At 42.8% G+C, this 61,792-nt stretch overlaps 2 protein-coding genes and 1 long non-coding RNA gene across 3 annotated transcripts; 2 read left to right on the forward strand and 1 right to left on the reverse strand.

The window, feature by feature from the left end:
* Positions 1-8,150: 8,150 nt before the first annotated feature.
* tpp1 (tripeptidyl peptidase I) lies at positions 8,151-17,662 on the forward strand. Its single transcript, NM_001140087.1, is given in 13 exon segments — positions 8,151-8,209; positions 8,579-8,650; positions 8,753-8,892; positions 9,042-9,192; positions 10,692-10,813; positions 10,961-11,139; positions 11,462-11,660; positions 13,512-13,700; positions 14,210-14,282; positions 14,616-14,736; positions 15,054-15,212; positions 15,676-15,801; positions 16,682-17,662. Coding segments are annotated over 13 exon segments (1,686 nt in total). The 5' UTR covers positions 8,151-8,198; the 3' UTR covers positions 16,826-17,662.
* An 18,321-nt stretch (positions 17,663-35,983) lies between these two features.
* LOC123744583 (uncharacterized) lies at positions 35,984-43,781 on the forward strand. The gene is made up of 2 exons (XR_006770916.1): positions 35,984-37,416; positions 43,301-43,781. It is a non-coding gene; the product is annotated as an uncharacterized lncRNA (long non-coding RNA).
* Positions 36,215-42,141, reverse strand: LOC106610628 (transcriptional repressor protein YY1). The gene is made up of 5 exons (XM_014210054.2): positions 41,536-42,141; positions 40,336-40,498; positions 39,849-39,909; positions 38,747-38,905; positions 36,215-37,745 (listed from the first exon to the last, which is right to left on the reverse strand). Exons 1-5 carry the CDS (start codon positions 42,029-42,031, stop codon positions 37,563-37,565), a joined length of 1,062 nt encoding a protein of 353 aa, XP_014065529.1. The 5' UTR covers positions 42,032-42,141; the 3' UTR covers positions 36,215-37,562.
* Positions 43,782-61,792: the final 18,011 nt, after the last annotated feature.

Raw genomic sequence — 61,792 nt, forward strand, 5'->3', positions numbered from 1 at the left:
TTGATGTTAGTGGAGAACGACAGGGTGTTGTCCAGGATCACGCCAAGGTTCTTAGCACTCTGGGAGGAGGACACAAGGGAGTTGTCAACCGTGATGGCGAGATCATGGAAGGGGCAGTCCTTCCCCGGGAGGAAGAGCAGCTCCGTCTTGCCGAGGTTCAGCTTGAGCTGGTGATCCGTCATCCACACTGATATGTCTGACAGACATGCAGAGATGCGATTCGCCGCCTGGTTATCAGAAGGGGGAAAGGAGAAGATTAATTGTGTGTCGTCTGCATAGCAATGATAGGAGAGACCATGTGAGGATATGACAGAGCCAAGTGACTTGGTGTATAGCGAGAATAGGAGAGGGCCTAGAACAGAGCCCTGGGGGACACCAGTGGTGAGAGCGCATGGTGCGGAGACAGATTCTCGCCACGCCACCTGGTAGGAGCGACCTGTCAGGTAGGATGCAATCCAAGCGTGGGCCGCGCCGGAGATGCCCAACTCGGAGAGGGTGGAGAGGAGGATCTGATGGTTCACAGTATCAAAGGCAGCAGATAGGTCTAGAAGGATGAGAGCAGAGGAGAGAGAGTTAGCTTTAGCAGTGCGGAGAGCCTCCGTGACACAGAGAAGAGCAGTCTCAGTTGAATGCCCAGTCTTGAAACCTGACTGATTAGGATCAAGAAGGTCATTCTGAGAGAGATAGCAGGAGAGCTGGCCATATATATATATATGTTATATATATATATGTTCACTTTCAACCAAAAGTGCCTTAAAATGGTGTCATAGGGGCTGTTTCGAAGGGTTAAAAAGGTCAGATATTTCCACAACTTCATATGTGTGATTAGGCAACCCTCATGAACTGTAAATCAGTCATTTCTCCAAACAGATGTCAAAGAAAAGCTCACACAGACACACACACACACACACACACACACACACACACACACACACACACACACACACACACACACACACACACACACACACACACACACACAGCAAGGATGGAGTGACAGAGTGCGGTGCTTAAAGACACACAGAGCCAGCAATGGCATTACCATTATCTCTAGGCTGTGCCGAGTTCAACGAGATGCCCCACTTGATCGTAGCTCGCTCGGTCCAAGCGCAGCGACCGTGAGAAAAAGTAGGCCCAAAATGAAGCCTGGCCCTAAATTTCAAGTGCTGAGGTCCTTCCGATCTGTGCAAGCCTAACCTTGACCGTGTGGCATTAACCCTTAACAGTTAAAAGAAGGTGTTTAAATCTCACAGTTTGCAATGACTTCTCTCCCCATAGGAATACATTGCCTATTCCCCTTAATTCAACCTGAAGCCTATGTGGGTTATGAATGCCTTATGAACCTGTCTTCTATAACAATCCATCAGGCTACTGTGAGGTCTACCTGTGTCGATTCTAAGCTTCCTGTGCCAACCGGAAGTGCCTTAACCTCTATGGGCTAGGTGGGACGCTTGCGTCCCACCTACGTAACAGCCACTGCCAGCCTGTGGCGCGATTTTCAAAACCTTAAAAATCCTATTACTTCAATTTCTCAAACATATGACTATTTTACAGCCATTTAAAGACAAGACTCTCGTTAATCTAACCACACTGTCCGATTTCAAAAAGGCTTTACAACGAAAGCAAAACATTAGATTATGTCAGCAGAGTACCAAGCCAGAAATAATCAGACACCCATTTTTCAAGCCAGCATATAATGTCACCAAAACCCAGAAGACAGCTAAATGCAGCACTCACCTTTGATGATCTTCATCAGATGACAACCCTAGGACATTATGTTATACAATACATGCATGTTTTGTTCAATCAAGTTCATATTTATATCAAAAACCAGCTTTTTACATTAGCATGTGACGTTCAGAACTAGCATACCCCCGCAAACTTCCGGGGAATTCGCTAACATTTTACTAAATTACTCACGATAAACGTTCACAAAAAGCATAACAATTATTTTAAGAATTATAGATACAGACCTCCTCTATGCACTCGATATGTCCGATTTTAAAATAGCTTTTTGGTGAAAGCACATTTTGCAATATTCTAAGTACATAGCCCAGGCATCACGGGCTCGCTATTTAGACACCCGGCAAGTTTAGCACTCACCATAATCATATTTACTATTATAAAAGTTTGATTACCTTTTGTTGTCTTCGTCAGAATGCACACCCAGGACTGCTACTTCAATAACAAATGTTGGTTTGGTCCAAAATAATCCATCGTTATATCCGAATAGCGGCGTTTTGTTCGTATGCGTTCCAGACACTATCCGAAATAGTAAAGAAGTGTCGCGCGCATGGCGCAATTCGTGACAATAAAATTCTAAATATTCCATTACCGTACTTTCGAAGCATGTCAACCGCTGTTTAAAATCAATTTTTACGACATTTTTCTCGTAGAAAAGCGATAATATTCCGACAGGGAATCTCCTTTTCGGCAAACAGAGGAAAAAAATCCCAAAGGCGGGGGCGGTCGGGTCATGCGCCTAAGCCCAGTGTCCCTTGATCGGCCACTTGAGAAAGGCGATAATGTGTTTCAGCCTGGGGCTGGAATGACGACATTCTGTTTTTTCCCGGGCTCTGAGCGCCTATGGACGACGTGGGAAGTGTCACGTTAGAGCAGAGATCCTTAGTAAATGATAGAGATGGAAAAGAAGTTCAAGAAATGGTCAGACAGGCCACTTCCTGTAAAGGAATCTCTCAGGTTTTGACCTGCCATTTGAGTTCTGTTATACTCACAGACACCATTCAAACAGTTTTAGAAAATTTAGGGTGTTTTCTATCCATATGTAATAAGTATATTCTAGTTACTGGGTAGGAGTGGTAACCAGATTAAATCGGGTATGTTTTTTATCCAGCCGTGTCAATACTGCCCCCTAGCCCTAACAGGTTAAATATGGGTCACAGTAGCTGTTTTTTGAAGGGTTAAAAAAGTCACATCTTTCCAAAACTTCATATGTGTGACTAGGTAACCCTCATGAACTGTAAATCAGTCATTTATCCCATCAGATTTGCAAAAAAAATAACACACAAAGATGTGTTATTTTTCTCCAACAAAGATGGCGACTGCAGTTTATTTGACAGTGTTACGTTGTGTTCTACAGAGCGACTGCAAGCTAACACCAGTGAGGAGGAGGCAGTGCCACTGAGAAAAGTGACGGCCTATCAGAGGTCGAAACCAGAGAAGAACCCCTCTCCCGGGGCCCCCAAGCCTCAGAGGTGTAAAGCTGAGGACAACCCCGCTCACAGGGGCCACAGAATACCCAAGAAGACTAGTCCAAACTTTCAGTAGTCTAAGCCTGAGAACCTCTCCACCAGAGGCCCTGGAAAACCCAAGAGGGCCAGCCCAGCATCTCTGAGGTCCAAGTCTGAAGTGACTCCTAAGCACCTGGGAGAGCCCAAGAAGACCAGCCTAAGATCTCAGAGTGCAGCAGCGCTGGCCGCATACGCAGACCCTGCCCCACAATCCCTGACCCCTCCATGTCGCTCCCTCCAGGGCGCCGACAAACAGAGCAACCAAGACAACTCGGACAACACCAATACATCCTCAGAGCTGTTGCCAGGGAAACCAATTAAGGGTTCAGATAAAACAAACCGGAAATTGCTTGAAATGCCAAAGAAAAGGGTTAGTTGTCAGAAGAAGCTCCCAGCGAAGCTCCATGATGACATCGAGATGGAGGGGAAAGACACACGGAGTCGTGCGCCCACAAAGACCGGGTCAGCTGCCATGGGTAGGAGTTGGAACGTTCAGGACAGTGGTAGTGGTACTGCCGAGGAGTCCCAGTCTGAAGGTTCCGAATCAGCGACGAGTCACTCGTCGACTTCTCTTGATGACTGTAAGAGGGAATTGACGAAAAGGGCTGGCCCGCAGAGACCAAGAGAAAAGGGAGCAAATTCACCAGGGTTCAGCAGGGAAAAAAGGAAGAAAATGCAGATCAATGGACAGATGTGGAACTTCAGAGACTACATGAGTGAGTTCCTACAGTTGTCCAGTCTAAAAAAAATTATCCACATAGTGTGTCATTTTGCACAAGAAAATGGCAGTGAGCAGCAAAATAATATTTCAAATAGATGAGAAAGTATGTCATCCAATGCATTGCGTGCATTGCTCAGTTTACTTAACTCAGGTTAATCAATGGCCTCCTTATAACGCACTTTGTTGAAGAAAAGTTTCAAGCAAGCTAGCATACATAGGCCTAAATGTGTGCAAATTGCTTTGTTTATATAGAAACAGGACTGTATTAGTGTATGTGAACGTCCTGTGTGTGTGTTTGGCTTTCAGGGCTGTTACGTCATTTCCTAAACACATTAATAACTTCTGGGTGAACGTTGCCATGGTGGTGGGTACCCGTTCAGCCGAGGAGTGCCAGGAGCATTACAACGCCCAGGCCCCCACCAAGTCCACGAAGAAAAAGGAAGTGCCCCAAAAGAAGGAGCTATGCAAGTTACTTTATATAGCATTTTTATCCATAAGAAAAAGCATAAATGGATCTACCTTGTGTAGCATTTTTATCCATAAGATATGCATCAAGGAACCTGATATGTCTTAGTGAAGGTCTCCCATACAAGCTCTAATCAAGATAACCCATACTTAGCATCTGTGATTGTTTGTGGCTTTTACCAGTGTTCTACTGTAGTGTTGGTCTTTTATTCATTAATTAACTCAATGACCGAACACATTGAGCTCTCACTGATTGCAATTTTATTTTAATGTTGAACAATTGTTTTTTTTATTCAATCACAATCTATACACTCTGTACGTCAATAAGAATTACAGAGAATTTATGTGACAATGTCATATTATATTTGAACTGTAGTGATGGAACCACCCCGGATAACTGCGAGTAAGGGCACACTGAAGTGGAAGCAGCAGCTGAGGAACCTCCTGGACCAAATGCCCAAGGACGACCACAATGACACCTTTAACAGCTCGCCCATGCAGAACAAGTGGGTCAAGGTGTGTTGTGTTTCCACCTGGGGTGCAACGTCTCAACAATGTTGCCGTTTTTGGGTTCTTTAGGAAAATATTGCATATGTACATTAAGTGGTTCTGGAGGTTAAAGAATAAATTCAGAAAAATTCAAAGAAGACTCCACACACTAAAGTTTTGTATTCTTCCCACGTGTGTCCTTAAGCCCATATAGATATAGATTGTCATCTTGCTTGTATGTGCAAAATGTATATTTCAATACAGCCGATAGCTTCACTTGCTTCTCTGAAGCTTACAAAAAACGTGCAGCAGTCAAAGGTAGTGCCTGAACTAAATGTGTGCTCTCTTGTGAATTAGTTGCCCACAGTGTCTCCCAATGGGAAAGAGGATGTGTTCATGCGCTCTGAACAGGATCCACAAACCCCTAGTTCATCAGGCTTCCCATCAGTGAAAACTCCTCAGTGTCTCCACATCACCCCGGGCATGATGGGCTCAGTGAACCGGTAAACAGAACTATCCCACTGACATGGTGGTCCTCTGTAGCTCAGTTGGTAGAGCATGGCGCTTGCAACACCAGCGTAGTGGGTTTGATTCCCGGGACCACCCGTATGTAAATGTACGACTCAGTCGCTTTGGATAAAAGGGTTTGCTACAATTGCATATATTATGAAATTAAAGGCTACCCCAATCACTGATTATATGAGCGATTGAATACTGTATTTAAGTTGTAATGTGCGCTGTTTGTTTTTAAATCAGTCGCTCATTGTAAAATCTGAAACTTTTCATCTCATTTTTCAGAGGCAACAATGACAAGTATGTCTACCAACTTCAAAAAATAATGAAAAAAAGCCAAGCGAAACTGCATAAATTGGGGGCCGCTTCAAAGGTATGTTTTGGTTGGAATATTTCTGAGGAACTTATCGACAAAATAATGGCTTTGTTCAGTCATGTACAGTATGTCTTGGGCCATTGTGAAAATGAAGCTGTCTCAAAGATGCCATGAACAACTGCCTAGTGCAGTGCTCTGGAGAAAATGTGCTAGTCAGGAGAGGAGACCTTTAAAGTATTTCACTGTATATAGTTTAGAGTTCTTATTGTTATACAGAATGTATACAGAATGTTATTAAAAAAAATCTGCATCTAGTACATGCCAACTTCATCAGCCAAACATGTTTTGAAGAGATGCAATATCGGTAAGTGTTATTTTTGAATGAAGATTTGTATTTTACACTCTTGCTAAACTTGAGAATTTGGAAACCTTATTCATTCAATAATGTGTTTACTTGTCTTTCAGCTGAGAATAATTCTTCTTTTGTGGTGTGGGAAATGTTCCCTGATAAGGATGACCATTCAGTGGAAAGTGGGGAAGAAGGGGACTATTATTTCATGGATGACAACTGAGCTACAGATTCACCATTGGTGTATTCAGTAGACATCAGAGGCAAAGGGCTGAAACGGGGAGGCACCTACCTGAATATGTACAATAGAAATTGCTCGTTGTCGTTGCAAAACGTTTTGCTACGGTTTGCACTACCCCTTGTTCGGATGATTTATTTTTTAAATCAGGAAGTGAAATACTCCAAGATTCTCAATAGATAAATATAGACTGTATAGTTATGTCAATTAGGTTATTTGATTCAATCCCCACTGCTGTTGCTTAAAATGTTTTGTTTTTAATATTGTGCTAATGAAGGCAAAGTTGTTTATATTGTACCACAAAAGGCAAATGTTTTTGCAATAAATGTTAGGACAATTTTGTTCATCGTGGTTGTTTCCAATACTTTTTCACCGAATACAGGCCAAGATGGTACCTTCTCTAGTATGCTGTAATGCTCAGTGGTGGAAAAAGTACCCAATTGTCATACTGGAGTAAAATTAAAGTAAAACTTAATAGAAAATGTCACCCAGTAAAATGCTACTAGTCTGAAAGTATTTGGTTTTAAATATACTTAAGTATCAAGAGTAAATCTAATTGCTAAAATATACTTAAGTAATAGTATAAATAATTTCAAATTCCTAATGTTATTAAGCACCATTTACAGAAAGCCAGGAGCACTCTCCAACACTCAGACATAATTTACAAACGAAACATTTGTGTTTAGTGAGTCCGCCATGACCAGGGATGTTCTCTTGATAAGTGTGTGAATTTGACTATTTTCCTGACCTGTTAACCATTCAAAACGTAACAAGTACTTTTTGGTGTCAGGGAAAATGCATGGAGTCAAAAGTACATTATTTTTGTTAAGAATGTGGTGAAGTAAAATAGAAAAGTACAGATACCCCAAAAAACGACTTATGTATTACTTTAAAGTGTTTATATTTAACCTTTACAGGATCGGTGTCCCTCTCTCGGGACGGTTGAGCTAACGTAGGCTAATGCAATTAGCATGAGGTTGTAAGTAACAAGAACATTTCCCAGGACATAGACATATCTGATATTGGCAGAAAGCTTAAATTCTTGTTAATCTAACTGCACTGTCCAATTTACAGTAGCTATTACAGTGAAAGATTACCATGCTATTGTTTGAGTGCACAGTTATGAACTTAAAGTTATTAATAAACCAATTAGGCACATTTGGGCAGTTTTGATTAAAAAAAATGTGAACATAAATGCAATGGTTTATTGGATCAGTCTTAAACTTTGCCAATACACTGCTACCATCTAGTGGCCAAAATATAAATTGCGCCTGGGTTGGAATAATACATTACGGTCTTTCTCTTGCATTTCAAAGATGATGGTACAAAAAAATACAAACAAATGCATGTTTTTTCTTTGTATTATCTTTTACCAGATCTAATGTGTTATATTCTACATTAATTTCACATTTCCACAAACTTCAAAGTGTTTCCTTTCAAATGGTATAAAGAATATGCATATCCTTGCTTCAGGGCCTAAGCTACAGGCAGTTAGATTTGGGTACGTCATTTTAGGTGAAAATTGAAAAAAAGGGGCGGATCCTTAAGAGGTTTTTTAAAGCATGAGTTTCACAAATCTTGTTCATTGCACCACTCATACAAATGTGGATTCTAATGAGTCATTTATTTATGCAATTCTAAAGTAAGAATAAGCACTATGTAGTGCAAAAAGCAGATGGCAACATCATGGGACTTGAGAGTTTACAGCATTTTGTCCTTTATGCCATTAACTAGTCACGTGACAGGCTACAGCTCATATGGTCATGTGATGAGGAACCGCCACTAATATTATCCAGCAAACAACAATTCGAAAACAAAGCCGTTCCTTGCGTTGGGAGTCAACGAATGTCACCAAAATGAGGATTCTGTAAGTATTTCCATGATATAATTCTCCACATGTTTGATTGTTTAGAACGGGACAAGAATAACTACTGAAGTCCTTGTGGCTTTTGCTTCTAGCTAAAAGGCTAAATTGTTGACCTATTTTACATGAAGACCTTTGAGCTATAACGTTACTTCCTTCTTAACTAAACTATTCTAGAGATTTTGTTTTGTGCACGATTTCAACAAGGGAGTTGTCGAGAATCTCTGCAGCCTTGCACAAGTATACTTTAATTTACTAGATGTATAATGCTCTCGCGCAATTCAAGAAGACATTTATGAATGGTGTTCTCTGATATTTTGTTTTTAAACACCCTCTTTTTTTTTTTCTTCTTCATTTTAATGTTTATTTTAGGTTGGCCTTTTGTGTCCTCATATGCAGCTCATTGATTTTGGGTGAACATCTTGAGGCTGATCAGGACATCTTGTGAGCAAACAACCCTAACATTGTAAAGCTTTTGAAAATGAACTGCTACAATGTGTGATTTATACCATCATTTGAAGCTACTTCACATTAATGTATTTTCAGGATACCAGAAGACTGGACTCGTGTAGGCAGGATCGCCCCCACAGAGAAGTTGGAGCTGACCTTTGCTTTGAAGCAGCAGAATGTGGATCAACTGGAACACCTGCTGCTACTGGTTTCGGACCCTGAGTCGGCACAATATGGTAGAAATAATTTATCATGCTTACAACGGCAAACATTTTAGGCCATTCGATTTTGAAGAGATTAAACTTCCTGACTTTTATCCCCTCTGATAATTGATTTTGCATTACCATGTAGTCCTTTACAGCACTGTCAATTCTGTCTGTTTTAGGCAAGCATCTGACTCTAGAGGAGGTGTCCGCTCTAGTACGTCCATCCCAGCTGACCCAGAAAGTGGTTCGTCACTGGCTGCAGAGTCACGGGGTCACAGACTGCCAGACCATCCTCACTCAGGACTTCCTCCAATGCACCATGAACACGCAGTAAGGGCCTCTCTCTCAAATCACATGCGCCGACTACAACAAGTCTAGACTTTACCGTGAAGTTCTTGCTTAGAAGCCCTTCCCAACAATGCAATGTAAAAAAATATATAATAGTAACACGAGGAATAAAGTATACAAGAATAAAGCTATATACAGGGAGTACCAGATCAATGTGGATTTGAGGTAGACGCCTGCTTATTGAACATCTCTTTCCAAAGTCATGGACATTAACATTACGTCTCCCCCCCCCTTTGCTGCTATAACAGCCTCCACTCTTCTGGGAAGGTTTTTCACTAGATGTTGGAACATTGCTGCGGGGACTTGTTTCCATTCATCCACGAGCATTAGTGAGGTTGGGTGATTAGGCCTGGTTCGCAGTCGGCATTCCAAATCATCCCAAAGGTGTTCGATGGGGTTGAGGTTCAGGGCTCTGTGCAGGCCAGTCAAGTTCTTCCACACCGATCTCGACAAACCATGCTGAAACAGGAAAGGGCCTTCTCCAAACTGTTGCCACCAAGTGGGAAGAATTGAAACCCATTTCATGAAGCTCCTGACAAACAGTTTTTGTGCTGACGTTGCTTCCAGAGGCAGTTTGGAAGTCTGTAGTGAGTTACAACCGAGGACAGACAATTTTTACGCGCTACACACTAAAGCACTCGGCGGTCCTGTTCTGTGAGCTTGTGCAGAAATTTGACGCGCTGACTTGTTCGTAAGGTGGCATCCTGTGACGGTGCCAAGTTGAGTAACTGAGCTCTTCATTAAGGACGTTCTACTGCCAATGTTTGTTTATGGAGATTGCATGGCTGTGTGCTCAATTTATACACCTGTCAGCAACGGTGTGGCTGAAATAGCTGAATCCACTAATTTAAAGCGGTGTGTGTGTATGTACATGAAGGCAGGGTAAAGTGACTAGGTATCAGGATTAATAATAATAAATAGAGTAGCAGCAACATAATGAGTGTAAAAGTGTGTGTATGTCTTGTGAGTGTGCATAGTCAGTCCGGGTAACCATTTAATTAACTATTTAGCAGTCTTATTGCTTGGGGTAGAAGCTGTCTTGAAACCTGTTGGTCCGAAAGCCGATGCTCCAGTACCATTTGCTGACGTTGACTCACTCACTGACATAAGCTACTTCACACAGTTTCTCAGTGTGAAAAGTGTGACGTCTCCACACAAATTCTCAAATTATTAGGTGAAGTCATGATTGTTGGTAACAAAGTCAGTGCCACATTCAGTAGTGGAGCATTACAGATAGAAATGTAATGAATAGAGCTGATTCCTGACTACATGTCAGATGTATATTAACTCTACATAATATATTTATATCTGAACGTTCCACAACGCTGTTCACTGCTGGCACAGGTTTTACCACCCATGTCTGGGCGCAAGAAAAACAAATCCTAGATCAGCATTCCTTCTTTGAGATGCTTTATGAACACAGGCCCTGCACTCCATACAGCTGCCACAGAGAGTGAGGCTTAATACTTCTCCTGTTTCAGAGTGGCAGAGGCCCTGCTTCCAGGCATTGAGTTTCACCGCTACGTAAGAGATGGCATCTCCCTGGTGAGGTCATCATCTGCATACCAGGTGCATGAGGATGTTCTCCAACATCTTGACTTTGGTGAGCAGCAAGTTCATCTTGACCATTTCTGAGGTTATCGACAGTAATGCTATTATCTTATAATCTTGTCTTGTAATGGTATAACAACAAATGAGTTAAGAGTATGACAAACAATGTTATGGATGTGATTTGTTTTTCCACCCATAGTTGGAGGTGTTCACCGCTTTCCACCCAAGGGGCAGGACCTCAATGAAGTCTTGACAAAGAGGAGACGGTCTGGAGCGAAGTTTCATCTTGGAAACACACCCGCCACCCTCAGGTCTCGCTACAATCTGACCGCAGCGGACGTGGGTTCAGCTCAGAACAACAGTCAAGCCGTGGCTCAGGTATTTGGCCACTTGTTACGTCAATACAATGGGACAGCTGTGTCAGACTAGAACAGTTGATAGAAAATACAGGGGGCAAACGTTTTGCCTCATTCTAACAATGAACTTGCCTGTCTGGCATAATGTGAAATGGGAATCTAATGGCTCAATTCAATTAGCTCAGTAGCTCTTTTTCCCATGGTCAAATTAAATACTAAACTGATCTTTGGTACTGTGTACAAACCTACAACTACTGCCAGGTAGAACACCCCCCCCCCTCACAGATAAAGGGTGAAATTTGTATGGTGGATATGGTTTGATTGAATAGCTATCATCTGTCCAGTTCTTAGAGCAGTTCTACCACCCTGCTGACCTGGCTGAGTTCATGACGCTGTTTGGAAGGAGTTTCCAGCACCTGTCTAAGATTGACCGGGTGGTGGGTGTTCAGGGAGCAGGGAAGGCTGGTCTGGAGGCCAGCCTGGATGTAGAGTACATCATGAGCACAGGGGCCAACATACCTACATGGGTCTTCACCAATCCAGGTATACTAACAATGACAAACCAGAGGGTGAATGTAGCCTTAGTGACGTGGCCTGTGCAAAAAAAGGTTTATTTTCATTTGCATGTTAATCATTTGGTAGACATGACTTATAAGTTAATTGAACTAAGGAATTTTGAGACGACTACATATCATCATTGTCGCAAGTAGGCTAAAACCTTTCCAAAAAAGCTCCTAGCAACGGCCACAATGCTAGTGAGGTCAAATACCCAGTGGTATATATTTTTTTGCCTCTTCCGACTGTTTATCTTTAGCTATGTCTCATATAGTACCAGTCAAAAGTTTGGACACACCTACTCATTCAAGGGTTTTTCTTTATTTTTACTATATTGTAGAATAATACTGAAGACCTCAACTATGAGACGACACACATGGAATCATGTAGTAACTAAAAAAGTGTTAGATTCTTCACATTTGCCACCCTTTGCCTTGATGGCTTTGCACACTCTTCACATTCTCTCAACCAGCTTCACCTGAAAGGCTTTTCCAACAGTCTTGAAGGATTTCCCAAATATGCTAAGTACTTCTTGGCTGCTTTTCCTTCATTCTGTGGTCCATCTCATCCCAAACTCTCATGGGTTGAAGTCAGGTGATTGTGGAGGCCAGGTCACTCTCCTTCTTGGTCATTTAGCCCTTCCACAGCCTGGAGGTGTGTTGGGTCATTGTCCTGTTGAAAAACAAATGATAGTCCCACTAAGCGCAAACCAGATGGGATGGTGTATTGCTGTGTTAGCCATGCTGGTTAAGTGTGCCTTATTCTAAATAAATCAGTGTCAACAGCAAAGCACCGTCACACCTCTTCCATGCTTCACGGTAGGAACCACACATGCGGAGATCATCCGTTCACCTACTCTGCATCTCACAAAGGCACGGCGGTCGAAACCGAACATTTCAAATTTGGACTCATCAGACCAAAGGACAGATTTCCATCGGTCTGATGTCCATTGCTCGTGTTTCTTGGCCCAAGCAAGTCTCTTCTCCTTATTGGTGTCCATTAGTAGTGGCTTCTTTGCAGCAATTTGACCATGAAGGCCTGTCTCATCTGAACAGTTGATGTTGAGATGTCTGCTAATTGAACTCTGAAGCATTTATTTGGGCTGCAATTTCTGAGTCTGGTAACTCGAATTTATCCTTTGCAGCAGAGGTAACTCTGCGTCTTCCTTTCCTGTGGCGGTCCTCATGAGAGCCAGTTTCATCATAGCGCTAGATGGTTTTGGCAACGGCACTTGAAGAAATTTTTCGAATTGACTGACCATGTCTTAAAGTAATGATGGACTGTCGTGTCTCTTGCTTATTTGAGCTGTTCTTGCCATAATATGGACTCTGTCTTTTACCAAATAGGGCTATCTTCTGTATACCACCCCTACCTTGTCAGAACAACTGATTGGCTCAAATGCATTAAGAAGGAAATAAATTCCACAAATCGACTTTTAACAAAGCACACCTGTTAATTGAAATGTATTCCAGGTGACTACCTCCTGAAGCTGGTTGAAAGAAGAGCGCGCAAAGCTGCCATCCAGGCATGGTGTGGCTACTAGAAATTGAAATATAAACTCTTGATTTTTAACACTTTTTTTTTTTACTACATTATTTTATAGTTTTGACGTCTACACTATTCTACATTGTAGAAAATAGTAAAAATAAAGGAAGAACCCTGGAATGAGCAGGTGTGTCCAAACCTTTGACTGGTACTGTATGTTCATACTAATATACCACTTTAGAATGAAGCAATGTATTGGGGTTGCACTCTTAGCACAGGTAGGTAGTATGCTAAAATAGATGTTGAAACAGCCTTTTTCTGATAGTGGTTTGATAATGGGATACTGCTCCTCAGGTCGGCATGAGACCCAGGAGCCATTCCTCCAGTGGATGTTGCTGCTCAGCAACATGACAGACATCCCTTGGGTCCACACCATCAGCTACGGGGACGATGAGGACAGCTTGTCCTCCGCCTACATGATGCGCATCAACACTGAGTTCATGAAGGCTGGCGTACGGGGCATTTCTATGCTGTTTGCCTCAGGTTAGTCTGTGCTAGCCTGGGCCCAAATCTGTTATGCCAACACCAATTGTCACGGATTTCACGTGAGGAGGGAGACCCGGCACAACTAGTTATGAAACCAGGCTAAGTCAGTGCCACTTAAAATAAAAACATACTTTTTATTTATGTATTTGCAATTTCTTTTTGACTTCTTACTTAGAAGGGTTTATGATCTTGATCTAGTAGTCAGTGACAGCAGATTTAATATGATATTGACTATTTGAATAGTTCAAACTCAAGCAGGTGTTGTGGATGTTGTAAGAAGTGAGGTGGCCTTTGTTTTTGTGGTGCTGCCACTTACTCTGGAAATGTGTGCGTAATATCAGATGGGTCAGGCAGGCCTATGAAACATGAACAAGTCACCATGTATAATTGAGTAAATTGACTACTAAAATTGTGGACAACAGGTTTTTTTGTAATCCATAAATCATCTTGAGTAAGATGATGATTTCCTTGTCATTCGCTTTCATACTTGAACTGTCTTGCCTCAGGTGATAGTGGAGCTGGCTGCAGACACTTGACCAAAGGAGAGAATTCTTTCCGACCAAGCTTTCCTGCATCAAGGTGAGTCATTTCCACTGTTGAAATAAACTAATGGCACTTGCGTTATTTGGGTATTCATTGTTTTATTTGAATCCATGAAGTATGAAAAGTATTCAATCCAGATGTGGGTTATAGGCACTGCGGTTTTTAAATGGAATTTCTCGATTGATTTCACATGTGCAGTGTTTAACGTGGCAACAACCTTTAAATGCTTAGTCTTGTCTCTAAACTAGTCAACAATAGTCTGTTTTGTAATCTGAAATCAATAGAATAAGAAAACCAGTGTCTTTGTGGGGTCGGTTTTCCAGTCCATACCTAAATCTGTTCTCCGAAGTTAAGTTTATATGCTTTCAGCCCATACGTGACGACAGTGGGGGGAACTTCATTCAAGAATCCATTCAAGGTCACCTATGAGGTCACTGACTACATCAGTGGCGGCGGCTTCAGCAATGTTTTTAAGATGCCGGACTACCAGGTATTAAGTGTCTATACAGGACATAACCTATGGCAGTATCCGTGGGTTTTTCCCAAATCTGTGCTTTTTTAAAGTGATCTTTGGAATTTGAAAAACGATAACAAGAGTAAAAAGACTAACATGTATTAACTATCAGGTTAGGTACACAAAGGTTCTCTCAACAAATGAGGTCCTGTCTACTGGTAGAATTAGCCATCACTGATGCACACTAAATGATGTGTGAAGTATTTATTTCTGTATGGTTTATTTGGATAGACTGATACCAACACGTTGACTGTTTATTCAATCATCTGATAGCCTGTCACTTTTTGCCACAGGTCGGTGCTGTGGAGGGTTATCTGAAAGCAGTGTCGCGTCTCCCTCCAAAGACGTATTTCAACACCAGTGGACGGGCCTACCCAGACATAGCCGCTCTCTCAGACAACTACTGGGTGGTCACCGACAGGGTACCCATCCCCTGGGTGTCTGGTACTTCGGTAAGAAAATAGTATCTCATAGGGTGAATCTCCAAAAGTATATTTTGTTGATTCCTCATGTCCTCTCTCAACCTCAACAGATTGGAGAAGATCTGAGGTTCCTTCTCTCAAACCTCCAATATACTTTGAGAAGGAGGCAAAGAATAAACTCAAGACTTTTTAGCTCCCCTACAATTTTTTTTTCTCTCCCAAATATATAAAAAAGTTTTCAACTATCTGTGAGAAATATTATTTACATTTTAGTTACTTTAGACGCTCTTATCCAGTGCGACTTACAGGAGCAATTAGGGTTAAGTGCCTTGCTCAAGGGCACATCGACATATGTTTCACCTAGTCAGCTCGGGGATTCGAACCAGCGACCTTTCGGTTACTGGCCCAATGCTCTTAACCATTAAGCTACCTGTCGACTCTTGGATCATATAATGCATTAACAATTATTATTTACTCACGTGTTGTTCTTTAGGCCTCCACCCCTGTGGTTGGAGGAATCCTCTCTCTGATCAATGACCAGCGCTTTCTGAAAGGCCTGCCTTCTCTGGGCTTCCTCAATCCCCGCCTGTATCAGCTGCAGGGCCAGGGACTCTTTGATGTAAGTCACTGATCATTAGACATGGAGAAAATAAGACTAGTTTCTTGTTGTGTATGGTAGTGTCATGCATTTATCTTTGTGTATATTCACAGCAGTGGTGGAAAAACTACCCAATAGTCATACTTGAGTCATTTTTGATTAGAGTATATTTACTTTAACTCTAGTATTTTACCAGGTGACTTTCACTTGAGTAAAAGTATTTGGTTTAAAATATACTTAGGTATCAAAAATGTAATTTCTCAAATCTTTACGTATCAAATCAAAAGTATTAATCACTTCAAACTCCTAACCACACAGCATTTACTTATGGATAGCTAGGGGCACACTGTAACAATTAGACATCTTTACAAATGAAGCATTTGTGTTTAGTGAGTCCGCCAGATCAGAAGCAGTAGGGATGACCTGGGATGTTCTTTTGAAGTGTGTGAATTTAACAATTTTCCTGTCCTACTAAGCATTCAAAATGTAACGAGTACTTTTGGGTGTCAGGGAAAATGTAAAAAGTATATTTTCTAGAGTAATGTAGTAAATTAAAAGTTGTCTCACATAAATGGAGAAGTACAGATGCCCCCAAACACTACTTAAGTAAAAATACTTTAAAGTACTACTTAAGTACTTTACACCATCTGATTCACAGCAATGGAGCATCTTGTGTAGGGGTCCTAGAGTTCTGCGGATGTACTGCAGGGGATCTGCAGCCAGATTAATGTATATAATTTTTTTTATGTTACTAAAAACAGATTAAACTAAAAGTTTGAGAACCCCTGATTTAGTGTTTCCCAGTTTTGTATTCTGAACACCACCAAAAGATGGCAGTAGAGAAGTCATTGCATTGCTCCTGTCATTGCATTTACTGACTGCTTTCTGTTCCTACCCCCAGGTGACTGATGGTTGTCACCTGAGCTGTCTGGACGAGCAGGTCCAGGGGCAGGGTTTCTGCGCGGCACCGTCGTGGGACCCAGTCACAGGATGGGGAACGCCCAACTACCCTGCTCTGCTGGCTGCCCTGGTGTTGGAGAAATGAACGCCTGGGGCTCTGTTCAGAAAGTGGAAATGTAACGAAGGTAGTGTGTGGAACAAACCTTTGTCTGCGGTGTAGAGTAGGGATTGTGTCAGCTCTATATTTGTTACATTTCTAGCTGCAACATTCTGAACATTTCACCTCCAGAATACACCCCTGACAATTTAAGTATTTCAGCTGCCTGCTTATATGGTGTCTAGCAATGTCCCCTTCCATTGTAAATTACACTGGACAGATACTTTATTTTTAAATGGAAAATGCAATTTTGGCCTATCCTTCGTCTCAGGTTGTTTGCTACTTTTTGAAGGATGGACTCATTTAATGTGGTCAGTGATGTACATTCATTTTCACTGTTACAAGTTCATCAGTCAGCCATATGATTGTAACCAGATCAGGTGGGGTAATCAATGACAAGGTACGTAGGTCGGGAGGGAAAAAAACCACCTGTTTATCTTGTTTTTGCATGTGTGTCTGATAAATATTTCTGCTCAAAGGGGGGTAAAGTTAGGCCCATGCTATACATTTATTTGAATCTTGGGCAAAGTTTTGTTTGAGGAGAGAAGCAACATTTACCATGGCGTTACTGATTTAAAATATGTTCTGCTGTGGTTGCACAGAGTTCTATACCAAATACTTACCGATTTAAATCTTGATGTGCTCATTGAGCAAATGAATTCTGCTAATCTCTATCCACCAGAATTGTTGCACTTGTTTTTACTTTTTAATAGATTTTGGGGGAAATGGTCCATGGTATTAAAAGACTGCATCTGTCCCATTGATTGTAAACATGCTTGTTAACTTGTCTTTGCCTTTATGAATTAAACTGTGTCCTTACTGGTGGTGAAATTGTATTTCAATCTGTATCTGTAATTAGACTGAATAGTGACAACCAACCACAAATTGATATAAGAACAGGATGACAATCCATATCCATAGGTCACTGTCTGAGTATCAAACTGCAGAGCAAAATCAGATGTGTGGTGGAGAAAAATTTACCATTTATTGAAAAGACCTGTCATAAATACGTTTTAACATTGTACACCATGTTGGTACCAATTGGAAACAATCCTTACCAATAGGAAATGTCACAACAGATTAAATATTTGTTATATTTAATCTGTACAACCTTAAAGGGGTGATCTGCAGGTGCTACATCAATATTTGGGCATATTAATGATATTCATCCATTTGAATATTCACTGTGTACAAAACATTAAGGACACCTCTTTACATGACAGGCTGGCCAGGTGAACACTATGATCCTTAATTGATGTCACTTGTTAAATCCACTTCAATCAGTGTAGATGAAGGGGAGTAGACAAGTTAAAGAAGGATTTTTAACCCTTGAGACATGGATTGTGTATGTGGGCCATTCAGAGGGGGAATGGGAAAGACAATATTTAAGTGCCTTTGCGCAGGCTATGGTAGTAGGTGCCAGGCGCAACGGTTTGTCAAGAACTGCAACGCTGCTGGGTTTCTCATGCTCAAGTTTTTCATGTGTATCAAGAATTGTCCACCATCCAAAGGACATCCAGCCAACTTAATACAACTGTGGGAAGCAATGGAGTCAGCATCTCTGGAACTCTTTCGACAGCTTGTAGAGTCCATGCCCCAACGAATTGATGCTGTTCTGAGGGCAAAAGGTATTCCTAATGTTTGGTGTACTCAGTGTAACTTAAATGCTGCATGTGCTTGGTTCAACTGTCTTACACTATCAGAGGGGTATACTATGATTTGAAGCTAGATGTACTCAGGGTTTTCTAAAGCTAGCCAGCTTCAGTTTGCTTCACATTCCAGCTTAGGCTTCATCTGTACTACAATGGTAGATATTGCTGCTGACTCTAGCAGGCTTGTAACTGCGCGTGCATGTGGCTAGTCAAACGCCAAACTCTTCATTGAGGCAATGCTGAAACATCCAGCAATGTGTGAGTAAATGCCACATTTTAATTTGTGACAAATGAAAGGTTAACTTGCTAATTCAATAGGCTGTGGTGTGAAATAGGCTTTCAGAAGTGCCTTTATTTTATTACTGATCGTTAATGCGGTCTTTGGGAAAGTCAATTGAATGCATTCAACCAAAATGTGTCTTCTGTATTTAACCCAACCACTGAATCAGCACCCCGTACAGAACCAGACAGTGGGACGCCGCCTGACTAGTTTGTCCGGTTTTTTTACCACCGGATAGCCCGCTAATATGACCCATAGTAGGGAAGAACATTTCTTGGGTGTAATTCAATCTGAAAAAAAATATATATATACACACACACACATCTCCATTTAAAAGGATTTGCAATAGCAGTCCTTTTGGTTTAAATTTCCCGGGAACCATGGCATGGCGTCATTTCCTGTTTTCAGAGCTAGGCTGCGTCTAATTTATTTGGCTGCATGTCCTGTCTCTGTCTTAAATCTCTATTTTTAACGAAGTGTGCACTAGTACACTTTCTCGCATGGATTTAAACACTCTCTAGCCAATGCTTACACTATTCATAAAACCAGGAACCAATATCCAAAGTGGGTACTTAGACGGAGGGCCAGCATGTAGCTGACGGAGAACAGATGGAGAGGTTGTGGTCCTACATCATAAAATTTGGGAAGATCACAAAAGTGATGACACCATCTCATGGTGTCGACGCCCTCCTCTACTACGCAGTCAGGGAGAAGCAATGTATAAATGTAGAACTGGCACTCTGTTAATTATTGAGATGACCCATTGTTCAGGATTGTGTTTTATCATTTTTGCCAAAAAAAAGAAACAGATGTATTTTAAACAATCTATGAAATGTATGTTCACCTTCATATGTTGTAGTACCAGCAATACAACTCCGTTGGCAGAAGGTCCTGAAGGAGGAAACTGAGGCAAAGGGAGTTGATGGTGCTGCTAAACAGATTCCATTAGATTCCATAATTTTTTTTTCATAATTTTTGTTAATATGTAATGATCCTTTTCTACTAATTAAATCTGATGAATTGGATGCAGGGCTTCAGCAGCTGGAGGCAAGGATTTCTCCTACAGAGCTCCTCTTTATCGTTTGAAAGTGTTTTTCTGTGCTCTATCCTGTTCTGATTTATCCATCGGTCTGACAAGCATGCACACCATGAACCGCTTTTATTGTGCTTCTGCATTGCTTGCTCTTTGAGGTTTTAGGCAGGGTATCTGTAAAGCTCTTTGTGATGCTGTTTTACAACTGCTGAGGTAAAAAGGCCTTTATAAAATACATTTGATTTGATGATCTCTAACTTGTGAGCATTGCACATGTAGAACTCAGCACAACTGCCAGTGTGGTTTATTTTGTTCTGCAATATATTTAATTAGGCCCTTAATTATGTTGTAGGCAGCACAGTCGGACGTTGAAGTTTGGACCTGTCAGATAAAGGGAGACCCTCACAGGCAAGAGGTGTTGTTCCTTACCTGTTAGAGATACGTGGAAACTCTCGCAGAACAACAGTAAGTCGCGTAAGTAGTTGCCACATCTCTGACCTAAGGTTTTATCCCATCTCTAAACACCCCTTTCTGTCTGGCTAAGCCCTACCAGTAATGACTGCCACATTCCTATAACTTGCTGTGTCCTGGTCCCACAATCTCTTGGCTCTGCATAGCTACTCCCTGTGACTTTATACTCTTATCACCACCACCTGCTGTCACCTGACCCTTTCCACTACATATCCCAGAAACATGAGTTCCCCCTCCCCTGCTTAATCTATTCTACAGTCGTGGCCAAAAACTTTTGAGAATGACACAAATATTAATTTCCACAAAGTTTGCTGCGTCAGTGTCTTTAGGTATTTTTGTCAGATGTTACTATGGAATACTGATGTATAATTACAAGCATTTCATGAGTGTCAAAGGCTTTTATTGACAATTACATGAAGTTGATGCAGAGTCAATATTTGCAGCGTTGACCTTTCTTTTTCAAGACCTCTGCAATCCGCCCTGGCATGCTGTCAATTAACTTCTGGGCCACATCCTGACGGATGGCAGCCCATTCTTGCATAATCAATGCTTGGAGTTTGTCAGAATTTGTGGGTTTTTGTTTGTCCACCCGCCTCTTGAGGATTGACCACAAGTGCTCAATGGGATTAAGGTCTGGGGAGTTTCCTGGCCATGGACCCAAAATATCAATGTTCTGTTCCCCGAGCCACTTAGTTATCACTTTTGCCTTATGGCAAGGTGCTCCATCATGCTGGAAAAGGCATTGTTCGTCACCAAACTGTTCCTGGAGGGTTGGGAGAAGTTGCTCTCGGAGGATGTGTTGGTACCATTTTTTATTCATGGCTGTGTTCTTAGGCAAAATTGTGAGTGAGCCCACTCCCTTGGCTGAGAAGCAACCCCACACATGAATGGTCTCAGGATGCTTTACTGTTGGTATGACACAGGACTGATGGTAGCGCTCACCTTGTCTTCTCCGGAAAAGCTTTTTTCCCGATGCCCCAAACAATCGGAAAGGGGATTCATCAGAGAAAATTACTTTACCCCAGTCCTCAGCAGTCCAATCCCTGTATCTTTGGCAGAACACCAGTCTGTCCCTGATGTTTTTCCTGGAGAGAAGTGGCTTCTTTGCTGCCCTTCTTGACGCCTTCTTCACAACAATTGAACTGCTCTCCTTAAAGTTCTCTCCTTGAAGTTCCGATAAATGGTTGATTTTAGGTGCAATCTTACTGGTAGCAATATCCTTGCCTGTGAAGATCTTTTTGTGCAAAGCAATGATGACGGCATGTGTTTCCTTGCAGGTAACCATGGTTGAGAGAAAGAACAATGATTCCAAGCACCACCCTCCTTTTGAAGCTTCCAGTCTGTTATTCGAACTCAATCAGCATGACAGAGTGATCTCCAGCCTTGTCCTCTTCAACACTCACACCTGTGTTAACGAGAGAATCACTGACATGTCAGCTGGTCCTTTTGTGGCAGGGCTGAAATGCAGTGGAAATGTTTTTTGGGGATTCAGTTCATTTGCATGGCAAAGAGGGACTTTGCAATTAATTGCAATTCATCTGATCACTCTTCATAACATTCTGGAGTATATGCAAATTGCCATCATACAAACTGAGGCAGCAGACTTTGTGAAAATTAATATTTGTGTCATTCTCAAATTTTTGCCACGACTGTACATGAAGTCTTCTGACCTGTGTGCCAACACTTCACACTGCATAATCCACTCAAATGGATTTAGCCTTCCTAACTGGATAGTTTTATGTTGATGCTTTCATACTGTTATATTTTTGCTTATATATTTGTATATTTTCTAGGTCTGACATGATGTCCCCAATCACTGATGATAGGAACGCTCAGTTGACTACTCGGCTTGAAAGGTGAAATCGCTTTTTTTGGTATGCCTCCATCATATTTGTCCCACTGTATTGGGGTTAGTCAATGGAGATTTTAAACATAAATGTTCACCTTTCAGCCTGGAGAAAAGGTTGAAGGCCATGGAGAAGAGAAACTGGATTGTACGCTGGTTTCTTCAACACTGTGCAGCAATTTTGGAAAGTCTGCAGACTAAGATGACTCTGTCTGCTGGCTACAATCCATAGGCTGGTCCTGTAGCGCTCTTTCTATTGTGGCCTGGTCAGAAAGTATGCAGGTACTGCAGCCAATTGAGTGTTGTTGAACACTGCATCACACCCTAGCATATCACTGCTGTTATCTAAGTCTCATTCACCCAGGTGCTTTGAACTATATGAAAGATTTCTATCATAATTCAAATTTTTTATTAACATTTCTTAAAATTGTTTTTCAGATGGACAAACCGTTGCTGTGCGGCTCTCCAGAAAAATCAAGCGGACATGAGAGAGAATAAAACAGCAGCTCAACGCCTACAATTGAAGGAACAAGTCACCTAAATTCCACCCAAGACTGGAGTACGTGGATGTTCTCCAGAAAGACCATACAGTCTGGTCCTAGGTGTCCAACAACTTGGGGGACAGTCTGCTCTGGGCAAAGCAGCGTGCAGTGATGCTGCATAACATGTGCTTGAGGGCAGCAAAGGAGAAGCACCTTATACAAGCAGACCTACAAAATTGCCTTTTTTTATTGCCAGAGAGAGTTGGGGCTTTTTGAAGAGGCCCTTGCTTCTCTTGGGCAGTGTGAGGCTGAGCCAACACGCTTTCACCTGGGTGACTCTGTGCTGCTCCGAAATAAAATGCAGAACATATTAAAGCTCCAGCAAGCATTTTCAATGTTGGCTAGTGATGGCTCGGTCAGCACAGATGTAGTGGAGGACAGTGATTCAGAAGATTGAGGAATTAATGTCTGTCTGTGTTTGCGTGTGAGTTCTATAGGGACAAACTATACACTGAGTATTCCAAACATTAGGAACACCTGCCCTCAGAACAGCCTCAATTCATCGGGGCATGGACCTGTACACCTGCACATTGAATTGATACCAGTACCTCCTGTATATAGCCTCGTTATTTACTTGCTACTTTTTTTTACTTTATTTAGTAAATATTTTCTTAATGTTGGTTAAGGGCTTGTCAGTAAGAATTTCACGGTAAGGTCTACACCTATTGTATTCGACGCATGTGAAAAATACAATTTGATTTTACTCTACAATGTGTTGAAAGCGTTCAACAGGGATGCTGGCCTATGTCGACTCCAATGCTTCCCACAGTTGTGTCAAGTTGGCTGGATGTCCTTTTCCCTGTTCCAGGCCCAGCTCCACTCCCATCTCCAGGCCCAGCTCAACTCCTATCTCCAGCTCTAGGCCCAGCACCACCCCCAGCTGAAAACAGATATTCTAAAAATCAAACATTTGCTCCATCTTTTCATAATCAGCAGACATATTGGCCCAGAAAAAAATAAGTGGTAGATGGCCATATATAGCAAAGCCCACCGTTGCCCTTTAGCGAGAGCAGTGGCCACAATGGGTATCTGTTCCAAGGGAATGTCATGATTATCTAAAGTAATAGGTCAAGCCACTGCCTGTACTGTGCATGTCAATGTTGTTCATCTCAATGACCAAGACATTACAATTCTGCATTGAAACATTGTAGAGAGTGTTGCATCTTACTTATTGTGAACTTGATGCCACAGCCTGCCACCAAAATGGTAGATAGTTGGTCCATGCCATAGTGGGAGGGCTTTTTTAAAAACTCTGTTCCACCTTTACTTCAATGACCACCTTCTTGGCAGCCACAGCCATATGGAACTCTGCCATGTCCACTTGCTTCATCGAAACAGAAATAAGGCTTTAGTGAAGGAAAATCAAGTGTACACATTATTCCAAGCTTCTACCAGTGATCCAGAAATCTGCTTACTTGAATATCAACAATGTAAACCAACAAGGCACAGCTACCACATATGTTTTTATAAATCAAATGTCAGCCCTCTGCCTGAGAATTTTAGTGGGTACATTTTTTAAGCTTGCTTAAAAGCGGAGCAGGACCGTTATTTATTTGTTGAATCACAGATATACAGTACATTTTAATAGTTACTTCAAATAAAATGATACATACTATACTTCTGGTTGAATAGGCTTGTACTCCTTGCACCCTAGCCTTGTCAAACCCTTAAACTTTGACTGTGAAGCTGCAGGTTTGACTAGATGTAACAAAAAGAGGCACAGTACTGTTATGAGTGTGTTTAAAGGCATTAGATAGATGTATAATTTAGATGTAGGATCTTAATTTGAGTCAGTTTGCTACAGCAGGAAAATAATCTTGTAGTAACAGGAAATGTGAATTGTTATGTGGATTTTAATAAATTGACATTTTTGTCAGGGTTGCTAAATTTTTCACAAGGGAAAATCATTCTGATTGATTTTTTAAATATGTGTAACAAAAAAGTGTACAGAAAACTTGGCGATCAGATCCTGGCCCTGAACAAATTCCTTTCCCCTTCCAGATGAGGCTGTGCTGACTGGTATGGGGTCGTCGAGGTTGTGGACAATGAACGCTGTGTCGACCACCATACCTTCCAACTCGATAACCTAACAAAAAATTAGGTAGAAATAGACAACATAAATAATAGATGAAATTAGATGTTAAAAAATACAATACCTAAAAATCCTTATAGGTAAAGAGTTGTCGAAAAGACTGAAATCCTTCCATAAGAAAAATGCCTGTTCTCTGTATTTTAAATCTGTGTCTCAAATCTAACTCCAACTTCCAAATCCATTACTTTTGAGGTAAAAGTTTCAACATTTCATGACTTACTATTGTGACCCTATATATTGTCACCATTGATTTCAACTGTCTTAAATAATATTTTACTTTTAATGCCTTCCCCTTCAACTCCTGACCTCTTGCCTGTAGCTTGCAGGCCTCCTCACTGTAATGGGCTTTTGTGGCAGGTGGTAATGCCTGCCAATGCCTACCATTTGCCCTGGGTACCGGGTGTTAAGAGACGCGGTTTGGCGGGTCATGTTTCGGAGGACGCATGACTTGACCTTCGCCTCCCGAGCCCGTTGGGGAGTTGCAGCGATGAGACAAGATCGACAAAGGGGGTAAAATATCAAATAAAGACTGTACAAACCTTTTGCTTTATGGTGATCCCTCATAAACAGGTTGTAAGCTGACACGTTACATGTTTAGAGCTTAGTTTTATTTGAGGGACAGCTTGACTCTGGGCCAATTTTCTTCTTTCATTCCCTAACCAATTCTAGAGGAAATAATAGGAAGATAACACAATAGTAAATAATACTGAATCACATTTTCAAATCAGAGCAATTGCACATAATACTTTATTAAAAGAGTAGAAAAAAACATTGCTCCACCAACTCAGCTTTTTATTTAGCAGATGATTGAAAAAGGAGCCCTTATATAAACTTGAGACAAAACACAAATAACTATGGGAAAAGTTTAAATAACTTAAGAATGACCATTTATTATCACAACAGCAGAGGATAGGATCCAGGATTTGAATGTTCTTTTTTCATGAATTTGAAGTCATAACCCTCTGATAGCAAGCCAAGGGGCAGGGGTAAGGAGACCTGACAGCAGTAGTTGGTACTGGTCATATAGTGGGTGTGTCTTAGTAAAATTGTCTGGATTTATGGATGGTTCTTGATTTGTAGAGTCATACCACCCAAGGAAGCAGAAGGTTAGGATTCTTTCAATTAATGTCTTATTTAAAAGGTGAGGCCAAAGGAAGTAGTCCTAAGTCAAATGTTTTGCCCAGAACCCACGGAGATATTACAAAAAGACAAAACCATTTCTTATGTTCACAGAATACAAAACAGAACATTAATGACCCTCACCTCCATCACTCTCTCTGACAGTCCGATTCTGGTGAGGCAACTCTGGGATGCTGGCCTTCTAAGTAGAGTTGCAAAGAAAAAGACATATCGCAGACTGGCCAATAAAAAGAAAAGATTAAGATGGGCAAAAGAACAGACACTGGACAGAGGAACTCTGCCTAGAAGGCCAGCATCCCGGAGTCACCTCTTCACTGTTGACATTGAGACTGGTGTTTTGCAGGTACTATTTAATGAAGCTGCCAGTTGAGGACTTGTGAGGCATCTGTTTCTCAAACTAGACACTCTAATGTACTTGTCCTCTTACTCAGTTGTGCACTGGGGCCTCCCACTCCTCTTTCTATTCTGGTTAGAGCCAGTTTACGCTGTTCTGTGAAGGGAGTAGTACACAGCGTTGTACGAGATCTTCAGTTTCTTGGCAATTTCTCGCATGGAATATCCTTCATTTCTCAGAACAAGAATAGACTGACGTGTTTCAGAAGAAAGGTCTTTGTTTCTGAACATTTTGAGCCTGTAATCAAACCCACAAATGCTGATGCTCCAGATACTCAACTAGTCTAAAGAAGGGCAGTTTATTGCTTCTTTAATCAGGACAACAGTTTTTAGCTGTGCTAACATAATTGCAAAAGGGTTTTCTAATGACCAATAAGCCTTTTAAAATGATAAACTTGGATTAGCAAACACAACGTGACATTGGAACACAGAAGTGATGGTTGCTGATAATGGGCCTCTGTACGCCTATGTAGATTTTCCATGAAAAATCTGCCGTTTCCAGACATAATAGTCATTTACAACAATAATAATGTCTACACTGTATTTCTGATCAATTTGATGTTATTTTAATGGACAATTTTTTTCTCTTCTTTCAGAAACAAGGACATTTCTCAGTGACCCCAAACCTTTGAATGGTAGTGTACATGTAGGTAGAGTTATTAAAGTGACAATGCATAGATAATAACAGAGAGTAGTAGCAGCGTAGAAGAGGGTGGGGGCAATGCAAATAGTCTGGGTAGCCATTTGATTAGCTGTTCAGGAGTCTTATGGCTTGGGGGTAGAAGCTGTTTAGAAGCCTCTGGGACCTAGACTTGGCGCTACAGTACCACTTGCCATGCGGTAGCAGAGAGAACAGTCTATGACTAGGGTAGCTGGAGTCTTTGACAATTTTTAGGGCCTTCCTCTGACACCGCCTGGTATAGAGGTCATGGATTGCAGGAAGCTTGACCCCGGTGATGTACTGGGCCGTAGGCACTACCCTCTGTAGTGCCTTTCAGTCGGAGGCCGAGCAAGTGCCATACCAGTGTTAGGTTATAATTTTGAGTAAATAATTCACAGACACTAGAGAAGCTGAATCAAGTTTAATTCTTCCCAAAGGGTCAATATAGCTGTAATTCAGACAAAAGACATTTCACACAAGCACTGATATTTAAACCCTTTCTCCTAGGCTGAGTCTCCTCCTACAAAAATCGTTCTTTACTGCTAGGCAGGACACTAGTGATACGGGCCATAAACTTCTATTTCTCCCTTAAGCTGACCTGACCTCAACCCCCCTCTATCACTAATCCATGGCTCTCTCCCCTTATCAATGCCTGCCACATGTAATCGCTTCCCTGCACTCAACACATTCCAAGCTTAGTTGCACACACTATAGATCTTCCTCCTATAACCCTTCTGGTGTAGACTCTCTAAACCTTAGCACTCCATCAATGATATGAATAAGTATATTTCACATTCTCAAAACCCAACACCAGGCAGTGATGAAACCCGTCAGGATGCTCTTGATGGTGCAGCTGTAAAACCTTGTGAGGATCTGAGGACCCATGCCAAATCTTTTCAGTCTCCTGAGGCGGAATAGGTTTTGTCGTACCCTCTTCACGAATGTCTTGGTGTGCTTGGACCATGTTAGTTTGTTGGTGATGTTGACGCCAAGGAACTTGAAGCTACTCCGCTACAGCCCCGTTCATGAGAATGGGGGTGTGCTCGGTCCTCCTTTTCCTGTAGTCTACGATCATCTCCTTTGTCTTGATCACATTGAGGGAGAGGTTGTTGTCCTTGCACCACATGGTCAGGTCTCTGACCTCCCTTTCGGCTGTCTCATCTTGTCAGTGATCAGGCCTACCACTGTTGTGTCATCAGCAAACTTAATGATGGTGTTGGATTGGGTGCCTGGCCGTTGGGTGCCTGGCCGTGCAGTCATGAGTGAACAGAGAGTACAGGAGGGGACTGAGTACACACCTGAGGGGCCCCCGTGTTGAGGATCAGCGTGGCGGATGTGTTGTTACCTACCCTTACCACCTGGGGGCGGCCCATCAGGAAGTCCAGGATCCAGTTGCAGAGGGAGGTGTTTAGTCCCAGGGTACTTAGCTTAGTGATGAGCTTTGAGGGAACTATGGTGTTGAATGCTGAGCTGTATTCAATGAATAGCATTCTCACATAGGTGTTCCTTTTGTCCAGGTGTGAAAGGGCAGTGTGGAGTGCAATAGAGATTGCATCATCTGTGGATCTGTTGGTGCGGTATGCAAATTGGAGTGGGTCTAGGGTTTCTGGGAATATGGTGTTGATGTGAGCCATGACCAGCCTTTCAAAGCACTTCATGGCTACAGATGTGAGTGCTACGGGTCAGTAGTCATTTAGGCAGGTTACCTTAGTGTTCTTGGGCACAGGGATTATGGTGGTCTGCTTAAAACATGTTGGTATTACAGACTCAGACAGGGAGAGGTTGAAAATGTCAGGTCAGACCCTTGCCAATTGGTCAGCGCATGCTCGGAGTACAGGTCCTGGTAATCCGTCTGGCCCTGCGGCCTTGTGAATGTTGACCTGTTTAAAGGTCTTACTCACATCGGCTGTGGAGAGCATGATCACCCAGTCGTCCGGAACAGCTGATGCTCTCATGCATGTTTCAGTGTTACTTGCCTCGAAGTGAGCAAGATGAGTTATTTAGCTCATCTGGTAGGCTCACATCACTGGGCAGCTCTTGGCTGTGCTTCCCTTTGTAGTTTGTAATAGTTTGCGAGCCCTGCCACATCCGACGAGTGTCGGAGCCGGTGTGGTACGATTCTATCTTAGTCCTGTATTGACACTTTGCCTGTTTGATGGTTCCTCGGAGGTCATAGCAGGATTTCTTATCAGCTTCTGGGTTAGAGTCCCGCTCCTTGAAAGCGGCAGCTCTACCCTTTAGCTCAGTGCGAATGTTTTCTGTAATACATGGCTTCTGGTTGGGGTATGTACGTACAGTCACTGTGGGGACGATGTCCCTGATGCACTTATTGATAAAGCCAGTGACTGATGTGGTGTACTCCTCAATGCCATCTGAAGAATCCCGGAACATACAAGGCCTCTGGATGAGTGTTTTCCTGTTTGCTTATTGCGGTATACAGCTCACTGAGTGCGGTTTTAGTGCCAGCATAGGTCTGGGGTGGTATGTTCACAGCTACAAAAAATACAGATGAAAACTCTCTAGGTAGATAGTGTGGTCTACAGCTTATCATGAGATATTCTACCTCAGGTGAGCAAAACCTTGAGACTTCCTTAGATATCGTGCACCAGCTGTTGTTTATACACTGCTCAAAAAAAATAAAGGGAACACTAAAATAACACATCCTTGATCTGAATGAATGAAATAATCTTATTAAATACTTTTTTCTTTACATAGTTGAATGTGCTGACAACAAAATCACACAAAAATAATCAATGGAAATCCAATTTATCAACCAAGGAGGTCTGGATTTGGAGTCACACTCAAAATTAAAGTGGAAAACCACACTATAGGCTGATCCAACTTTGATGTAATGTCCTTAAAACAAGTCAAAATGAGGCACAGTAGTGTGTGTGGCCTCCACGTGACTGTATGACCTCCCTACAATGCCTGGGCATGCTCCTGATGAGGTGGCGGATGGTCTCCTGAGGGATCTCCTCCCAGACCTGGACTAAAGCATCCGCCAACTCCTGGACAGTCTGTGGTGCAACGTGGCGTTGGTGGATGGAGCGAGACATGATGTCCCAGATGTGCTCAATTGGATTCAGGTCTTGGGAACGGGCGGGCCAGTCCATAGCATCAATGCCTTCCTCTTGCAGGAACTGCTGACACACTCCAGCCACATGAGGTCTAGCATTGTCTTGCATTAGGGCCAACCGCACCAGGGCCAACCGCACCAGCATATGGTCTCACAAGGGGTCTGAGGATCTCATCTCGGTACCTAATGGCAGTCAGGCTACCTCTGGCGAGCACATGGAGGGCTGTGCGGCCCCCCAAAGAAATGCCACCCCACACCATGACTGACCCACCGCCAAACCGGTCATGCTGGAGGATGTTGCAGGCAGCAGAACGTTCTCCACGGCGTCTCCAGACTCTGTCACGTCTGTCACATGTGCTCAGTGTGAACCTGCTTTCATCTGTGAAGAGCACAGGGCGCCAGTGGCGAATTTGCCAATCTTGGTGTTCTCTGGCAAATGCCTAACGTCCTGCACGGTGTTGGGCTGTAAGCACAACCCCCACCTTTGGACATCGGGCCCTCATACCACCCTCATGGAGTCTGTTTCTGACCGTTTGAGCAGACACATGCACATTTGTGGCCTGCTGGAGGTCATTTTGCAGGGCTCTGGCAGTGCTCCTTCTGCTCCTCCTTGCACAAAGGTGGAGGTAGCGGTCCTGCTGCTGGGTTGTTGCCCTCCTACGGCCTCCTCCACGTCTCCTGATGTACTGGCCTGTCTCCTGGTAGCGCCTCCATGCTCTGGACACTACGCTGACAGACACAGCAAACCTTCTTGCCACAGCTCGCATTGATGTGCCATCCTGGATGAGCTACACTACCTGAGCCACTTGTGTGGGTTGTAGACTCCGTCTCATGCTACCACTAGAGTGAAAGCACTGCCAGCATTCAAAAGTGACCAAAACATCAGCCAGGAAGCATAGGAACTGAGAAGTGGTCTGTGGTTACCACCCGCAGAACCACTCCTTTATTAGGGGTGTCTTGCTAATTGCCTATAATTTCCACCTGTTGTCTATTCCATTTGCACAACAGCATGTGAAATGTATTGTCAATCAGTGTTGCTTCCTAAGTGGACAGTTTGATTTCACAGTAGTGTGATTGACTTGGAGTTACATTGTGTTGTTTAAGTGTTCCCTTTATTTTTTTGAGCAGTATATATGCATAGGCCTCCGCCCCGTGTCTTACCAGAGGCTGCTGTTCTATCCTGCCGATAGTGTATAACCCGCCAGCTGTGTGTTGTTAATGTCGTCGTTCAGCCACGACTCAGTGAAACATAAGATATTTCAGTTTTTAATGTCCCGTTGGTAGTATTGTCATGACGTTGGCCTGTGGGTAAGGTCTATGACCCCCCATAAATACCTTTCTCCCTTCCCTTTCTCTCTGACTCTACTGAAGGACTCTCGAATAGCCTTTGTTAAACATAGAGAGTCTGGGAACATCAAACAAGTGGGGGGAAAGGAACCATATTTCGGTAATAGAACCAGTTGAAAATATGCGTTGGTACTTAATGATGTCAGTTTGGTTGTCATCTGAGACATTATGACAGGACAACATAAACTGTATCTGGGAAAGTCTACACATTCTAGTTATCAGATTCACATGGAATTGTTGTGCAAATTCAATGTTTGAATATGAAACTATTTGTGATAAGATTAAATGTAATTTTAGCTTCCAAATGAGAGAATTGGGTTTTCATAAGGTTAGAGCCCTGCTCAATCAGTGGCCCGCCCCTGTGAAGAGACATGGGTTATAAACTATGAAACACACCCTTCTCTCCCTCCACTATATAAGCCCTTGACGAAAATGTAATCTCCTGTTCCGAGGACGATAGGACGACGGGCCATACGTTAAAAAGGACTAACATGTCAACTACAGAACTAAGCCAACCTCAGCGTGAGCTTTGGTTGGGAATGGTATGAACTTTGAACTCTTATTCACTAAAGAAGTGAGACCTCCTAGCCGTTGAGTTAACAACAGCAGCTGTAAACGTGGGCTAGGAAAGAACGGACGACGTATCCAGTCTAACACACAACGAAGATACTACAACGTATCTAATTTACCACCAGAGACATTCTTCCGAGGACAGGAAGATCTCTGTTGTCCAACACCGCCAGCATCTACGACCAACCTACCGAAGCGCAGCTCAGAGTAAATATTTATTGCATTTTCCTTTTCCCAAATGGGAGGTAATTTAGAATGCATAAGATACTGTATTTAAGATAGCAAAGCTTCTCCCTTTGTTCCTCAGTCTTCCCGCTCTTTCATTCAAGCCCAACCCCCTCTCTTTGTGTAACAAGCCATCATACAGGTTCCGTCCACCAGGGACGTTTTCTGTATGACATCATTTGCATTCTGTGTATATGTAATTCTGTGTGATTAGTTAGGTATTTAGGAAATAAATAATTAAACCCAATTTTGTATTGCTGATTCAACTTGTTAGCCAGGGTTCGTGAAGATAACCAAGAATTTACAACTTTCAGATGAGACTGAAATAAGGTGATGATTAATATTGACTGCTATTGATGTAAAATATTACTAGGTCTTTCAGAGTTTATTATGAAGATAACAGCTCTATAAACACTATTTTGTGGTGCCCCAACTTTCTAGTTAATTACATTTACATGATTAGCTCAATCAGGTAATATTAATTACAGAGAAAGGATTTTATAGAATAGCATGTCATATCACTTAATCCGGCATAGCCAAAGACACGACAGTATATACGTGCTTTCAGTTCGTCCCATTTATTTTCCAGCGATTGAACGTTAGCTAGCAGGACGGAAGGCAAAGGCAGATTAGCCACTCATTGCCTGATCCTCACAAGGCACCCTGATCTTTTTCTGCAAAATCTCAGTTTCCTTCTCCAGCGAATGACGGGGATCTGGGCCTGGTCGGGTGTCTGTAGTAGTATATCCCCTCCGTCCGACTCATTGAAGAAAAACTCTTTGTCTAATCTGAGGTGAGTAATCGCAGTTCTGATGTCCAGAAGCTCTTTTCAGTCATAAGAGATGGAAGCAGCAACATTATGTAAAAAATGTAAAAAACATTATGTACAAAACAAGTTATGAACAACGCGAAAAAACAAACAAAATAGCATGGTTGGTTAAGAGCCGATAAGACGGCAGCCATCCCCTCCATCAGTGTCAATCATGAGCACGGCTGGGGTTTTTGCAGATGCATGAGGTTACAACTGTTCAGAATGATGATATGATAAGAGGTAATGATTAATAAGATGACTATTTATCGATGAAATAGATCTTTAACTCTTTTTTTGTTTAAAGAGTAACTCTTTAAACAACCTCTTCCGCGGTGCCCCAAATCCTAATGAGTTAATTGCTACATGATTAATTTAATCAGGTAACAATTAAACATAGTTAGTGGATTAACCTCACTAGGATAGGGGGCAGCATTCGGAATTTTGGATGAAAAACGTGCCCAAATTAAACAATTAAATTTACAATATCAAACAAGATAATATAAATATAAACAATTAAATGTACAATATCAAAATCATAAATCATAAGACAGTTATGTATATTCTTCTGTATATGAAATTATATATACATGAACTTAATTAGGATATGCATATAATTGGTAGATTTGGATAGAAAACACTCTAAAGTTTCCAAAACCAAATAATGTCTGTGAGTAAAACAGAACTGATATGGCAGGTGAAAACCTGAGGAAAATCCATCCAGGCAGTGCTATTATTTTGAAATGCCTGTTTTTCCATTGAAAGCCTATCCACCATACAAAGACTTATGACCCAGTTCACGATCCCTATGGCTTCCACTACATGTGGCCAGTCTTTAGGCATTGTTTCAGGATTTTACTCCACTTTCAATGAAAGGACAGTGGATATTTCCAGACATGAGTCCTGCGCGTGACTAGGAGCGTGCCTTTCTTGTTTTTCCTTTTGTATTGACGAAGCTATGATCAATTATTTATGACAAAAACAACCTGAGGATTGATTATAAACGTTGTTTTACATGTTTCTACGAACTTTTATGGTACTTCTTTGATTTTTCGTCTGTCTGTTGTGACAGTGGTTTGTTCCAATGGATTACTGAACAAAACGCACCAACAAAACTGAGGTTTTTGAATATAAAGAGGAACTTTATCGAACAAAACAAACATTTGTGTAACATGGAGTCTTGGGAGTGCAACCATATGAAGATCATCAAAGGTAAGTGATGAATTTTGTCGCTTCTGTGGACAGGTGTCTTTTATACAGGTAACAAACTGAGATTAGGAGCACTCCCTTTAAGAGTGTGCTCCTAATCTCAGCTCGTTACCTGTATAAAAGGCACCTGAGAGCCAGAAATCTTTCTGATTGAGAGGGGGTCAAACACTTATTTCCCTCATTAAAATGCAAATCAATTTATAACATTTTTGACATGCGTTTTTCTGGATTTTTTGTTGTTGTTATTCTGTCTCTCACTGTTCAAATAAACCTACCATTAAAATTATAGACTGATCATTTCTTTGTCAGTGGGCAAACGTACAAAATCAGCAGGGGATCAAATACTTTTCCCCCTCACAGTAAGGGTGCCTCAATGCCTAGGCTTACCTCCACTGTACTCACATCCTACCATACCCTTGTCTGTACATTATGCCTTGAATCTATTCTTCCACGCCCAGAAACCTGCTCCTTTTACTCTCTGTTCCGAATGCACTAGACGACCAGTTCTTTTAGCCTTTAGCCGTACTCTTATCCTACTCCTCCTTTGTTCCTCTGGTGATGTAGAGGTTAACCCAGGCCCTGCAGCCCCCAGCATCACTCCCATTCCCCAGGCACTCTCATTTGTTGACTTCTTTAACAGTAAAAGCCTTGGTTTCATGCATGTTAACATTAGAAGCCTCCTGCATAAGTTTGTTTTATTCACTTCATTAGTACGCTCCGACAACCCGGATGTCCTAGCCGTGTCTGAATCCTGGCTTAGGAAGACCACCAAAAACCCTTAAAATTTCCATCCATAACTTTACCATTTTCCGACAAGATAGAACTGCCAAAGGGGCCGGAGTTGCAATCTACTGCAGAGATAGCCTGCAGAGTTCTGTCATACTATCCAGGTCTATGCCCAAACAATTCGAGCTTCTACTTTTAAAAAAAATCCACCTTTCCAGAAACAAGTCTCTCACCGTTGCCGCTTGTTATAGACCCCCGTCGGCCCCCAGTTGTGCCCTGGACACCATATGTGAGTTGATCGCCCCCCATCTATCTTCAGAGTTTGTACTGTTAGGTGACCTAAACTGGGACATGCTTAACACCCCGGCCATCCTACAATCTAAGCTAGATGCCCTCAATCTCACACAAATCATCAAGGAACCTACCAGGTACAACCCTAAATCCATAACCATGGGCACCCTCTTAGATATCATCCTGACCAACTTGCCATCTAAATAGACCTCTGCTGTCTTCAACCAGGATCTCAGCGATCACTGCCTCATTGCCTACGTGCGTACTGGGTTTGCAGTCAAACGACCACCCCTCATCACTGTCAAACACTGCCTAAAACACTTCATCAAAAAAATCTATTCACTTCAGCCTTTCTAATCGACCTGGCCCGGGTATCCTGGAAGGATATTGACATCATCCCGTAAGTAAAGGATGACTGGTTGCTCTTCAAAAGTGCTTTCCTTTCCATCTTAAATAAGCATGGCCCATTCAAAAAAATTGAACTAAGAACAGATATAGCCCTTGATTCACCCCAGACTTGTCTAGCACAGAAACATCCTGTGGCGTTCTGCATTAACATCGAATAGCCCCCGCGATATGCAACTTTTCAGGGAAGTCAGGAACCAATATACTCAGTCAGTTAGGAAAGCTAAAGCTAGCTTTTTCAAACAGAAATTTGCTTCCTGTAGCACGAATTCCAAAAAGTTTTTGGACACCGTAAAGTCCATGGAGAATAAGAGCACCTCCTCCCAGCTACCCACTGCATTGAGGACAGGAAACACCGTCACCACCGATAAATCTACGATAATCGATCATTTCAATAAACATTTTTCCACGGCTGGCCATGCTTTCCACCTGGCTGCCAACATCTCAGCACCCCCTTGCAGCAACAAGAAATTGGGTGTCTATTTTAGGAACAAATCTTACTTTTCAACGTTAGTCAAGGATCTTGTTCAAAGCACTTTATCAGTGCCGGATTATAGGGATAGTCTATATGCAGACCTCAGTAAGTACCTTAAACTCTGGACACAGTGTATCATGGTGTTTTAAGATTTATTACAAATGCTAGATCACTCACCCATCACTGTATGCTATGGTGCAATGGACCTCTCTAAACCACTGGTACACTTGTGTACAAACATTGATAGGACAACTCCCTTTGTATCTCTGTTCCTTACGGACCAGATCAGTCACTCAAAGTCTTCGTTCACAGTCGCTGCTGTCCTTGTCTGTTCCTAAAGCTGGAACTGAGATGGGGATTTTTTTTTCTCCCATAATGCCCCTTCATCCTGAAACATGCTTCAAAAGACAAAGTTAGGGGACTTAGTGTCCTCGCCTGTTTTTAAGACTGATCGACAACACTGTTTGCAATAGCTTCAGTTGTTTCTAATCTTTAATTGTATCTAACTTGTGACACTGTCTTGTTTGTATTTAGAATTTTTCTGTAATATTTCATGTACACGCTATTTCCTTATTTGCCTTCTTGCCAGGTCACCCTCGCAAAAGAAGTTTGACCTCAATGGGTCTTACCTGGTTAAATTAAAAAAAATACAATCTACTGTACATAAAGTAGAAGTTGTCTGAAACAAACTAATAATTGCTTGCTTACGGACAGGTTTTTATTGGCCGCTTATTGGGGAGGTCAATATTAGCTAAAGTTAATTGTGCCTGTAAAAAATATCTCAATAACGCAACTGATCACCAGTTCTGGTTGTATTGTGTGTTCAACTAAACAGAAAGGATTTGATGGATATGACATGTTTTTGCTCTCTGGCAGTGCAGGGAAAAAAGAAAAACACTACTTAAATCACATTGCTATTATTTACATGATTCCAATATCTCTGTACGTTACAATTATACAAAATGAAAATCTGTAAAGAACACCCCTACCCACCCAAATAAACGTTTTACAGGGGGGGAAAAGCAGGGAAGTACAATAAACTGCAAATTCTCCTCCAAGAAGAGCTATCATAGATTTCAATTCTCAGGGAAAACAAACATGCATAATACCACTAAGCCAGAGAAAGTGTACAATATGCACACTTAAAATAAGGGTACAAAATTTAAAAGCAATTATTTTGCTATGCTGATGGAGAACATAACTTTAAAATGTCAATTCTTTCTCTTTGGGCACTGCAGTATAAATAACTTGTCTTTTCGGTTGCAGGTCCAAGAACTTCCTATCTTCACAAGAAGAAACGTTAAGCTTTTCTTTCGAGATCGTGCCAAGGTGGCAGGGTAGGTGTGAAGCATCATCTTTAGAGTTTGTTGTTTGCTTCTCTGTACATTTCCTAGCTCTTAGGTGGCACAAGGTGCTGCCGCTGAGGGAGGCAAAGATATGGGGGTCGGGGGGCGTATCCTCACAGTGGTTGGTTGGTTCACAGTCACTGATTGTTTTTAGCTTTAGCATGTGTGAGGATGTGAGACTTGAGGTTGGTAGATTGGGCAAACTTCTTGTTGCAGCCGTCGAACGGACAGACGTAGGGTCGGTCTCCAGTGTGAATCCGCACATGCGTGCGTAAGTTAAAGTCCAAAGAGAACCGCTTTCCGCAGCCCTCAAACGTGCACTTAAAGAGAAGGAGAGAGTAGATTTTATTATGAGGCTACAATGCTGGTTGACAATCTGGGCACCTATGGGTTTATGGCTATACATGCCATGTATAAGTTAAGTTGGAAGTGTTGCAAATCATACTAAATGTATACACAGGGATGCAAACTTGTGAGGGGCCAAAAAAAGTGACAAAACAATGCGCACGGAAACAAGAAAAACAGTGTAAACTGCTAGAATGGGGTTGTCAGAATACCAACATTTTACTAACAATGTGATACCAGGACAAGGATCACAATACCGAGTAGAATTGCAATAGAAAGCGGAGAAGGTAGCTCCGGTAATATGGGGCATAACTTTTGAGTTGTTTGGGCTAGAAACTGACGGTTTTCAGTGATGTAAAGGCGCAAGCATGACTGTCACTGTGCTCCATTTTTCCTCTATGGCAGTGTGACAGCAAAGCAGTCAGACTGGCCTGCTTGTTCTTACAGGCAAAAAGAAAAGACACTAATGTTAGCTTGCCAACTTAAGATGCTAACGTCAACTAGCTCGCTATGGTCAGCTTACTAACGTAATAACTTTGTGTGTAATAATTTGTGCTTTCAAAACATACATGCAACTATAGTCACAGCACTATTTCAAACACAGGTTGCTTACCTGGAGTTGCATTCCAAATGTCCCAGTTGCGTGGGGTGCGTGATCACACAGGGTGAGACTCAATTGCATACTCCTCGCATCCTCTGGCTTTCTCATCCAATGAGTTTTGAGAAGGTGAGGAGAGAGGACACGAGGAGTACGCAATTAAGATTCTCCCCAGGGAGATCTGTTCATGCCTCTCTTTTATAGCAGCGCCGCCTGATTTTTACAACTCTACACTATTCATGTGGATTACCTATTGAGATCAAAACGGCAAATATCGCCGAAAAGTGCAGAGATGGCTTCCCTGTGAAACTGTAATTGTTAGACAAGAAGTAGATCTCTCAATATGAAGCCATTTTGAAGGGGCTGGGGGAAACATACCTGGAAAGGCTTCTCTCCGGTATGAACAAGTTGATGCCTCTTCAGTTTAGAGCTTTCAACAAAGGCCTTTCCACATTCGGCGCAGACGTGAACACGCGGTCCGTGGGTATGCAAATGCTTCCTCATCGCCGAGTTATCCCTGAACATTTTAGTGCACCCCTGCATAGGCAAAGGTAGCAATTAATCATTGTGTAACTTCAGAAATGACAAGACCAAAAAGTCCACATCAGAGCACTTAAAAAAACCTTTCTCCAGGTTCCTGTTTTCCCAAAAGCATACTTTTTTAATAGATGTTTGCTGAACAAATGGCCACTGGACAGATACAAATAATCATATCATTCTGACAGGTAGCCATGGGCTACTTTTTAGTTAACATTTAACTGAGAAGGTTTTTGGGAACGCCTTTCCATCTCTACCAGAAGAAAGTTATCATTAGCATCATCGCTAACGGCTACACAACGTGTAGACATGCGCACGCACCACACACACACCTCTGAGTTTCAGAAAGTTGCATAAAAATACGAATAACTGATGCATTAATTCTGGATTCCGTCCGCAATGTGGATTTTATAGCGCAATCACATTGCATACCGGCTAGGTGACTACCATTGTTTACCCAAACACTGCTCTAGTGGCTGTGTTACCATTCTCCAATACCAGTTAGGCCGACATTGGCATAGCGATGTTTTGACGGCGCAACTGCGGTATGAGCTGACAAATCGGTGAGCGTCTGCCCCTGTCAAAAGCCACTCTCTTCCTATTATCCCTACCAAGTTAGAAGTTCAAAAACGGCGCTCGAAAGTCTAGGCTCTATCGATGATAGAAATAATGATAGGCTTATATGCATGTTCTCATGTAAATTTGGATGGCAGGCTATATCTTATCAGTCTAATCGAGCTGTAGACAATAGAACATCACGCATTTGAATGTTTGAACTTGTAGCGCAGTGGCATAAACTTACGTGGCTGCGAGGGATTTGGTACCACTTGTGGATTTGACAACGCTAATGCAGTTTCACTTCAACCAAAACAACCGCTATGCAGATTTCGGCTAATTCGGATTTGATAGAATCTAGTCCTTAAGACTAGTAGAGCACGCTTACTTTGTGGGGGCAGGCAATCGTCCTGGGAGAGTCGTCCTCCTTTATTTTCCGTGGCTTCATCCTGCAAAAGACATGATAGGTCAAAGAACTTGTATTCACTACACTTGAGGAGAGTTCAAGAGGGGAATGTTGTAACAGTACATAAGCCTACATATGGTTTTATTTATTATATCACGCAACGGGCGGCAGGTAACCTAGTGGTTAGAGCGTTGGACAAGTAACCAAAAGGTTGTAAGATCGAATCCCCGAGCTGACAAGGTAAAAATCTGTTGTTCTGCCCCTGAACAAGGCAGTTAACCCACTGTTCCTAGGAGTCATTGAAAATAAGAATTTGTTCTTAACTGACTTACCTAGTTAAATAAAGGTAAATAAAAACAGGAAATGTTTTGCAACAGAAAATGAAAACAAGGGTTTCTAAATGGACAAGTCCTTCCCAGTTTCCCTCCGTTAGGTGCCTAATGAACATGTCCTTGTGTCACTAGCTCACCTGGCGAACTCTGCCAGCTGTTTAGGGTCTGACAGGTCAATCCCTGGGATGCCCCCAGGCGGGAGCTTCTTCCCTGTCATGTACTCGGAGTAGTCGGGAGGGGAACTCTCCCCGATGACATGCTCCTCCACCATAGTGTCATGGTCAATTTCCTTCTTGTCATCTGAGTCCGAGCAAAAGAGCAGAGTTAAAACAGGTGCACAGGGATATGATTTGCATTTGATGTCTGACCCAAATGGCCAATTAAAATACCAATCACTATTCCCAGCACCTGGAAAATGTATAGCCTAAAAACGGGGGAGCATAATTGTGTAAAAGATATACAATCTCATATTTTACAGTTGAAGGCAGTATTTGGTCTGCACAGTTGAACAGCAAGTGATTGCACAGTTTAGTTCCATTTGAATGGCCCTAGTTTTTAAATGGTACGACTTAGTGTGTTGGTCTTGCAACAATTATTATTATTAGCTTAGTGAATATACTTGCAACAATTCAGACAGACTAACATCGGGATTTGGAAAAACTAAATCAACGTTGCTAGCTAACTGGCTGCCGTTTCAAGTCTGTAAACACATTAGTTTGTTACTAGGATTAAAGTTAGCTAGCTAGCGAACTGTCTGACGAAAGTCAAATAATCGAACGACATCTCACTCAGGTCAGTCGGTCTCAAAAAGCCAACAAGGCAGACTTTGCACAATTTAGTAAAAAAAAAAAAAAATACAAATATAAACAATTGAGATTCCATTCTTGTCGACTCTTTGCCACGGTTAGAACGGTGGCTAGCTGTAGCACATCCAGTCTGACATCTACCCTCCCCCGCTCTTCACGAGTTTCGAACAGAGGCCCCTGTGCTGAACTGCGCCACAGCGGCCTACTCCTGGAGCCAGCAACAGCGCCCTCGCTCCCAACCGCCGCCATCTTTCCCCGGCCAAATCAACGCCATTTTTTCGGTCCGCCATACTGTTCCAGGGGAACATGGCGGCGCCCATCAACACATAAAACATGGCTTCCCATAAAAACAAAAACATTACAAATACACGGCATGCAATTCGGACTTGAAAAACAGTTAAGAATTCTGCTAAAATGAGCCAGAGAACAACGCCCGTACGAGGCCCAGTTACAGGGCACACAACGCAAGAACAACACAGCTGGCAAATTTGCAAGAACACACTTTCAATAGAACTCTAACGTTAAACTTACCCGATGCCCACATGGTCACCGAAAACTCTCCTTCCAAAGTCTTTATCTGGACTTGTTTCTGTTCCCATTTTCTACCACTGGCCTCCGGTGCACCCAAGTAACTATTTTTATTTCTCTTCACGTTTCCCCCCTTCTTCATCCGCCCCGAACTCTTCCCGGCGACAGTCACCAGAGTTTGTTCGATATATTCCTCTTCAGCGGCAGGGACAGGTATAAGAATTTGGTCCTCGTAATCATCGTCCCCGTGCATGTCCGAATCATCCTCACCAACCACCTCTTCTCTTGTTTGCACTAATATTACCTCCTGATGATGGTGAAGCATTGAGTGTGGATCATCTGAGTCAAGGGGCTGTAAAGCGATCATGGGCTGTTCATCGTCGTCCTCTCCAACAACTGTTGTCTCTATGGTCTCCACTTCGATTTCATGGAGTTCCACTATCTCAGCTGGCATCTCTGAGCCGTCCGTTTCGATGTACAGGGTATCGCATGATGCCATGTTGGAAACCCCTGAATTCCTCACACCTGTTATGTTTTTTTTACTGCCTTCAACCTACTCAACTCTGTTCTACTCCCGTCTCCACAGCATTGTGAAACTAGCGACTTTAAGGTCACGTGATTATACGGCTACTTTTCAAAATAGAAGTCACCCTGAAATAATTTATCTAAATTAAAATCACAACAAATATAGTTTAGTTACTTAAACATACATTTATAGAAAAAACGAACAATATATTTTTGAAATCAATTATCAAAGATCTATTTACTGTATTTTAACTACACTGAAAAATATACGCAACATGTAAAGTGTTGGTCCCATGTTTCATGAGCTGAAATAAAAGATCCCAGAAATGTTCCATACGCACAAAAAGGTTATTTCTTTAAAATGTTGTGCACAAATTTGTTTACATCCCTGTTAATGAGCCTTTCTCCATTGCCAAGATAATCCATCCACCTGACAGGTGTGGCATATCAAGAATCTCATTAAACAGCAAGATCATTACACAAGTGCACCTTGTGCTGGGGACGATAAAAGGCCACTCTAAAATGTGTAGTTTGCCACACAATACAATGCCATAGATGTCTCAAGTTTTGAGGGAGCGTGCAATTGACATGCTGACTGCCGGAATGTCCAACAGAGCTGTTGTCAGATCATTTTATGTTAATTTCTTTACCATAAGCCACCGCCAATGTCATTTTAGAGAATTTAGCAGTATGTCCAACCGGCCTCAGAACTGCAGACAACGTGCATGGTCTTGTGTGGGCGAGTGGTTTGTTGATGTCAATGTCGTGTGGGCGAGCAGTTTGTTGATGTCTTGAGTGCCACATGGTGGCGGTGGGGTTATGGTATGGGCAGGCATAAGCTACGGACAACGAAAACAATTGCATTTTATTGATGGCAATTTCAATGCAGAAAAATACCATGATGAGAATTTGTTGCATGTTGAATTTATATTTTTGTTCAGTATATAATGATGATGTTGGTCGTTATAGTCCCCTGTAAAAAAACAAAAACAATTACCACACAATACCAACACTGTTGCCGGAGGTGTCAGCTCGTAACAGAACAGGATTTAATCATGCTTTGAAGATAACATTTTCAAATTGGTCCATTCCAAGAGTAACTTTGGATGGGGCACAGTGTCCCCCGACAGCCCCGTGCCGGGAGTCTACGGTCAGTCTGTCTTACCTGGTGTACTGTGTGATCTTAGGCATGCTCTCTCTAATTTCACTCTCTCTCCCTTTCTCTCTTTGTCTCCCCTCTCAGAGGACCTGAGCCCTAGGAACATGCCTCTACCTCGCCTGATGACTCCTGACTGTCCCTGTCCCCAGTCCACCCAGTTGTGATGCTGATACAGTTCTGCAGCTGTGGAACCCTGACCTGATTCAATGGGTGTGCTACCGTGTCCCAGAACAGCTGTTTTCGCTCTCTCTCTCTCAATCTCTCTCTCTCTCCTGCTGATTCAACCTCTAAATCACGTGTCAAATTCACTCCATGGAGTGCCGAGTGTCTGCGGATTTCCACTCCACCGTTGATGAATTAAGGTCGCTAATTAGTAAAGAACTCCCTTTGCCTGGTTGTCTAGGTCTTAAATTGAAAGGAGAAAAATAACCCAGAGACACTAGGCCCTCCATGGAATGAGTTTGACACCCCTGCTCTAAATACATGAAACTATCAGTTGTCACCATCATCAGACCCTCTACTAATAAGATCCAGTGCCATACAATAAACAAATATTACAGCCCTATACAGCTGTTTTCTACTGTACTGTTAAAACTATAGAAGTTGTTAGCATAAAACGGGGGTATTTAGTATCCTCAGAACCTTTTCTAATAAGATCCAGTGTCATACTATAGAGATTGACTGCATAAGATACTTTATTCAGCCAAAATTTACTGTCACCGGTGACGAAAATGGACATTCTCAACATACATGTAGGTCCTCATTACAGCCCTATACAGCTGTTTTCTACTGTACTGTTATAACTATAGAAGTTGTCACCATACAAGGTGGGTATCTTAGTATCACCGCTGACGAAAGTTGACATTCTTAACACAGATCCTCATCACAAGTTTTATTAGTTGTATGTATAGGATATGCATGGTATACATTGTCCAACAAAATGCTTACTTGCAGGTTCCTTCTCGACAATACAAGAACAATAAGAAATAGTAAAACATAAGAATACAAATATAAAGTAAATGACAGTAGAATATAATACATATTTTAGCATAAGTATAATACAGGAAGGCACAATTTATAGTACAATATTTACACGTGCATTGGGAAGGAGGGATGGAGGGCAAGTGCGTAAACTGAGCAGTATAATATAGGTCTGGTAGCAGCAGTGATGTGTGATAATGTGCAGAAAGTCAGAGGAGGTGGTCAGTCCAGTTCAAGTGTTCAGCTGTGTGATGGCTTGTAGCTAGTCTCTGAGCCTGTTGACATCAGACCTAATGCTCCGATACCGTCTGCCGACGACGGTAAGGGAGAGAACAGCTCGTGGCTAGGGTGTGTGTGGTCCTTGATGATGCTGCGTGCCTTCCTCAGGCACTGTTTCGAATAGATGTCCTGGATGGGTGGAAGCACTGTCCAACTGATGTACTGTGCTATTTTCACCACCCGCCGGAGGGCCTTGCGTGGACGGAGTAATTCCCGTACCAGGCTGTGATGCAACCGGCCAGGACTCTCTTGATGGTGCAGGTGAGCGTGACGGGGCGATAGTCATTTGGGCATGTCACCTTGTTTTTCTTGGGCATTGGGACGATGGTGGTCTCCTTAAAGAAAGTGAGGACTACAGCCAGAGACAGCAACAGGTTGAAGATGTCAGAGAAGACCCCCGCCAGCTGGTCAGCACACACTCTAGAGGACGCGACCAGAGATGTCATTAGGGCCGGCGGCTTTGTGAGTATTCCCTTTTTTGAGAGTTTTCCTCACGTCAGCCTTGGAGAGCAAAAGCACCTGGTCGTACGGAGCAGTGAGAGTCTTCCTGGATGGCTCGGTATTGTCTGCCCAATACAGCTGTTTTTTACTGTGCTGTTAAAACTATAGGCGTTGTCACCATACAAGGGGGATATTTTAGTATCCTCAGGACCTCTCCTATAAGATCCAGTGTTGTACCATAGAGATTGACCACATTAAATACTTTTTTGCCCCCCCAAACAAAAATATGTCCTCATATGTCAGGAAAGTGCAGTCAGCCACGCACTTAAAAAAGGTAATTTATATACACGATATAAGTACTATATTGCAGTCGACTCTTGTACACCACACTAAAGGTGTATCTATTTCTTTACTAGGAGATTTAAAATTGTTTGTTGTTTGTAATGCTACTCTACAGTGTAGGTGTGAGGGCTATCCTGTGCCAATAGTCAATTGATGGTGGATGACCTAGGGACTAGGCTGCTATAGTATTGACATAGATGGATGTGTATAGCAACAAGCTGCTGGAGCCCATCGTCTGCATGGTGAAAAACACACATTCACAGCAAAGACATACTATGTTCACTGACATTCACATTCACTGCTCACAAACATATTGGAACATGCTGCACGTTTAAAGTGAGTACAAAGCTCATCATTGAGTGGGGGCGGTGAATAGAATAAATAAATAATTTTCTGAATAAAACCTGAATTAAAAAAATAACAAGATGTGCTTTTCCTTATTTTATTTTAACTTTACATTACACCCTGTATTATAGTAGATCACTGGTTAATACAGACTAAACCTTCCCTTCTTTCTACCCACATTTCTGTCCACAAATTGTCTCACATCTACACAGGATACGCCATAAAGACAAAGTGAAAACGTGTTTTTCAAAATTTTTGAAAATGTGTTGAAAATGAATACAGAAATATCTAATTTACATAAGTATTCACACCCCTGAGTCAATACTTTGTAGAAGCACATTTGGCATCGATTACAGCTGTGAGTCTTTCTAGGTAAGTCTCTAAGAGCTGTCCACACCTGGATTGTGCAACATTTTATCCATTAATCTTTTAAAATCTTCAAGCTCCGGCAAATTGCAGGTCTTGCCATAGGTTTTCAAGCAAATTTAAGTCAAAACTGTAACATGGCCACTCAGGAACATTCACTGTCTTCTTGGTAAGCAACTCCAGTGTAGATTTGGCCTTGTGTTTAAGGTTATTGTCCTGCTGAAAGGTGAATTAATCTCCCGGTGTCTGGTGGAAAGCAGACTGAACCAGGTTTTCTACTATGATTTAGCCTGTTCTTAGTTCCATTACGTTTGTTTTTATCCTGAAATACTCCCCAGTCCTTAATGATTACTTAATGATTATACCCATTACATGATGCAGCCACCACTATGGTTGAAAATATGGAGAGTGGTACTCAGTAATGTGTTGTATTGGATTTGCCCCAAACACTTTGTATTCAGGACAAAATGTTAATTGCTTTGCCACATTTTTTGCAGTATTACTTTAGTGCCTTGTTGCAAACAGGATGTATGTTTTGTGATATTTTTTATTCTGTACAGGCTTCCTTCATTTCACTCTATCAATTAGGTTAGAATTGTGGCGTAACATGTTGTATACAATGTTCAATGTCCTCTGTTTTCTCCTATCGCAGCCATTAAATCTGTAACTGTTTTAAAGTTAGATTAGATTTGTTTATTAGTCACATGCACAGGGTCGCAGATGTAATTGTAAGGTACAGTGAAATTCTTAAGCTCCGAGCTCCAAAAGTGCAGGTCACAAAGAGACCATTGGCCTCATGGTGAAATCCCTGAGGGATTTCCTTCCTCTCTGGCAACTGAGTTAGTCTTTGTAGTGACTGGGTGTATTGATACACCATCCAAAGTGTAATTAATAACTTCACCATGCTCAAAGTGTCACATTCCTCTTCGTCAGAAGATATGTTGAAATCGCTGTCTGACAAAGTGGACCAATATGCAGCGGATTGCGTGCTCATCATTTATTTTAAATGTGACCACGAGGAAAAAACCAATAAACAAAACTCACGACAGGACCAGTGTAGCAGGCTAAACAAAAGCAGTGCTAACATACAACTACCCACAAGTGACAAACAAAACACACACCTACTTATAGGACTCCCAATCAGAGGCAACTAGAAACACCTGCCTCCAATTGAGAGTCCAGCAACCAAATCTGCACATAGAAAACTTAACCTAGAACCTACTCATACTAAAACATACACCACAAAACCCCGGGAACACATAAATAACACACCCCTCTAAGCTATACACAAAAAAAAACACCATACAAAACAAACATACCTCTGCCACGCCCTGACCAAATAATACAAATAATCCTCTATACTGGTCAGGACGTGACACAAAGGGATATTCAATGTCTGCTTTTAATTTTTTTTACCCATCTACCAACAGGTGCCCTTCTTTGCGAGGCATTGGAAAACCTCCCTGATCTTTTTGTTGTTGAATGTGTGTTTGAAATTCACTGCTCGGCTGAGGGACCTTACAGATAAAATCATGTTACACACTATTATTGCACAGAGAGTGAGTCCCTACAACTTAGTATGTGACTTATTAAACACATGTTTACCTCTGAACTTATTTTGGCTATTCATAACAAAGGGGTTAAATACTTATTGACTCAAGACATTTCAGCTTTCCAACTTTTCATTTTTAATTAATTTGTAAAAATCTCAATTTGATTAATTTTAAATTCAGGCGGTAACACAACAAAATGTGGAAAAAGTCAAGGAGTGTGAATACTTTCTGAAGGCACTGTACATGTGCTGTCTTTCCAATTGATGTAAACTTTCCACACAAATATTCATTTGAGAAAGTTAAAGACCTTTACAGGTCTTTGTAGGTCTGTTGTTTTAACAATATAATACCAATGTATAATGTTATACGTGTCTATAACAGTCAATAACAGTGTAACATAACTGTTTATAACAATGTACAGCACATCTAGCAATGCACAGATGTTTCAAGAGCATAAACTATTTGGTTTCTGAATCCTCAGACCCCTGACTGGGAGCATACTACAAATAACCACTAGAACTCAACAATATGCCTCAATGCCTCCTAACATGGCATCAAAGGGAGTGGATAGGATCAGAGAAATAGAATGTATCTTGAAACAGGAAAAATATACTACGATTTGTGATCTTGTTCAAGTAAACGTAGGACTTTTAATTTGAAGCTTTTGAGCAATTTTGAAGCCCTGGAACCCTTCTAGCCATGACCCAGTTAATGTCGCTGATTTCATGGGTCTCGCTTTGGCTACGTAGTCTCGCGAAACTTGTGTTTTACAAACACACACACACACACACACACACACACACACCGCTTAGGCTGCAATAAGAATGGTCTATCTCCGTGACCTAGACACACAGGCCACCCACCAAAACAGGCAACAAAACTGCAACGTTCCAACATCATTATGTAGATAATTTATGAATATGAATACTGTGTAGGTAAAAACGTGTACAATTTAAACGTTAATTTTGCAAATTTTTGGGGCATTTTGGGTAATTTCCCTTAGCAACATTGAGGTTGCCATGTTACATATTTTTAGGGAGTCATACTAAGACCAAGGTCTCTTTTACTGATGAGCCCTGAATTACAGAAATGACAGAAATAGAAACATCAAAATACAAATAGGCCTACTAAATGCAAGCAGAAAGAAAACGCATAAAAAACAGACATTCAGTCACGCCCTGACCTGAGAGAGACGTTTTGTTTCCTCTATTTTGGTTAGGTCAGGGTGGGCATTCTATGTCATGTATTTCTTTGTGTTTGGCCGAGTATGGTTCCTAATCAGAGGCAGCTGTCTATCGTTGTCTCTGATTGGGAATCATACTTAGGCAGCCTTTTCCCCACCTGTATTTGTGGGTAATTATTATTTTCTGTGTGTGTTTTGTGTGCGCCTCAGTAGCGTCACGGTCGAGTCTGTTTACCTGGTTTTTGTTTTGTTCAGTTTCACTTCAATAAAAGAATGTGGAATTACCGGCAAGCTGCGCCTTGGGTAATTTACGACAGGGAATTTGAAGATAGCGAACATGGCACATTCATAATAAGGTCCCCAATCAGCTCTCTGAATTGCCCTAGAGGCACCAAAACATCCAATATGAGAATATTTATTAGATTGTTCCATAAATACGGTTCAAAAACTGATTTACCTAACTCAGTATAAACAGAAGGAATTTCCAGAGTTATAGCTGTCACGATTCTCTAAGACAGAACCCAGAAGCAGACCAGGACAAGGTAAGTAAAATGAAGGTGAGTATTTATTGGTAGTCTTGATGTGTAAATTTAATAATCCAGGAGACGGAACGGCAGCGGAGGTGAGTTGATGAGAGTGAATGGGTTGATCCAATGAAGTCACTGAATCCACCGATGGCCAGGCAAGGGAGTTGAATGTTCCGGGAGAATGACTGTAGACGGAGTAAACGGGAGTGAGTAACCGGCAACAAGTACATAATAACAAACTCAGGAAACATGATGCTGATACGCTGGCACAACATACTGTTCATTGCTAACGATCCGGCAGGGAATGGATGTCAGGGCTTATGAAGTGGTGATGATCAGGACCAGGTGTGCAGATGGTTGATGAGATGCAGGTGCGGGTAATCAAAAGTTCTCCCGCCTAGCTTCGTCGCCTGGCAACCAGACAGGGTGCGTTCAGGAACCTCAGACAAAAGACTCCAAAACAAAAAAAAGTCAGCTCAGGCAGAAAACAGACTCAGGAAGCGGGATTCCTGACAATAGCATCCCTGCAGGCTACCGGACTGAAGGAATCCCGAAACAATACAAGAAGCTGTTGGAACGTGCTAAATATTCGGAAAGTATTCAGACAGCTATACTTTTTCCACATTTTGTTACATTACAGCCTTATTCTAAAATGGATTAAATTGTTTTTTCCCCCTCAGCAATTTACACACAATACCCCATAATAACAAAGCAAAAACAGGTTTTTAGAAATGTTAACAAATGTATAAAACAAAAACAGGGAAATATTACATTTACACAAGTATTCAGATCCTTTACTCAGTACTTTGTTGAAGCACCTTTGGCAGCGATTACAGCTTCGAGTATGACGCTACAAGCTTGGCACACCTGTATTTGGGTAGTTTCTCCCATTCTTCTCTGCAGATCCTCTCAAGTTTTGTCAGGTTGGATAAAGGTTAAATAAAGGGGGGAAAAAAGGACATTCAGAGACTTGTCCCAAAGCCACTCCTGCGTTGTCTTGGCTGGGTGTGTAAGGTTCTGTATTTATTTTCTTAGTCAACCTTGTGTTCTGTTTCACTGTGTTCTTGAATGTAGCCCTGTTTCTTTGTGTTCTTGAACGTAGCCCTGTCTTTCATTTTTGTTCATTGATTTCACCTGTGTTATTTACTCACCTGGTCTCATCAGCTACTTATTTAGTTCAGTTCATTCTGTTTGTGCCTTTGTGAGGTATTGGTCGTTTTGACTCTACTCAGCCTTTTCCTAACTCGTTTGTGAGAACCAGTTATAGCCTTCAGTCCTAGTTTTGTTTCACCTCCCTGTTTGCCTACCTGTGTATGACCATTGCCTGCCTGTGACCACGATTCCTGCCTTCTGTGAAGGTGAAATAAACACCTGCTGCGCTCTGCGTGGGACTCTACACCTTTTTCTCCCTGAGTATTCATTACAGTATGCTTAGGGTTGTTGTTGTGTTGGAAAGTGAACCTTCTCCCCAGTCTGACGTCCTGAGCGCTCGAGCAGGTTTTCATCAAGGATCTTTCTGTAGTTTACTCCGTTCATCTTTCCCTCGACCCTGCCGCTGAAAAACATCCCCACAGCATGATACTGCCACCACCATGCTTCACCGTAGGGATGGTGCCAAGTTTCCTCCAGATGTGACACTTGGCATTCAGGCCAAAGAGTTCAATCTTGGTTTCATCAGACCAGAGAATCTGGTTTCTCATGGTCTGAGAGTCTTTAGCTGCCTTTTACTGAGGAGTGGCTTGGTTTTTGCTCTGACAAGCACTGTCAACTGTGGGACCGTATATCCAAATCATGTTCAATCAATTGAATTTACCACAGGTGGACTCCAATAAAGTTGTAGAACCATCTCAAGGACAGTTAATGGAAACAGGATGCACCTGAGCTCAATTTCGAGTCTCATAGCAGAGGGTCTGAATATATATGTAAATAACGTATTTCTGCTTTTTATTTTTAATACGTTTGCAAAAATGTAAAAAAACCTGTGTGTGTAGATTGCGGAGGATTTTTTTAATTTAATCAATTTTAGAATAAGGCTGTAACTGTCACGTCCTGACCAGTATAAGGGTTATTTGTTATTGTAGTTTGGTCAGGATGTGGCAGAGGGTATTTGTTTTATGTGGTTCGGGGTGGTGGTTTATTTAGTAGGGCGTTTGATTTATTATTTCCGGGTTTTGGTTAATGTTCTATGTTCTTTCTGGGTTGGTATATTTCTATGTGTAGGTTAAATGGGGGGTTGGACTCTCAATTGGAGGCAGGTGCTTTCTCGTTGCCTCTGATTGAGAGTCCTATATATGGGTAATTGTTTGGTTTAGTGTTTGTGGGAGATTGTTTATTGAATTGCTGTCTGTGCCTTCAAGTCTGTATTCGTCGTCCATCGGTTTTGTTTAGTGTTTTCTCATTAAAGTTAATTATGAGCACTCAACCCGCTGCGCCTTGGTCCTCCATTCCAGACGACAACGGTTATAGTAACGTAACGAAAATGTGGAAAAAGTCAAGGGGTCTGAATACTTTCTGAAGGCACTGCAGATTTTTCTCAGATGCCATAACAGCAGGACCTTGCTTGTTTTGAGAGCTGTTTGTTGTCCTGTCTTTAGTTTTAATCCAAAGGTCTTATATTAAGTGAGAAAACCATTGTATAATGGTTGAAACATATTTCCTTGTTTCAAGGTTCATATGGATCAGTAACCCGTTACTTGAGCTGATACAAGGACGAACACAGAATGCACAAATAAGATAACGAAAATGTATGTGCAACTTTTACAAGTTTTGAATCACACAGTAGGCCATAAATAACATGTTGCTGAATTTTTGCAGTTCCGTTTTCTGGGTCACGGAACAATACATTTTTGGTGAGTGGCCCTTGCACCAGGCTATATTATAGCTATTAATTCAGTCGTTCTCAACTGGTTATGCCTCGCGACCCAAATTAAACCGGTTGGCTCAGTCGCTACTCGTGGCCCAATAGTCGTATTGCAAAAAAAACACCAAAATATCTGGAAAAGTATGTTTTAATGCTATACGCAGTTGAAGTCGGAAGTTTACATACATTTTAGCCAAATACATTTCAACTCAGTTTTTCACAATTCCTGACATTTAATCCTAGTAAAAATGACCTGTCTTAGATCAGTTAGAATCACCAACTATATTTTAAGAATGTCAAATGTCAGAATAATAGTAGAGAGAATGATTTATTTCAGCTTTTATTTCTTTCATCACATTCCCAGTAGGTCAGAAGTTGACATACACTCAATTAGTATTTGGTAGCATTGCCTTTAAATTGTTTAACTTGGGTCAAACGTTTTGGGTTATAAGCTTCCCACAATAAGATGGGTGAATTTTGGCCCATTCCTCCTGAGAGCTGGTGTAACTGAGTCAGGTTTGTAGGCCTCCTTGCTCGCACACGCGTTTTTCAGTTCTGCCCACAAATTTTCTATAGGATTGAGGTCAGGGCTTTGTGATGGCCACTCCAATACCTTGACTTTGTTGTCCTTAAGCCATTTTGACACAACTTTGGAAGAATGCTTGGGGTCATTGTCCATTTGGAAGACCCATTTGCGACCTAGCTTTAACTTCCTGACTGATGTCTTCAGATGTTGCTTCAATATATCCACATAATTTTCTGTCCTCATGATGCCATCTATTTTGTGAAGTGCACCAGTCCCTCCTGCAGCAAAGCACCCCCACAACATGATGCTGCCACCCCCGTGCTTCACGGTTGGGATGGTGTTCTTCGGCTTGCAAGTATCCCCTTTTTCCTCCAAACATAACGATGGTCATTATGGCCAAAAGGTTCTATTTTTGTTTTATCAGACCAGAGGACATTTCTCCAAAAAGTACGATCTTTGTCTTTGTGCAGTTGCAAACTGTAGTCTGGCTTTTTTATGGCGATTTTGGAGCAGTGGCTTCTTCCTTGCTGAGCGGCCTTTCAGGTTATGTCGATATAGGATTCATTTTTACTGTAGATTTTTTTTACTATAGATACTTTGGTACCTGTTTCCTCCATCTTCACAAGGTCCTTTGCTGTTGTTCTGGGATTGATTTGCACTTTTCGCACCAAAGTACGTTTATCTCTAGGAGACAGAACGCGTCTCCTTCCTGAGCAGTATGACAGCTGCGTGGTCCCATGGTGTTTATACTTGTGTACTATTGTTTGTACAGATGAACGTGGTACCTTCAGGCACAATTTTTTTTTCTGAGATCTTGGCTGATTTCTATTGATTTTCCCATGATGTCAAGCAAAGAGGCACTGAGTTTGAAGGTAGGCCTTGAAATACATCCACAGGTACACCTCCAATTGACTCAAATGATGTCAATTAGCCTATCAGAAGCTTCTAAAGCCATGACATCATTTTCTGGAATTTTCCAAGCTGTTTAAAGGCACAGTCAACTTAGTGTATGTAAACTTCTGACCCACTGGAATTGTGATCCAGTGAATTATAAGTGAAATAATCTGTCTGTAAACAATTGTTGGAAAAATGACTTGTGTCATGCACAAAGTAGATGTCCTAACCGACTTGCCAAAACTATAGTTTGTTAACAAGAAATTTGTGTAGTGGTTGAAAAACGAGTTTTAATGACTCCAACCCAAGTGTATGTAAACTTCTGACTTCAACAGTATATTTTGATAGCAATTACATGACAAATTTGACCATATTCTTGATGAAGAAAGTTAATACGCTCTGATTTGAGATGCTGGCTGGGCTGGACCACAAAATCAACAAGGGCTGGTTTTCCCAAAAGCTTCACTAGCACTAAAATCATCTTAATTCCATTGAAACTTAATGGACGAAGGCTTTTCGGAAACCCAGCCCAGATCCTCTAAATCAGGTATTCCCAAACTGGGGTACGCACAATGCCCTCGTGGGTACGCCAAATAAAAATGTGATTCACATAAAAAAAAAAATATATATATATATACACAGTGTATATATATATACACAGTATATCACAAAAGTGAGTACACCCCTCACATTTTTGTAAATATTTGAGTATACCTTTTCATGTGACAACACTGAAGAAATGACACTTTGCTACAATGTAAAGCAGTGAGTGTACAGCTTGTATAACAGTGTACATTTGCTGTCCCCTCAAAATAACTCAACACACAGCCATTAATGTGTAAACCGCTGGCAACAAAAGTGAGTACACCCCTAAGTGAAAATGTCCAAATTGGGCACAATTAGCCATTTTCCCTCCCCGGTGTCATGTGACTCGTTAGTGTTACAAGGTCTCAGGTGTGAATGGGGGGCAGGTGTGTTAAATTTGGTGTCATCGCTCTCACACTCTCTCATACTGACTGGTCACTGGAAGTTCAACATGGCACCTCATGGCAAAGAACTCTCTGAGGATGTAAAAAAAAGAATCCTTGCTCTACATAAAGATGGCCTGGGCTATAAGAAGATTGCCAAGACCCTGAAACTGAGCTGCAGCACGGTGGCAAAGACCATACAGCGGTTTAACAGGACAGGTTCCACTCAGAACAGGCCTCGCCAATGTCGACCAAAGAAGTTGAGTGCATGTGCTCAGCGTCATATCCAGAGGTTGTCTTTGGGAAATAAACGTATGAGTGCTGCCAGCATTGCTGCAGAGGTTGAAGGGGTGGGGGGGTCAGCCTGTCAGTGCTCAGACCATACGCCGCACACTGCATGAAATTGGTCTGCATGGCTGTTGTCCCAGAAGGAAGCCTCTTCTAAAGATGATGCACAAGAAAGCCCGCAAACAGTTTGCTGAAGACAAGCAGACTAAGGACATGGATTACTGGAACGATGTCCTGTGGTCTGATAAGACCAAGATAAACTTATTTGGTTCAGATGGTGTCAAGCGTGTGTGGCGGCAACCAGGTGAGGAGTACAAAGACAAGTGTGTCTTAAGCCTACAGTCAAGCATGGTGGTGGGAGTGTCATGGTCTGGGGCTGCATGAGTGCTGCCGGCACTGGGGAGCTACAGTTCATTGAGGGAACCATGAATGCCAACATGTACTGTGACATACTGAAGCAGAGCATGATCCCCTCCCTTCGGAGACTGGGCCGCACGGCAGTATTCCAACATGATAACGACCCCAAACACACCTCCAAGACGACCACTGCCTTGCTAAAGAAGCTGTGGGTAAAGGTGATGGACTGGCCAAGCATGTATCCAGACCTAAACCCTATTGAGCATCTGTGGAGAATCCTCTAATGGAAGGTGGAGGAGTGCAAGGTCTCTAACATCCACCAGCTTTGTGATGTCATCATGGAGGAGTGGAAGAGGACTCCAGTGGCAACCTGTGAAGCTCTGGTGAACTCCATGCCCAAGAGGGTTAAGGCAGTGCTGGAAAATGATGGTGGCCACACAAAATATTGACACTTTGGGCCCAATTTGGATATTTTCACTTAGGGGTGTACTCACTTTTGTTGCCAGCGGTTTAGACATTAATGGCTGTGTGTTGAGTTATTTTGAGGGGACAGCAAATTTACACTGTTATACAAGCTGTACACTCACTACTTTACATTGTAGCAAAGTGTCATTTTTTCAGTGTTGTCACATGAAAAGATATACTCAAAAATTTACAAAAATGTGAGGGGTGTACTCACTTTTGTGAGATATATATATATATATATATACAGTATTTATTTATTTTTTCTTCACATTTTCAAACAGTTCATTTATATTTCCCAACGGGGTTATACATTTTGGTGAGGTTTTTTTCTTACCCGAGTAGCCTCGTTTCACTGCCAAAAATGAAACCATCTAGTGTTCAGCGAAATAACAACACTATGTCAAATACAGGTAGGCTAGTCAAATAATTAACATCCAATCACATTAACCGTTACACTCTCGCGTGAATTCCACTAACGGTCCGTATGTAGCCAAACATAGCTGCTGCTGCTCATTCCGTTTGCTCGAAAATGGATAAATGGTTAAAAAAATTAAGGCCCGCGTCCATAGAGACACTTACCAGCTCAACTGGTAGTACTTTTACTACCAGCAGTTCTACACCTGCATCTGTCGACGACACAAGTTGTTCTGCTTCCACGAGCACATCCAATGCTAGCATCAGTAATTCTACATTAGTTGTTAGCCCAGCTAGCATGGACACTGGCAGTTGTGAATCTGATGCAGCCGAAAAGCTACTGCCCCCTTACCCGGGAAAGCACTGAACAACGGACAGAGACGTTGGACCATTTAAGAGAGGCAAATACGATGAGAACTACATTGATTTGGGGTTCACTTACATTGGGAGTAGTGCCTTTCCTCAGCCACGATGTGTTATATGTGCAAAAGTACTATCTCACAACTTGATTAAACCTTCACTCTTGCGCAGACATTTAGAAACAAAACATGGCAATTTGAAAAATAAGCCACGGGAGTTTTTTGAGCGAGAATTAAGATGACTTTTGAGTAGTAAGACATGTATAAAGCAATAGATACCATTAATATGAAGGGGCTAGAAGCGTCTTATATGGTGAACTACCGAGTGGCTAGGACAGGCAAGCCCCAATAGAACAAATTACTGAGTACCACGCTCCATATTTTCAAGCATAGTGGTTGCTGCATCATGTTATGGGTTTGCTTGTAATCGTTAAGGACTGTGGAGTTTTTCAAGATAAAAAAGAAACCGAATGACGCTAAGCACAGGCAAAATCATAGAGGAAAAACACTACACACTGGGAGCATGACAATAACCTAAAACACAAGGCCAAATCTACACTGGTGCTGCTTACCAAGAAGACTGTGAATGTTCTTGAGTGGCCAAGTTAGTTTTGACTTAAATATATTTGAAAATCAATGGAAAGACCTTAAAATGGTTGTCTACCAATGATCAACAACCAATTTCATGGAGCTTGAAGAATTTTGAAAAGAATAATGGATAAAATGTTGTACAATCCAGGTGTGACAGCTCTTAGAGACTTACCTAGAAAGACTCACAGCTGTAATCACTGCCTTTTTCATTATGGAGTATTGTGTGTAGATGGGTGAGAGAAAAAAAAAATGTTGATCCATTTTCAATTCAAACAACAAAATGTGGAAGAAGTCAAGGGGTATGAATACTTTCTTTAGGCACTGTATATGTGGCCTGCTTGATTAGTTGTGGCTCAGGGAAACGATTGCTGGTTGCTGATGTCTGTCTGAAAGATAACGCTCTAAATGTCACCAGTGGGAGAAGCATCAGATAGCAGACGAAAGCCATTTGAACTGCAAATATTGATTGAAAGATTGGCCTGAATTTGTAATTCATTACCTGTAGGTGTATCTGCCGAGAATGACTGTCACGACTCCTACCGAGGGTGGCTCCTCTCCCTGTTCGGGTGGCGCTCAGCGGTCGTCGTCACCGGCCTACTAGCTGCCACCGATCCCCTTTTCATTTTTCTGTTGGTTATGTCTTTATTAGTTGCACCTGTGTTCATTAGGTAATTAGTGGTGTTATTTAAGCCCATCTCCCCACCTGTTCTGTGTGTGGGCTTGTTACGTTCAGTTTTACTGTGTTTGTGTAGTGGATCGTGTTTTGGACTTTGGGTTTTGTTACGCCCTGTTGTTTTGGGCATATTCTCTTTTGTGGTACTTATTAAAGAAGTATTGTACCAAACATTTTTCTGCCTCCTGCGCCTGACTCCACACCCGCCATGTCCGGTCGTTACAGAAGCCCGCACCATAAAAGCATGGAGTCAGCAGAAGCAGCCGCCACCCCTCTACCATCGATGGAGGAACGGGTCCTCCATCACACCACCATCCTCCATCGGATTGGGTCAGCTATGGACCAGATGATGGAGAGGATGGACCGATGGGAGAGGAGTGGTCTCCTCGCTTCACCTCCGGCTCACCCGACGAGTCCACGTACTACACTCCCTTCCCCGTCTGGATCTGGGGCACTGCGTCTTACGCCCCGAGGGAGTACGATGGAGCAGCGGCAGGGTGCCAGGGGTTCCTGTTACAACTAGAGTTATACCTGGCTACCGTGAGGCCGAATCTCCCTCGGGGGAGGAGAGTGTGAGCCTTCTCATCTCCTGCCTGACAGGTCGAGCATTGGAGTGGGCCAACGCTGTTTGGAATGGCCCAGACTCAGCGAGGGATAACTACCCTGAGTTCACCCGCCGTTTCAGGGCCGTATTCGATCACCCCCCAGAAGGTCGAGTGGCGGGTGAACGATTGTTTCACCTTAGGCAGGAGATGAGGAGCGCGCAAGACTTTGCTCTGGAGTTCCGGACCTTGGCTGCTGGGGCCGGGTGGAACAACAGGGCCCTAATGGACCACTACCGGTGTATCCTCCGGGAGGACGTCCACAGGGAGCTAGCATGTCGGGACTCTACACTCTCGCTAGATGAACTAATCGTCATGTCTATACGACTGGACAATCTGCTGGCTGCCCGCGGGCGTTCAGAAAGGGTCCTGTCAGTTCCACCTCCTAGCCTGCCTGCGCCCATTCCCATGGAGCTAGGGGGGGCCGCGTCAAGGGGAACCGGAGGAGGGTGCTCCTCCTGCACCAATTGTGGTCGACGAGGACACACGGCCGACCGGTGCTGGGGGGGTCCCTCTGGGAGTCGAAGGCAGGCAGAACACTCCTCGTCCATCTCAGGTGAGTCAGCACCAAACTCACCCAGAATCCTCTGTTGGTCACATGTTTGTCTTAATTTTTTTTTCTTGATTTTGCTCCCTTTTCCTAGCATAAGGCGCTAGTCGATTCAGGCGCAGCTGGGAACTTTATGGATCGCAGACTCGCTCTTAAGTTAGGTATTCCGCTGGTACCGATAGATTCCCCTTTTCCAGTGCACTCCTTAGATAGCCGGCCATTAGGGTGAGGGCTGGTCAGGGAGGCCACGTTGCCACTGGACATGGTAATGCAGGGGAATCATAAGGAACTAATTAGTTTCTTTCTTATCGATTCACCTGCGTTTCCGGTGGTACTGGGGGTGCCCTGGCTAGCCAGTCACAATCCTAGGATTTTGTGGAAACAGGGGATTCTCCAGGGTTGGTCAGAGGAGTGTTCAGATAGGTGTCTGGGTGTTTCCATCGGTGCCACGTCGGTGGAGAGTCCAGACCAGGTTTCCACTGTGCGCATTCCCCCTGAGTATGCCGATTTGGCTCTCGCCTTCTGTAAGAAGAAGGCGACTAAATTACCACCTCATCGACAGGGGGATTGTGCGATAGACCTCCAGGGTAACGCTGCGCTTCCCAAGAGTCACGTGTACCCATTGTCCCAGGAGGAGACGTTGGCTATGGAGACATATGTCACGGAATCTCTGGGGCAGGGGTACACTCGGTCCTCCATTTCACCGTCTTCTCGAGTTTCTTTTTCGTGAAGAAAAAGGGGGGAGGTCTGCGTCCGTGCATTGATTATAGAGGTCTAAATTCCATTACAGTGGGGTTCAGTTACCCGCTACCTCTCATTGCTATGGCGGTGGAATCATTTCACGGAGCGCGTTTTTTCATGAAACTGGATCTCAGGAGCGCATATAATCTGGTGCGTATTCGGGATGGAGACGAGTGGAAAACCATATTTAGTACCACATCGGGCCACTATGAGTACCTCATCATGCCGTATGGGTTGAAGAATGCTCCAGACGTCTTTCAATCTTTTCTGGATGAGATTCTCAGAGACCTGCACAGGCAGGGCGTGATTGTGTATATCGACGATATCTTGATTTACTCCTCTACACGCGCCGAGCATGTGTCTCTAGTGCGCAAGGTGCTTGGTAGACTGCTGGAGCATGATCTATACGTCAAGACTGAGAAGTGTGAGTTCTTCAAACGAGCCGTCTCCTTCCTGGGTTATCGCATTTCCACCTCAGGGATGGTGATGGAGTGTGACCGCGTTAATGCCGTGCGTAATTGGCCGACTCCAACCACGGTGAAGGAAGTGCAGCGTTTTTGGGGTTTTGCCAATTACTACCGGAGGTTTATCCGGGGTTTTGACCAGGTGGCGGCTCCCATTACCTCACTACTGAAGGGGGGGCCGGTGCGTTTGCGGTGGTCCACAGAGGCGGACAGAGCCTTTAACCAGTTGAAGGCGCTGTTCACTGATGCGCCCGTGTTGGCGCACCCGGACCCCTCTTTGCCATTCATATTGGAGGTGGATGAGTCCGAGGCTGGGGTGGGTGCTGTTCTATCACAGCGCTCGGGTACGCCACCGAAACTTCGCCCCTGCGCTTTCTTTTCTAGGAAGCTCAGTCCGGCGGAGCGGAACTATGATGTGGGGGACCGTGAGTTGTTGGCTCTAGTCAAGGCTCTGACAGTGTGGAGACACTGGCTTGAGGGGGCTAGACACCCTTTTCTCATCTGGACTGACCACCGGAACCTGGAGTATATCCGGGCAGCCCGGAGACTGAATCCGCGTCAGGCACGGTGGGCCATGTTCTTCACCCGATTTCAGTTCAGGATTTCGTATAGACCAGGTTCCATGAACACCAAGGCCGACGCGCTGTCCCGCCTCTATGACACTGAGGATCGGCCCATCGATCCTACTCCCATCCTTCCAGCCTCTAAGCTGGTAGCACCAGTGGTATGGGAGGTGGACGCGGACATTGAGCGGGCGTTACAGGTGGAGCCTGCGCCTTCGAACTGTCCTACAGGCCGTAAGTACGTTCCGCTTGGTGTCCGTGATCAATTGATTCGATGGGCTCATACACTACCCTCCTCGGGTCATCCTGGGGTGGCGTGGACAGTGCGAGGCCTTAGGGGGAAGTACTGGTGGCCCACCTTGGCTAAGGACGTGAGGTTTTATGTCTCTTCCTGTTCGGTATGCGCCCAGAGCAAGGCTCCTAGGCACCTTCCGAGAGGGAAGTTACAACCCCACCCCGTTCCACAAAGGCTGTGGACTTCCTTACCGATCTTCCCCCGTCTCAGGGGAATACCACGGTTCTGGTAGTTGTGGATCGGTTCTCTAAGTCCTGCCATCTCCTCCCGCTGCCCGTTCTCCCTACGGCCCTGCAGACTGAGGAGGCCCTATTCACCCATCTCTTCCGGCATTACGGGGTGCCGGAGGACATCGTCTCTGATCGGGGTCCCCAGTTCACGTCCCATGTATGGAGGGCGTTTATGGAGCGTCTGGGGGTCTCGGTCAGCTTGACCTCCGGTTATAACCCCGAGAGCAATGGGCAGGTGGAGAGAGTGAACCAGGAGGTGGGTAGGTTTCTTCGGTCGTATTTCCAGGACCGGCCAGGTGAGTGGTCTAGATACATACCATGGGCTGAGTTGGCGCAAAACTCACTCCGCCACTCATCCACTAACATGTCGCCATTTCAGTGTGTGTTAGGCTACCAGCCGGTCCTGGCACCATGGCATCAGAGTCAGACCGAGGCTCCTGCGGTGGAGGATTGGGTACAGCGCTCCAAGGAAACCTGGAGGGCTGTCCAGGAATCCCTGAAGCAAGCAGGAGGACGGCAGAAGAGGATCGCTGACCGCCACGGCAGTGAGGCCCCCGTATTCGCACCAGGGGACAGGGTCTGGCTCTCGACCCGAAACCTGCCCCTCCGCTTGCCCTGCCGGAAGCTGGGTCCGCAGCGTGTAGGGCCCTTCAAAGTCCGAGGAGAATAAACAAGGTGTGTTATAGATTAAAACTCCCTTCTTATTATCGTATTAACCC

This window comes from Salmo salar, chromosome ssa09 (assembly GCF_905237065.1).
Source record: "Salmo salar chromosome ssa09, Ssal_v3.1, whole genome shotgun sequence".
Lineage (NCBI taxonomy): Eukaryota > Metazoa > Chordata > Actinopteri > Salmoniformes > Salmonidae > Salmo > Salmo salar.

Coding starts and splice junctions, on each gene's coding strand:
- LOC106610628 (XM_014210054.2), bottom strand. CDS start 42,031: ATGGCATCATGCGATACCCTGTACATCGAAACGGACGGCTCAGAGATG. Junction 40,499..41,535: donor GGTGACCATGTGGGCATCGG/GTAAGTTTAACG, acceptor GCTCGGACTCAG/ATGACAAGAAGGAAATTGAC. Junction 38,906..39,848: donor CGATTGCCTGCCCCCACAAA/GTAAGCGTGCTC, acceptor TTGCCTATGCAG/GGGTGCACTAAAATGTTCAG.